The sequence below is a fragment of the Ylistrum balloti genome, unplaced genomic scaffold (assembly GCF_031769215.1).
Source record: "Ylistrum balloti isolate Yb309-2 unplaced genomic scaffold, AGI_CSIRO_Ybal_v1 Utg371984, whole genome shotgun sequence".
Lineage (NCBI taxonomy): Eukaryota > Metazoa > Mollusca > Bivalvia > Pectinida > Pectinidae > Ylistrum > Ylistrum balloti.
In genome coordinates this window covers 45546-116326 of record NW_026782967.1, presented here as the reverse complement: position 1 = coordinate 116326, position 70781 = coordinate 45546, and the positions used below count along the sequence as shown (strand labels likewise).

At 35.7% G+C, this 70781-nt stretch overlaps 4 protein-coding genes across 4 annotated transcripts; 2 read left to right on the top strand and 2 right to left on the bottom strand.

The window, feature by feature from the left end:
• Nucleotides 1–3572: 3572 nt before the first annotated feature.
• On the bottom strand, nt 3573–6236 carry LOC132564027 (alpha-(1,3)-fucosyltransferase C-like). The gene is made up of 2 exons (XM_060228780.1): nt 6213–6236; nt 3573–4712 (listed from the first exon to the last, which is right to left on the bottom strand). The coding sequence occupies exons 1-2, from the start codon at nt 6234–6236 to the stop codon at nt 3573–3575; spliced, it is 1164 nt and encodes a 387-aa protein (XP_060084763.1).
• A 5077-nt stretch (nt 6237–11313) lies between these two features.
• On the top strand, nt 11314–21866 carry LOC132564026 (uncharacterized). The gene is made up of 6 exons (XM_060228779.1): nt 11314–11532; nt 12338–12363; nt 18659–18788; nt 19019–19472; nt 19877–20040; nt 20589–21866. The coding sequence occupies exons 1-6, from the start codon at nt 11314–11316 to the stop codon at nt 21864–21866; spliced, it is 2271 nt and encodes a 756-aa protein (XP_060084762.1).
• Nucleotides 21867–25817: 3951 nt separating this feature from the next.
• Nucleotides 25818–35718, bottom strand: LOC132564025 (uncharacterized). Its single transcript, XM_060228778.1, has 6 exons — nt 35714–35718; nt 29964–30423; nt 29026–29209; nt 27926–28319; nt 26789–26985; nt 25818–26134 (listed from the first exon to the last, which is right to left on the bottom strand). Exons 1-6 carry the CDS (start codon nt 35716–35718, stop codon nt 25818–25820), a joined length of 1557 nt encoding a protein of 518 aa, XP_060084761.1.
• Nucleotides 35719–65886: 30168 nt separating this feature from the next.
• LOC132564024 (uncharacterized) lies at nt 65887–66985 on the top strand. Its single transcript, XM_060228777.1, is given in 3 exon segments — nt 65887–65930; nt 66511–66757; nt 66851–66985. Coding segments are annotated over 3 exon segments (426 nt in total).
• The last annotated feature ends 3796 nt before the right edge of the window (nt 66986–70781 follow it).

Genomic DNA, 70781 nt, shown 5'->3' with positions numbered 1-70781 from the left:
GATCTTCTAACTAGCTGTCCTAATGCCTCAGGTGTGATAGTCTTGTCCTTCCTCAAACATTCCACTTCATAACGCCAAAGATCGTAGGTTGTCTCCCCCTTCACTGTAGGATCTCCGCTGAATGGTGGTAATCTGGCATTCTGGGTAACGATTAGGCGCTCAACATCCTTCTTCTCATCTTTAACCTCACCTAGCTGCTTCACATATCCAGCCATCCACTGCTTGAAGTCCTCAGCGCTATCACACTTGGGAGTAACACCTAGATCCTGGAATGCTTGGACCAATTTTGTCTCCATCCATGGTGAATAATGCACGAGAAATTGTACAAAAACACACAAGTTGAATAACTAAAAAAAAAAAAAAAAAACCTGGTAACTAAATATACCACTTGGCTAGAGAGAACTTCTCTTTAGCTCGATTGGTTGAGCGTCAGACTAGTAAGCCAGGGGTCCCGGGATGAGATGAAAAATGACCTCTGTTACATTGGCGCCCATGTAGGGACCCGGGCATAGTACTTAGCCATGACCCATTCGCTTTAACCCTTTCGAGGACGAGTTATTTCCTGGAGGGGGAGTTGTAACCCTGGTAAAATACGTATACAGACTTCTCTTTAGTAAGCCAGACTAGGCCAAGGCTCCCGGGTTCAATTCCTAGCGGAGGCATTGAGATGAAAAATGACCTCTGTCACACACCAGTGGTGGATTAAAAATGGTTAACCTCACTGCTTTCATACAAGCATTAAAACTCACCTGGATTAGGAGACTTTACCAAAAAACAGAGAAATGGCAAGCAATACTAATGTCATATATTGATACAGATCTTCTTGCTGTTAGTGGTACTGAATATATAAAGCTTTGTATAAACAAGTGTAAAAATAAATTTTGGCAGGATGTTCTAAATGCCTGGTATAAAGTGCAGTTAAAATATAATATTAAAGACTTTCAGGAAAACTTAATTAAAGTTCCAATTTGGTATAACAGTAAACTTCTTGTTGAGGTAAAACACTATTCCTTAAAAAATGGTATAAAAGTAACATAATAATCATAAATGATTTGATGAAAAACTCAGAAACTGGCACATTTTACCCATTTGATGAATTTATTCAGAAATATAGAATAAACACTAATTTTCTAGAGTATCATGGTCTGGTCTCGGCTATAAAAAAATATACTTTCCTCATACGATACACATAAAGTACTTAATATAACTTACCCATACATACCAATTAACTTACAGATTTTCTTTAGAGATAGAAAAGGTTCAAAATTATTTTATAATCTTTTAAATAAATCAGAATTGATTCCAACAGGCACCAAAAAATGGAACTCACTGTTAGACGATATTGACCACTCATCATGGACTAGGTATCATAGAATCCCATTCCAGGTGACAAACAGTGCAAAACTTCAATGGTTTCAGTACAGAGTAACCCATTACATCTTGGTAACCAATTCTTTACTTTTCAAACTAGGACTAGTTATCTCCCCTCTCTGTGTTTTCTGTAATACTGAAACTGAGACAATTACCCATGTTCTATGGGAGTGCCAGGAAGTTCAAAACTTACTTCAGTGCTTTAAAACATTATTAGAAGCTTTATTAATCCCTTTCTCGGTAAACAAAAAAGCGTTTATTTTTGGCTTTCTCTTTCAGAACTCTCTTCCCAGTAATCGTGTTGACAATGAAATTGTCATAATCATAAAATAGTACATTTATAGAATGAGATGTTTTCACAACTCTCTAAATATAAATGTTCTTATAAATATAATTAAAGAAAACTATTCAATCCAGAAATATATTGTAAAAGGTAAAGAGGACAAATAAAAACAACAATTTGATAACGAATGGAAAAAATGGGAGAAATTACTTAACCTGTAGTCTTTCAAATTCCACAATTCAATTTTAAATTTTTACTACTCATGATCTCTTGATGCCCCTGTCTTAGCCGAATATTTTAGAAGCACATATTAGTAGTTTCAAATAAGTAGTTTTTGCAATTGTACAACAAAAATATCATCATTTCTTGTCTTCAACATTCTCTCTCTCTCTCTCTCTCTCTCTCTCTCTCTCTCTCTCTCTCTCTCTCTCTCTCTCTCTCTCTCTCTCTCTCCTAATGTGTGTGTGTGTGCATGCGTGTTTTATGGTGAGTGTGTGTGTGGGTGTATGTGTACATAATCAAATATAATATTGACAGTGTATATATGATGATGATGAGGATGACAATAATCGATGTTTGATGATGATGATGATGATGATGATGATGATGATGATGATGATGATGATGACTATGATGATGTGATGATATTGATGACGATGAAGATGATGCTGCTGCTGATGATGATCATGATTTTGTCATCACCAGGTTTCACGATGATGATGGATGGTATTGATCTGTGTGATTGTGTGGGTATATGCCATTGTGTGTTTTTTGTAATGTCATTCATGTTGAAAAATGTGCAAAAAAAATTAAAATTAAAAAAAAAAGTTGGCCTCTAGGGAAAGTTCCCGGGAGCTACCAGATATAAAGAAACCCATAAACATTATTGGAATTATACTAATTAATTCGAAGCAGAAATGAGCCATGAAATAGTCATCTTTGGACCTCCGTAGAAACAATCAATGAGACATTGCAAAACACTGGCAATCGAGGATGGACTGATTGGATCTCAAATCATGCCTGGAGGACGTAAAAATGTGTATAAAGAAAAAGAATACAAATTTGTTGAAATGTGTACTCAAAATTTAATGTTAAATGTAATCTCGTGATACAGCTGGACAAAATGGCCTCTCCGTAACACATTGAGGGCTGGAATCGGTTTCTAGCCGATATAGTGCATTACTGTTGTTGTATATAAATGCTGTGTATTAATCCAAATTCAGATGTGCTGTGTTTACATTCATTATATCATATTGATTGTTTTCATTAAAAAAAACTTGTTTTAATAATTTGTCACAATATGTGTAGATAGTAGACAGATTTTTCTAGAAAGCTCGGTTAATAGAATGACCTGTGTGCTTCCGGAAGTTTCAAAATCTAGAAAGCTCGGTTATTAGAATTACTTTTATGTTTCCGGATGTTTCTAAAGACAAATGTAAACAAGCTAGGTACCTGCCAGTCTAGAATTATCCAGAAAGGAACTTTCTAGAAACCTTTAGTGTATATAAACCTGATGGAACTGAGCCTGAGCTGCCTTTTGAAGTATTAACGCCTTGGGTGAGCTAAATTTGAGACTTCAGTCTGTGAAGTGTGGAGTTTTACAGTGATTTAGTGATAGTGCCATGTGGACTTGCACTTATATATACCCAGTGAGGAAACAATTCTTGGAGTATTCTTCAGATAGCCTGTTTTCTGAACAATCTATGAATTCCTCTTGATTTGGAGGATTTCCACAAAAAGATAAGTTTTGACTTTTGATTAATTAGTAACTAGCTCTGTACACCATCGCAATATTTGTAATTCGACTGTATCTAGCTGTTTGGTTTTCTTTGCTGTACGTTAATTTCATTACTGTGCATACGTAAGTAAAATTTCTGTTTTAAACAACATTTATGTTCAAATTATAGTTTTAAATAGATTACGTGAGGTCAGTAGGCTTCCTGCAAGACGCCGTGTCGCCTGTTCCTCTAACCCAGACCGATACATCCTCATAAATTCGTCTGTATTTTTCAGGATTATGTAGTCTTCTACATATCTCACAGAATGGTTTCGATCCCCAGTTATCGTTGTACTTTGTCTGGTATCGATTTCGATTTTCGAATAAACGAGTGAAAGCTGTTTTATCAGTTTTCATCTTAACTAAGTATTTAGATAAATCTGTAGCATCTTTAAATCTAGAGCTGTCGATAAATGTATCCGGAGAGAGGTACATAGAATAGTTTGCTCCCCCGCGAACAACAGGAACCAACGAATGCGTTTTGAAGACTTTAAAAGCTTTCTCTGTCATATAATCGCGACAAAGAGAGTTTTCAAAGGACAGGTAGTAGCGTGTATCCTTCTCTACATTATGTAGGCAGTTTTCACCCCAATTAGCCGCTCGCCCCTTTTCTTTACACCTCAGATTTCCACATCGGCCATAAATGCTTACATCCATGTGTTTCTGCAGTACTTTCACATATGTCTCCCGCCTTCCGTGTGTATTACAATTACCGACGAACCAGGCTGCGGTCATATTTTTTCGAATGGACAGTTCACCTATATCAGTTGCAGTTCTGTTTCTAGAGTTTAAATGTTTGCTCTCGAATGAGCCATACCGAGACAATATGTCGGAGTCTCGACGGTAATTAATTGTCCAATTGAACACCCGCTGCCATCTCTTCAAATTATGACTTATAGGTGGCGGTTCGACGCCGTAATAAACCCATACTTGACCGCGAGATTTAGCAGGAACATTTCCTCCCAAGTATGGAGTGTGGAATATCACGGCATTCTGAGAAGCCATCTTTGATTTATCTGTTGTCAACTCACATTTGTAGTCACAGTCATTGAACATTTCCAAACCTCCCGACAGTGGAACATTCCAATATAGGACGTATTTAACAGTTTCTGTTGTAAGATTGGTGTCATTCTTTTCCGAACTGTACCCGATATATCTAAAGCCTACTTCAGCTGGTATCAGTGAAATCCAGGATCGTTTCTGTGCGTCAATGTAGAAGAAGCCAATAAACCCGATCAGGACAAACAATGACAGCCCATAATACAGAACATACTTTCTGGTCTGTGAAAGAAAAGAAGATGATGATTAGTCACAACATATCACACATTACCAATGATTATTTATCTTCGATATGTCATGTGGACACTGGGGTCTCTAAAAGTGTAATTCAGGGGGTGTCTAAACACAATCGACATTTTGCATTTTCTGGTCCATATTGCCAATGAAAGCTATTTTCACATTAAAATAACTTCGTTTAGCCAATAAAATTCAGAATTTATGTATAGGTAGTAAGATGATCTTATCCGAGTTTATCTATACTAATCCGGTTAGGAGAACTCGGATAGAACATGGTAAAAATAACTAATATTACTAACGTAAGCTTTCGCTAAGACATTCGACATAAATACATACAATATATGTTTGTCAGTAGGACAGCTCCTCCATGTGTCTCTAGAAGTAATTATAATAATTTCTGTGTTGCATATATGTACGTGTATGGTTATATGTTGCATATATGTACGTGTATGGTTATATGTTGCATATATGTACGTGTATGGTTATGTGTTGCATATATGTACGTGTATGGTTATACGTTGCATATATGTACGTGTATGGTTATGTGTTGCATATATGTACGTGTATGGTTATATGTTGCATATATGTACGTGTATGGTTATGTGTTGTATATATGTACGTGTATGGTTATGTGTTGCATATATGTACGTGTATGGTTATGTGTTGCATATATGTGCGTGTATGGTTATGTGTTGCATATGTGTACGTGTATGGTTATGTGCTCTTACACCATTCATAGATGGATGTTTTAAAGCTACATAGAATGGCATGCTGACGCTGGAATAATCGCAAATGCCAGTCAGCGCTGTTCATCCATTTGGTAAATTTTAAAATCTTGATACCAAACTATGTTTGATGATGGGCATTTCGATTCAAAACATGTACAGTAGAACGCCAAATATCCTATACATAAATCCGAATTTTATTGGTCAAATATCAAATAAGACATATAACTTTATGTATAGTACATACAAGCAATTTCTTTATTTGGTTAGAGTTACGCAAAATATTGCTGTAAACAAAAACTGAAGTCATTTTAATAACAGTTAAGGTAAAGGTTATAGTGAGATCCAAGGTCAAATGTCAAGGTTAGTTTTTTTCTATCTCTTTAAACTAGTAATTTGTTTTGTTAACATGAACTTATCAAATGTAAATGGAGACAGGTGATGTATCACGTGCACAAGACTACCAAAGGTCAAGGCTGTGGAGCAAATATCAAACTTTAGTTGTTATTTCCTGTACATATTTTGGTAATGAAAACGAGCGTTCTAGAATAAATAAGCTTTAATGCTTGATGCCTGAAACTCATTCTAATGAAACTCCGCATGTTGTAGGAATTGATCTGTTAAACTGCAAGCTTGCTGCCTTAACACTTGTTTTAAAGGTCCCAGATGTAAAAGGTCGTTTAATATGGAATAAAAAGTAAATTATGCAATCACATTGGGTTTCTTGTTATTAGTAAACAATTCAATATTACCGACTTACCTGTAACACTGCGTTGTCAGTCATTTTTTACGGTGTGGAATGTATCTACTCCTGGTTTGGCATTCGAGCACAATGTTGATTATCTTCTGTCCGTCTGCGGCCGAGTGTAAGGTTCACCTTTCACCGGTCTGGTGTCCGATTGTAATGTTCATCTATTTTTCCGCCTTTAAACCAAGTATCCTGACTAACATCTGTCCGTATGACTTTGGAGCGGGATATTATTTTTGTCTGTCCGGCGTCCGAATGGATTTGTTACCTATAGATCATCACAGCTGACATCCATCTTGAGGTATCTATCCAAAGAACAAAATTAAAATAACATTGTAGGAAAATAATTTGGTTTGAAGATACGGGACGTGAGAAAGCGGCACAGCCGCCTTTCTATAGGAGAACTGTATTCTGCAAAGGAAACCTGAACATGACATACATCAACATGCATGTAAAGAATCTCGAAGAATCACGCGGCTAAAACAAGTAGAATGTTTACCAGATATGCATGTTTTGTCTCGACGACTACGGCATTGAATTGCGCATACGGTGCTCATATCCTAGACGAATCATGTCAATGTTTATTAATTAACGTGCTGAACGTCCGTTATTACGGGCCCCGTCAACATTCATTATCTAACGGGCTTAACGTCCTTTATTACGGACCCCGTCAACATTATTATCTTACGTGCTTAACATCCATTATTACGGTCCCCGTCAACATTTATTGCCCCGCCCCTCAGGTCCCTTGGGAGTGGGGACTAGATAATTCATCATTTTTCTTCATCTTTGGCTTGGGAAGATTTCTGCTACCAGGAGAAGAAGTCGAAAATATTAAATTGTTAACGGACGCACGACGCACGGCGCGGGAGGAAGGTGATCGCAATAGGCCATCATGAGACTGTCTCAGGTGACATAAAAACCTTTAGGGCGTGGTCTGTTGTTATTTCATTGAACAGTTCGTTCGTTCACTCAGGTTACCTGTAAATGGAGACCCCGTTTTGTCCCCATACTTTTTTACTGTTAATATTTAGGTGAAGACTTCGAGATTACTATTTTCTTTAAAATTGTCAAAAAGCAATTTATGGACGGAAATTTATCTGCAACATAGAATTGTAGGTGAAAAATCAATTGTTATAAAACAGGTAAACACAGAAAGATATACTTTCCATCATATGCAGCACGAGTCTTGCGTTCGACCCCGGTATCGGTTAAATTAGAATAATAGGCGGATTATTCTTTAAGTAGTCATGTTAAACGAGATTATTTATTTGAATGTTTCGATGTGTGATATGTAAGTCTTAATAAACACGAAGTGAATTTCAAAATGGAATATCTTATTTCCCGTTATTTGTGGTAATACCAGAATTGGAAAAACAGAAGGGTAGCTTCCTAAACTTTATGCCATGCAGATACAAGATTGTGAAAAATATCGAAGGAAAAATATCATTCTATTTATTGAAAATAAATGACTTTTAATTAGAACATTATAACTTTCCACATAAAAATCTAAAATAAGATTTGTTTATCAAAAAAGATTTTCACTATGAAAGTAATGTAATTTAATAAAAATTCAATTTGCATTTTTTTAATGTCTTGAATAATGTATTATACAGGATGGTACCTGTAACATAATCAATGGTTTAATTCAGGAACTGCAAGTACATGTTACTGATCTTGAGAGAGAAATAACAGATCTGAAGACGAAGAAACACCCATTTACACTTGATCAAATCATTAATAACGAAAGCAAGGTATACAAAACATATCTTATTTCAATCTGATCCCACATGGTTTAATGAAATAAGACACTGATTTATTTTAATGAATACTGAAGGCAAAGAGACACCGATTTACAATTGATCAAATAAAATATTATAATCTTTTCTCACAAGATTTAATGAAATAAGATACTGGTTTATTCTAATAAAACCTGATACATTTTAAGGGAGCTGCATCTTTGTGTAAAATGAAAGATCTATTAAGTAACAACCTGAAACTTTTTTACAAGATTTTACATAGAAATGCATTATCTGTAGATGCTGATGTACACATCACTGAAGGCAGAGAAAATTTCTCATCATTGATGCAACATTGAAAAGATTTCCTCTAAACTATGTGGATGGATGGACCCCGATTTCCATCTCAAGATCAGACCAGCTCCTTATGTGCCTGATGAAACTGAAGATGAATACCCCTCTCCTTGACCTTGCTGAGCGCTTTTGCACGAGTAAATCAACAATACACAATATCCTGACCACACATATCTTTACTTTACATGAGGTTTTTTTTTCAGGGTATGATGGAAAATAATATCCCTTCAGTACTTAAATGTAAAGCATCTATGCCTGCTAGTTTGGGGGATTTCAGTAGCTGTCGTCTAGTTATTGATGCCACGGAAGTGACACAAGATGTCCATGGCCTTGATATGAAAGCCCAGTCCCAGACTTACAGCTCACACAAAAACCGACACACTGTAAAGTCTGTTACAGGTGTTGCTCCAAATGGAGCTGTAGTATATGTAAGTAAATTGTACCCTGGCAGCACATCTGGTGTTGCCATTGTAGAGCACAGCAACATGCTTGCTCAGTTATCTCCAGGAGATATGATACTTGCAGATAAGGGCTTTACTATTTACCCTTTACTACCCCAAAGTGTCCTCCTGAACATTCCACCTTTATAAAGGACAAAGGACAGTATACACCTGCGGAGGTCCAAGTGTGCCGGAAGATTGCTAGGTCGCGAATTCATGTAGAGAGAGTCAATGAGAGAATCAAAAACTTTGAAATTCTTTCCCACATACCTCAGCAGTTTAGACACATCAGTACAAAAATTTTCAAGTGTGTTCAATGTTAGTTAACTTTCAGGAGCCAATGATTGCTGAAATGGCTGAACATTTCTCTCCCTAGGAATAATTTAAAACTATTCAAGTAAACTTAATAATGTGTACTGTGGTGATGAAATGTTTTAAATACTTCACTTTTTAAATTGAATTTGTATGCCATTTTGTAACAGGCATATACATTCAGTTGTCCTGGCATAGTTTGCCTGTAGATTGACTAGCTTTCACTTTAGAAATAATAGTTGTAATTAAGTATGAATAAATTATGTAACATCTGTATCAATCTCACAGGACAAGATGAGGAATTTATTTACCTATCAGTTGTAGTTAGTATATTTTCAGCCTCACTTTGTTTTCGTAACCTTAAAATAAATTTCTGTCAAACTAATCTTCATCATATCAGATGAGTTTTCTATCATCGGTACGGTTACATCAGGAATCCATTAGACACAGTCATTTGCTATATTATCTATATATTATAAAAGGTTGGGCGCAATTCTGGAGATTCTCTTCTATAATGGGGGTTTCCCGGTCTTAATTGCAATTATGAAAAACTATGGACCTTATTTTCACTTTTTATGATGATTAGGGTACATTTTCTATTATTGATTTTTTTTGTAGCTAAGGGTTTTTCCTGTTAATAAATGGCATTATTATCAGAATGACTGACTTTTCTATATCGTTACTTTCAAATGAACCTATGTATTATTATGTTATGATTTAAGTTTAAATGTGAAACTTAAACTCTTGATCATCTTGAGACCTTGACTCATAATAATGAGAAAATCAAAAGAAATATTTTTCCATATCAATTTTTTACTAAGATCAACTTTAGGGACTGTGACATATTAGTAAAAAGTTTAGCTGTTTAGTAGCAGTGAGCACACAATATAACATGTAGAGGGAATGTAAGCTGAACAGAAGTGCACATAAACAGAAAAAAACTAAATCATGTGACAACAATGAGGGGATAAAAACAGCAGATTTATCCCTTCACTTACGTTCACATGCTAACTTCTGTCCCTCATACTGGCCTGCATTCGTCCCTGTAGTTGCTGTGTCTCAGGATCGTAGACGAATTTTAGAACATGCTCCGATTTTACAGCTATTTCTGATTTTTGGTGCAGTTTCTTCGTTCCAGAAACAAAGTTCATCCAATACAATATCGAAAATGCCATTGTGGTAGAGTCTACACGCTTGCTCTGACAACTTGAAAGGATTGTGTTTATAAAGGGAATCCTTTGATGTTAAAGTTATAGTCTGTTTCAACTAAGAATGTCAACTTTTCCTTGTAAATAGGATACTTACATATCGATAAGGAAATAGGTAAAGTTTTTTTTGTTTTACATATATAAATGTAACACATTTTTGTAGTATATGAAGTATTACAAAATAGTTATTAATTATTAGTATTTAAAATTGTTATTTATAATTTTAATGATTATCATATAAGATTATATTTAATTGATAAATAAAATTTAGTAAGTCACAATGATACACTGATGTATGACAATATGTCTCGGAGTTGATTGAGCTCTTCCTCAAAGATGGACGGAATAGGCTGGACCGATTGTACGCATTTGTTGGTGATCTGGTTCATGATCTGTTTGGCTACAACACTGGCTTGGTCTGAGGCGTGGATGTGTGGATTTCTTCCGAAGTTAGCTGGTATGTTGTCGATTGTCGAGAGTGACGCTGAGCTGCCTGAGGTCGAACATCTCCAGAATGTCCTGCTGCCGTTCTTTCGAATCTGTCTGAAGATGAATCCATTATGTGAAGGGTTCTGTCCGCCTCTTCTGTTGGTAATGAACTTAACGTTGATCTGAGCATTAGCCATACTGTCCTTGTATCAAACAACACAGATAATATCACTCAAATTAAACACAATTTACACAAAAACTGAGAGAAAATACAATATTAACTAATATTTGACAAAAGTTACAATTTACACAAAAACTGAGAGAAAATACAATATTAACTAATATTTGACAAAAGTTACAATTTACACAAAAACTGAGAGAAAATACAAGATTAATTAATATATATATGACAAAACAGATTTAACAAAGATATTTGATTCCTTTTCTCATTTATTGCCTCCTGCGGTTATCCATAATAGGAGTAGACGTTTAACGCCGCCCAGGAGCCCATATAAGCCCAGATTATACATAACAGCATTCGGCCATAGTGTCATCAACTCTTAGGCAAGGATTTAAAATTTCCCCTGATCTAAAAGTTTATACACATAGGACAGTCTGGAGATAGGGCAGGATGCAGAAGACAGGACCCCCTTCCACCACCAGAAGTTCAGAAACAGCTCATCAGGAACAGTCATTAGGCCAGCTAGTCGTCTCCAAATTACAGATTATTCCATCCAGACAACTCCACCCCATGAGGGGAGCACACACGCCTTTGATGTTTTTGGATGTAGTGTTCATTCACAAGAGTTTGGGTGCGTGCACAAAGGTGTTGTTCAACCCAGACATACATGTAACAACAGAATTTCTTTCATTTTTCATAATAAATAAGTATAACTGCTTACTGATCCAACTTTGATGTGCAAAGTTGCGTGGTACAAACGAACACGAAAATCTTTTATCAAAACTGAAAATACAAGTTATCAAAAAAAATCCATTCCTTCTAACAATTACTTAGCATCAGTGCCATCTGCATCAGTGTAAACACGAATTTTAATTGCATTAATCATAGAAATCCAAGAAGAGAGCACTACTTTGAGGAAAGAGGGAAGAAGTTGGAGAGATACATCTGTAATTTGAGAATCATACTTACTCAATCTAGGAACTGCTGTGCAGCGTCGATTATTTTTTGTTGCCATTAAACGAGATATTAAGCATCCCCTTTACAAAGAAGATTGATATCAATATTTCCAGATTTTCGTGCTAACTCTGTGTTTAGTATGAGAATGTAATGAACACTTGATATGAATCGTAAAAATACGAATTAGACTAATAACAATGGGGTTTAACCCTCAATACTTCGGCATATTTGAGGTAGAAAAACACAAGACGGAAGACAAGAATGCGAACAAAAATGATTATAGGTGTGGCAAATGTTATTTGATAACTAAGTCAATTCAGAACTACGAATTAAGTGACATTAATCGTCAGTTGGTGCAACTGATCTAGGGGTGTCCATTTCTGTTACAGTCGACGGTGTTTGTGCGCATGCGTTATCATGTATGGCGGAAAAGAAATTATCTACCCAGACTGTCGATCAACAGATAAGAATTTCCTTTTTATAATGATTATTTAACCCTTTCATGTTCACATTTCAGCGAAAACCAATCGTCATTGTCAAAAAGTATGTATAAATGATTTATAAATTCAATGTGTGTGGAATGTGTCGACACGATGATGTATTTTACAATGAAATGCATCTTAAAGACATTTCCAATAAGCAATGGGTATGGCGCTCTACCTTGAGAGAACACTTCTTTTAATTCTTTGCTTTGGTCTATCATACATGCGGGCCTGATGAGGAACGGTAAACGTGCTTTAAGAGTAACCGTTTTTCTAAATGTGTTCACCGCAAATGTCGGTGGCAAAATCTGGAGTAAATCTGGGCAGTGTACAACAAAATAAAAAACAAAATATTAATTCATAATAAGGCATCAATATGGAAATGATCACTTATCAGGAGAAATTGTAACATTAATTCGGTGTAAAATGCTTTTATTTTCTGGGGGAAAATGTAGTCATATCTAGAGTTGAACAAAGTTATGTATATATCATAACAACAAATCAAAGATTTAATATACATTTTATGTAAATTTTGACTCGAGTTTTTTTTCTCCCTTGGGAAGGTTACATTACAACTTCGATTGACCTAGATTTACCTGGAAGGTGAAGCAAAAGACGCATACTCTTCAGAAACACCTGCTTTTATGACTTCCTTTCAAGTAATTCCAAACGGTTTCCACCAGCATTTCATGACTTTGCTATCACGAGGTCATGGACATTTCATGACTTTGCTATCACGATGTCATGGACATTTCATGACTTTGCTATCACGAGGTCATGGACATTTCATGACTTTGCTATCACGAGGTCATGGACATTTTCACATGTGTGCTTGAAGCACTGAACTCCATGTTTATGACACAATGTGCATTAACATATGGCACATTCCACAGTGACTGATACGTCACGCTGGGCTCACGCTGTCGGTAGCCAAAGTAGCCATTGGCTTTTTTTTTAAATTTTTAATTGGCTACTTAAAATACAAAGTGGCTACTAAATTGGCTAATATATTTTTTTCGTAAAAACCCTGTAAAAATCGGATAGGTAGCCCATTCCCTCGGGTATTGTACTGCCTGATTGACACGTATACATAATCAGGGCCGTCACAGGTAACATGGAGAGATTTGCGCGCGATTACCATCAAAGTTTCAGATGTGTTATCTAATGTTCTTTGTAATTCTGCTTTATTGAAATGTCATTATTCACGGCTCGGTCTGTTTGTGTAGAGTTGTTTGATAGGAGTTTTTCCGAACTACCCGGAAAGAGCTTCACCTGGTTCATTGATTTCATTATTTGTTACTGAATAGGATTGTCTCATTCAAACAAGCAGTGTGAACCATGTACATCATCGATATGTATATACGTACAGGTGTTTGGTAGACAAATAAAGACGGATGTCACAAATTTGACATGTGTAATTGTAAGCTACTGTTTTGTACAGAGAAGTAGCTGTCGGTACATGCTACATAAACAACATAACAGAGATGTAATACCTACATTGAGGACAAAACCCGTCAAGGTGATAGCACTTTTATCAAGACAATTAAACAAATTACAAAAACATACTTTACCTTGATCATTAGTTATATAACAAACAGTGACGTAGCCTGCTTACCACGTTTTATTTCACCTGAATATTAACGGGCTGAATTTTTAAAAAAATCTGCAAATGCAAAAAAGAATAGATATTTGGTATACTTTGACGAAATCGCAGAGCTTTTAAACGAATGGATTATGAAGTATTTAGATTGAATTGTAATTCAATATTAAAATGATAACTAATTGTATTCAACACTTTGTAATTAGTTCTTATACATTTTTGTGAAATAACAACTCACGGGCAAAAAGTAAACATGAGATTTTTTATTTCAATGGCTGTTTGATCGCATAGTTCTTGGTTTAAAAAATGAGATATTTACCTGTGCACCTGTATAAACAAAAGATTTAGGTGGATCGATACCCTGACCGATCACACTCGTTACCGACCAGGAAATTTTACCCGAGACAACGTGGCGTCTGAATGTTCGACACAAACATGGAATTTTTTGTACGATTTAGAAGGGACGGACCACAAAATATATTCGACACAACCACAGTATTCGATTCAACAGTGTTCGATTCATCCGTGTTTAATTTACTAAGATAAAGAGGAGAAAAAATTGGGACCTAACGAAACGTTCGACTCATCCGATGTATTCGACTCATGCGTGTTCATTGTCAATTAAACTATTGTGAGACTCATTCTTCATTTTGTTTATGAGATTCGTGATTTTTACAACTCAATAAAAGTCCAGTTGATTAATAAAGGCTAGATTTTAAAATAGATTTATGTCTTAGCATAATCCAGAAGTTATTTGGAATATTCCAAATGGGATAATTTAAGGAAACTGACAGTTTTCAATTCGTATTTATTTCTGCCAGCGCTATTCTTCAACTGGTAATTTTTAAACAAACAAGTGGACCATAAGTTAATTTTTTATGAACAAAAAGAAGAAAAAACACTGAATGTAAAAGTGATGTTCGAACTTAAAGTCAATGAACCTTGTACAATAGTGTAAATGATATATTAAGCATTTAAGTTTCATATGTCATAATAAGCTATTTTTAGTTAATGTAATGAAAACCAACCTTTGTCAAAACGAAAGTAGCGCTTCTGAAAATTTGTTTACTTGAGCCATATACGTCTCTGCTTGAGCTAGCGCACGTATCATTAATAAGTTCTTGGAATTCACGGAACCTTGTATTTAAAGTCGGTCGACAGGCCAGCTCGACTTGTTTACAGGACGCAAGCTGTACAGTAAACTGATTGTGCTAACCGGGTAAGTTTTATTATTATTATTCCCTTTGTTTCCTCCAAGCTGAAGATTTTACAAACAGAATAACAGTCATTTACATATCAACGCATATACAATTGTTAACAATAACATTACTTGAGCATACTAGATATACATCAATTGAAAAACATAATTGGTAATTATAATTAAGAAATACAGTTCATTAATAGTTTTACTATCCTTATGATGTACATAATTCTTGTATAGAAAAAAAATGATATGAATTACACATGAAGTAGTTATGCATGTAAATTTCTGTAAGCTTGGATTGACAATTAAGTCATATTTATTTATTTGAAACGAAAGTTGCTTTCCTCTCGGGTACTATGTACCTTTAAAAAAGTAACAGCATCTTTATCAGTCAGCTACTAACTTTTTTATTAACACAATATGAACATACAACATTCATATAATAAAAACCAATAACGCTTATATGATATAAACATTCTGATTTTGAACAACATTCATAACTATTATAAACATTGTAAATATCTGCATAGCGCTTAATACAACTGTTATAAATATTACAAATTACTGCACATATCTTATATAAAACATAGCTATCAGAAATATAGTGAACTATTGCTTAACACTTCAATACAATTGATATTGATATTTAATGTAGTCTGATATAAAAACTATAAAATACTTATTCACTAAAGATTCAGAGAGTTCTTACATTTAAAACAAGTAACAGCCTCTTTGTCAGTCAGCTACTAACTGGAGATTTGACTGACCGACAGATCATTATAGCAAAACTGAGGGCATTCATTCATTTTACAAATAAGGAGAAGGGTTTGGGTTTGACCAATGGTCAGTCCTCAGGTACATCACTACTCTAGCCACTGTTTTAAATTTTGGTGAAGTGGTCTTTCCGTACGACATTGATTCAACATGTAGCTAGGTTTGAGCAGTCTAGGCAATTAAAGTATGATTGATTGACCAGTGGTCAGTTCCACGATGTCTGATCTGTTGCATTCAGGTGGTCAGGTGGTTTCTGCTCACGTAATGGGATTTCAACGTGTAAGGTTGAAGGCAAAGGTTGATCTGCTCGGTAATTTGGAAACTATTTTAATGTGTATTCCTTGTGCTTCAGCTTGACATACAGAAGGTCATTCGCTGAACTCTAAGGTAGAACTCTGCTTAAAGTATAGTAATTTGCAGGACCCAACCGAGGACTTGAATTAATTAAAGTAAGAACAGAATATATCATAATATATATTCTTCTTATATTTTTACGAATTCTTTTCGTTATGTTTATATACAAATTTCTAAAAAATACATGTAAATGCAAAGTCTGCATACAACATGTTAGTAATCGAGTTTTGTCTAAACCTGTACGAGGCTCGCTCCCGATTCCTGACAAACAATTATCACACGAAGTAGGAATTCCATACTAACCTAAATGGTCTGTCTGTAAAACCGTTTCGATCAAAAACACGTTCATATAATTATTAAACCGTAATCACACCCTTCCTACATTGTAAGTCAAGACTGCACAACGTATTGCTTGTTAAGACATGCTTATAGAAAATAACTGATGAAGTATTTTGGCTTAGTTTTATTCACCAGGCCTACTTTAACACTCTTTAGAAAGATCTTAATTTCCGAAATTTTTCAATATTGACTTCTTACACGGTTGACATTTAATCCACTCGTCGACATGTTGATTCCTTTTCAAATTTCTGCGTACTTCACAATAACCAGCACTGAAGACACAACAGGCAAATTGATAATACAAAACATAACCCGAATACCTTCCTAAATGTGTATTATACAAGGATATGTTTGGAAGTAAGATCTATATACAAGCAATAAGTGACATGCATGGTTGGGCCGCACATAACCAGTTCACGACTACCATTACAAGTTTAAAGAGATTTTTACTATGATGTTCCAACAATCAGTATATCATTCGTGTAAAATCAATACAAAAATAAACAAATTAAAAAAGATATTTTGTAAGAGTGTATAAGGGCCATGAGGGCCATAGTTCGCCTGTCTATTGCCAGCTATCTATTGTTGTACTGTTATTCCAAACACCTGGCCAAATTAGGCAATGACAACAATGGAAATTTAAAGGTAAAATGAAAAAAATAGGTATGATTCTATTCCTTTCCTATTCAGTTTACTACATAATCGTAAGCACAACGATGGATGGCAGGCAATAATGTAGGACACATAACTATATACCTTAGCACTTCCTTGGATTTATCGTAATCACACTGTCGTAGAGTATACTAAAACTGACGTGCCAAAAACCTGACACCAAACAACAATGACTTTGATGTTTTGACCTACAGCTGACATAATATATCTTTTAAAACTATAGGAACATAGTGAAAGGCTACATGACAAAACATGAGTCGTTAGTGTGTTGCTAATTCAAATATTCGGTCCTGGATTCTGATACAATATAATCCTGCTTCTATAGTAAATCTATTTAAAATTCTTGAAGCGGTCTCGGAAGATATTTCATACAAAGGTCTATTTAGCCTTCTTGCCAAAATATTCTAAAATAAATGCTATTTCATGTTGTCTATTAACTCGCCAAGTTATGAACTCTGCCTTGGATTTCTTCTTTTATTATTAGTCATTCTAAGTATATCATAAATGCTAAGGGCATTCAGAATTGCATTTCAAATCGTCTACAAGTGATTATTTACAAAATAAATAATGTGACAATTTATCTTCTTTTGATTTGGATTGATTTTGTTCCGTTCTGTTGTTATAAATTAAAAAAAGTTTTCATTGTTTGATCATGGCAATGAAATTTACCAATACAATTTTGATTGCTCTGGAAGATAAGCCCATATACTCCACGCTTAGATACTACAGGATCTTACTGTATTGCAGTTAGACATACAGGTAAACAGCCCATCTTCATACTAATTTAGAATATATATTTTAAAATCATACACATCTCCTTGACTTTTCTGATATATGGAAATAACGAAACTTGTTTAATTATGGGGGCTGTTGCAACTCCCGTCTAGATTTTGGCAACCCTTATGTCATCGGTCACCTCCTTAAAGCCCCTAGCACCACCGTCGGTTTTTTTTTTTTTTTTCATTTTTAATTAAAACCTTTATAATGGGGTAATCTAATGAACAAAAAAATCACCCATGGCCACACCGAGAAACTGTGTACTGCTACCTGGAGTTTGCGCCCGACGTCCAAGCCCATCTTGCTTATCTACCTCTTTTTTAATGCGAGTTGACTAAGGGGAATAACTCCTCACAGTTCAATTATAGGGTTCTAGAAGGACGCCACAACAGTACGATACACTCTGGTTCAGTATTTTTTTCTACTGTATCTAAATGTGTATTTTAAGGTGCTATTTACTCGTTTATCCTATGCACAAACATAGCGCATCACCCACAGCTGCCTCATCCTTCTAGAACTCGTCAGTAATGCATACTATAAACCTAAAGTGTTAAAACCTTAATTCACTCTTTGTTCTTTGTTTTAAATTAGTATCTTTCTGAAAAAAAAAACCTAAACATATGTATTTTTTCAAAGGTACCAGAAACTCAAAACGAAACCCACTCTAGCCATGGACCAGGTTCATGATGTTCCACTTCCTGTCCAGATTCGGGACAAGCTGACCTTGATCAAACTCTATCTGCTGGGTGTATGTCATATCCTTCGCGTAAGTAATGGTGAAAAGATGTCCTCATAGCTTCCATTATCAAATATGCTGATGTATTAATTAATACTGTTCTTGTTTTTTTTATATAAGAACCACAGAATGCTCGGAAAATTACGAACAAATTAGAACCTGGAATTTATCTGTAATGTGAAAATCATGTGCAATTGTTTGTCTGTTTTTTTTCTTAACATTATTGTATTGAAACATGATTTCTTTTCATAATCTTATAGAAGCATATCATATATTTCCTGTCCGTACCGGAACCTATCATCAGGCCAAGCCAGCCGTGGACAACAGACGTCGGGATTGACTGTCTGAGCCTGAACTGGGACAGAGTTGAGAGAGACGATATTACACATTATGAGATCCGAATGAAAGAAACTGGTGACAATTCGTGGAATAAAGCAATTGTTCCCACGGAAAATAAACGGCCTTTTCATCGCTTTAGCGGGTTGTCTCAAAACACTGGATATGAGTTCATGTCAAGAGCTGTATATGCAGACGGTAGTACCAGCGAATTTAGCAACAAGAGTGTTGAAGTGAAAACAAAATGTTCCGAACTTAACACTGTACTTCGGCTTTGCCAAAAAATACATGATGGACCACCAAGCGTTTACAGACTACCCTCGGATGAGAGCAGATCAATGAGGGACGAAGATCAAAAGATACGCATGTGTACATTGGGTAAAATTTGATCATTAATGTTTCACGTCAGGAACTCAAAATTGATAAAAATGGAAAGCTAATTTGTTGTATTTGTGATTTTAGCAGCTTCATTCAAAGTCGGGGTAAATTCAAATATTGTAACAGAATCTTAACTTTGTCATGAAAATCTTTGATTTCAGTTAAAATATGGCTTATTCTATCTATTCTAGTTTGTTTGCAAGGAAGGAAAATCTTATGTGATTGACTTCCAATTATCTCCCTTTTGCAAACGAATCGCTCTATGGTTTCTTTAACAGATCATTTATTTATTAAACTGGCTAATTCAAGCATTCATTTCCTTTCTATATAATACTTATTTATCCAACTAAGAAAAGAACAATTGAAAATAGCCGATTTTCATAACGTTACAATTTGTTTTGAAGGAGATTCGAAATGCCTTCAGGAGAAGGTTATCTTGATGATTGGTCCTGGCGAAGGAGGGAAAACCACCCTTGTCAACGGACTTGTCAACCATAATCTCGGAGTGAAATGGAAAGACGACTGTAGATTCAAAATTACAGATGAAACAGGAACTCCTCCAAACCAGGTATTTGAAACGTTAACGAAATTTTATAATTACAAGGTAGTGAACCTTCTTTTGAACACAATTTTGATTTTGTCCTGTTGTCTCTTAGATTTAAAAGGACAAAACAGCTGCATAATGCAGTTTGATTTATTGTTTGGCCCTACCGTATCTAACTCTAAATTCTTAAAGGTGATAATAACTTGTGTTTCTTTGGTAAATCTTTTTAAGTGAAAGGCGCATTAACATGTGGTGTTTTGTACAATCCTCTTGCTGCAATTTTAAAATCAGGAGATACATCTCGATATGGGTCTGAACATTTCTTTATTAAATATTGTTACCAAATAAACAAGAATGGTGCATCTGCTGCTTGTCATACAACTCTGACACATAACAACCTCTGTAACATTTTTGCATAATGTTTATCACTAATCTATGATAGGATATTTTTTCATCAAATTACGGCTATATCGGCACGCGTATCGAGATATATGACCATATGTCGATATAAATTATGGCAGAAATAATGCACAATTTCATTCGACTGCTTATTCATAATTAATTCGTTTCAGCGATCACACACCGAATGGATCACGTGTTACAAATTGCATCCAATCATGGATAACAATGACTATATTTTGAATATTATTGACACCCCAAGCCTAAACGATGGTCCTGGATCAACTAATGAAGAACTCTTCGAACGCCTCAAACATTTCTTATCCTCTGGAAGTACTTGGGGACTGAATGGCAGAATAGATGCCATTTGCTTGGTCGTCCAGGCCAATCCTGTCCAAGCGAACAGTATCGATATGGCTTTATGCGACGTATCTCATAGCATAGCGTCAATATTTGGAGTCAACATGCTGGAGAACATTCTTCCTATGCTAACATTCGGAGACGGAAAAGAACCATCGGTGTTATCCACCCTCTCAACAATAGGTTTTCCGACAGTCCGTCACTTCGTCTTCAATAATTCAACACTTTTCCCTCCGTATACCGAAGATGCTTTGTTGGGAGAGACTTTGTGGCAATTTCGATCTAAAGGATTCGAAGATTTTTTACAACATCTCCAGACCATGAACCCTTGTCCTCTCAAGACCACAGCAGCTATACCACCCTCCCTTGAGCCAAAAGATCAACAGAAGATAATGACAGAGATACAGGATAATCGTTTGGATATGAACGTCAAACTCATGGATCTTGCGACAATAAAAGCTGACAGAGATACTGTTAAGACGTATGCTGTCGACATTGATTTGAAGAAATCATTCACGTATGAAGAAGAAGTGTATCAACAAGAGAAAATTCCTCTAGCGCCTGGAACACATGTTACCAACTGCATCATCTGCCACACCACGTGCCACTATCCCTGTCAAATTCCCGACAATGACGGCAAAATTAGATGCGCAGCAATGAAGAATGGAAATTGTACAGTATGTCATCAAAAGTGTGTCTGGCATGTGCACAGGAACGACACATTCAGGATAGATGAAAAGACGGTGACGGTGACCAGGACGTACGAAGGCATCAAAGCAAAATACAAATTTGATGTAAAAGACGATGTATCAGCTGATGCGATGCTACTGGCCATTAAACGAGCTTTTGTGTCTTTGCTGGAAGAGTTGATCTCTCTTATCTCAAGGACAGTTAAATCAAGCAACACTTTGCAAGGAATTCAACAAAACGAAAAGGATTTCATCATGCGTGTGATTGACTCAGAAGAACAAGAAAAGAAAGCTGGGTATGAGAAGCGATTGGAACTACTTCACGCCATTAAGAACAATACAACAGTTTCTGTTTCTGACCCAAACGCTTGGTTAAAAGACATGGGATTCAAAAACTGGTAAAAGATTTTCTGAGCATAGTTATCAAAGCACGAATATACGTGTAAATGTATACCATTCCAGTCATATGCTGGACAAAATACTGTAAACTCAAAACTTCATCACACTCACGTTAGCGAAGTGGGTTATACAAATAGATGACCGTGATACAGAATTTGATTATTGTGCTTTGAATAACAGAGTACCGAAACCAGTGACAGATATATGATATTGAAGGCAGGTTTGAATTTTTATGGACAAACGAGGAAAAGTGTTTTTATACATCATAACATATACACATACGGCTTTTCCATTGTATGAGTGTTGAGGTTGGGGAGTTGGGGTATGAGTAAGGGTGAACCCAAGTATTAAAAAACGAAATAAGTTTTATGCTTTTACTTGTACAAACACTTTAATTATGTTCTTGTAGTTTAATGTTAACTTCATATTCTGATCAGATTAATAATGTGAGGTTAAATTTATGGTTAAGGATTCCGTTGCTCTGGAAACTAATACTTGCTGGTACATATAGAAATCCTCAATATTGATATTTTTGCCATTAGTACACCTGATTGTTTATATGACTATGTGGCTTAAATGTGTCCTGTTAATTTTTTTTTTTTTTAATTTTGGTTTGTTCGGAGTTTTTTTTCTTCCGTCATTCTGTTTCAGTACATGTTTCAGTATTACTTTGTATTGAGGATGTGCGTCCATTAATGCAAGATATTACTGATAACAATTGCTCTGATATTCAATTTTTTTAAATCGATGTTCTTTGATGATCTCTGGAATTCTGTGTAATTCCTTTTTACTCTCTTCGACAAATTTCTTGATTTCAACACTTGTGTTAAAATAAAAGTGTAATGCAGAACATCTTTTTGTTCATTATGTCATTTTAATGGACTTTTTAAGTGTCTAAATTTCAACGTTTTTGTTAACATAAAGGTGTAATGCGGAACATCTTTTTGTTCATGATGTCATTTTAATGGACTTTTTAGTGTCTAAATTTCAACGTTTGTGTTAACATTAAGGTGTAATCCAGATCATCTCTTTGTTCATGATATCATTTTAATGGACTTTTTTTAGTGTCTTGCTTTTAACGTTTGTGTTAACACTAAGGTGTAGTCCATATCATCTCTTTGTTCATGATATTTTGCTACTACTGCTGTTACCAGTTTATCAGATATCGGCCTAGATGACAGTTAAAGCTCATGGATCACTTGTTGAAATCATTTTTTCATCGAGGATAATGGTGATCATTACCTCATCACCTCAATGCTGCCGCTTCCCGTCTCGTTTAAATAACTGCAGTTTTTTTTTTATTTTAGGGAAATAGTTAAAATGACATAATGTAGTAACAAACTAAACGCAGAATATCTCCATAATTTAGAAGTACAAGCTTTTTTTATACTTTCGTTTATAATTTTCATTGAGGCTTTTTCAAACACAAATTATCGAGAGATATATGCAAATCAACTTGGATGAATACGTCGGGAATTGACATTAAGTTTTGTGTTTACGACTATAAATTTTCTATTTTTACTGTTTTTAATTTCCATTTTCGTACAAATGTTATTTATAAGCAGAAACAAATTTGTATCTTGGTCTAGTTTGTACTTATATTTTGTTTTTGTGTGATAATGCCCCATTTATCTATATGTATTGATTTTTCATATTAAAGACGCGCTATGGTTATCTTATATTCTAACATGCTTTGTATCATAATCACGAAACACAATGTACTCCGAATTGCTCCCAATATTCCTCAAAGACGCACACGTAATAAATCTATATATATTTATATGGACAAATATATTCATATCTCAGTTGTTTTTCATACCCTTCCATATATATGGTAAAAATTACTGTAAATCACTCAAATTTCGTGTTGAATTATTTTCGCGTTAATACTCGAAAGGAGTCAAACTCGAATTCAAATCCTTTCGATCACTTGTACAAAAATAACTCCATCTATGTTGATTTGGTTATCGATAAGGAAGCCATGCAGAGTCCATGTCTCTAATAGCTTTTCCTTTCTAGATCAGGGTTCGTGAAAATGTCTGAAGAGGTAACTTCTCGAAATTAAGTATTCACGAAATCTCGGTCATTCACAGTAACTAGTAGATCAAATAATATTTTTGATCGATGATGAAAGTCGATCAAGCAGTAACTAGACAATAGGTACCTTACGATATGGAAATGTGTTAGTAATTAGTACTTAATCAGACATCCCTTTATAACAAACGATGCCATTAATAAGAGTGATTTGATCAGTTACCCAATGTATTTTTTATGTTTAAATTTCCTCCCTCTCCAACAGATTTGTTAACATTTCCCTTTATAACAAACGATGCCATGAATAAGAGTGATTTGATCAGTTACCCAATGTATTTTTTATGTTTAAATTTCCTCCCTCTCCAACAAGTTTGTTAACATTTCCCAACGTAGAATATATTGTACAAAACAACTCAAGTGCCATTTCCCACTATACAATTGGTACATTAACTAAACTGTCGTATATTGTGAACAACGGAAATAAGAAATGACAATGAATAAATAAATGAATGAATTGAAAAATATATGTAAACTGCAACTTTTCGATTTTTACCATTTGGCGGTTTGAACACCTAAGTGACAGATGGATGGAATATATCTTTTAATATCTTCATATATGAAAATATTGTAAATGTATTTGCTATTTTTATGTTTTAATAAATAAAACGTATACATAGTTTCCTGCCTTGTTTCTTGTTTTGAGGGGAATGGTAATGCCCATCTTGTAAATACTCGTTCCGTCAACACCAGAGTAGAATTTCAAAGAGGTGAAAATGAAATACATTGTAGAATCATTTTCGTGGTAGTTTCATTTTCGTTGATTCTTCTAAACATCTGAACCACAAATCTGCAGAATTAATTTAACTTTTATCCTTGGCAATTTTACTTAGTTCGTGAGTATTGTCTATCCAAATTAAAGCCTATGATAAACTATGAGATTTGAATCCCAAAATATGATTTCTCAGGTGATTTGAATATTTTTGGGATCAAGTCCATTGACTTGAACATTTATTCCTGTTGCATGGTCTTTGGAAACTGAATGTAAGTAATTTTAGTATCCTGTTGCTTTACATGAATGATTTTCGCATTAAATAGTTTTCCACTGGTGGACTAGAAAGACGATTGAATATACTTTTCGTTCTTCAATGGTTCAAATTTTTGCAGTTTTTTTTCTAAAAGCTCGAAGCTGTGGGATAATGTTTTTCGTGGAAGCGATAAAACTGACAAGGTTTTATTCCTTGTATTCATTGTCGCCAATTGTTTTGATAATCTGAGACTTGAAGGAGTCAAAATATGTCGTGTCTTACTTTCTTACATTAGATGACCTGCCGTACTAAACGTTCTTGATGTTTCCTTTAGTTCAACTATAATTGTCTAGAGGTTAGAGCTAACTTCGCCATTATATGAGGTTCTGAGCCTCGGATGGACTCCTACAGGAATCACGCTGGTGAACCAGAATCTTCTTTAACTTGAGTGATTACAGTTTGGTTTTAACTGGAAAGCTGCCAACTATGATAGAGATGGAGTTAAGACATCGATCAATACGTGCTGATGCTAGGATCGCGGATGGGTAATATTTCTCGCTATAAGGAGATTTGAAGACGCCATTTTAAATAAAAATATAAAGGACTTGAAAACGTCAACGTTGCTTTGTTTTGATTCATCACGTTTCATAATTACAAATGTAATTAAACGCTACGGAACTAAATAAAATCAAAACGTTTCAATGATGTCTGAATCTTTGATAATATTAGTAAGAAAATACATTGTAAATTTCATTATAGATTCACACTGATACGTCCAACAATCACCGTCATAGTCCGATCAAATCTTCCGTTTTTGAGAACGTTCATTCCATTTTTATTATTTCACTTTCCATGACAATACTATTATGTCATTCATTTGGTGCAAATGCCAACATTATAGATCTCGTCCAACGCAGTCAGCACACGAGAACACGTTGTCTGGGTCGTATCTACGTTTGATAACAAGAAGACGGTCATAATTACTTCCCCAGAAGTCATCTTTCCACGAAGGTGAATCAGCAGAGCCCTCGTTTCGGTAACTTCCGAAACCAAATGGTCTCAGCTTTTCTCTGACCTTTTGACCTTCTGCCACAAATTCATGTTCATGGTCACCATATCCAGACCAGCTAATTCCAGAAGTAAGTGACATGTAGCTTTCCCGGAAACCTGGATGAACCGACGTATCAGCAGTTCCCACTTCATGAACCTTTCCTGAAAGAAACAGTTGAAAAGTTATCGCCTTTATCATGTTTATGTACTTTTATGTACCTGTAAACTTGTCATTGAGATGGAAAATGATCAATAATGGGATTATGAATCGTACTGCCGGATTTTTACATGTTTCTGTTTTGTATTGGTGATTGTTAGTTGTTTGATGTTAGCAATGGCCTTTCATACTCATACGTTGTCAGCGAAACATGCCTTTTGTCTTTTGATATTATTTTTCCATTTTTTTTCTCTATAGATCTTCACGATTACCCGTTTAATAAAATTGTACATTATCATTGGAGTGGTTGAATGTCTAGAGTACTGAATGGCATTTTCCCTTCCATTCAATAAGAAAATCCAACCCATGTCGTCCATTTTAAATTATAGGTAGTCAAGGTTAAAGTTTTTTCTTTTTTTTTTTTGTTTTTTTGTTTTTTTAGTTTTGTTTTGTTTTATGTTTTAATGATGTCAATAGATTTTAGGATCAAATATTTGTTTCATTTATAATTGCTTAAAACATAAAATTTAATCAACGAATAATCAGATTGAAATCTCTTTTCAAAATTTGGGATTTGTCACATTATGTTAAATAAAAGCTCCACAGGCCCTATTCCGTGGATTAAAAAACTGTGGTGTAAGTAAACAGTGAATATCTACCTCCGACCCATGTTCCAGTTGCAGAAATCGAAGACTTTTGTAACGGAAACGAAAATGCATTTTCGATCATGGCTTTCCTCCACTCAGGCGTGAAACTCTGGTTGTTCATCAGAATGTTTGAGATGTAAGTCCTGTAGTACTTGGCGTCTATTGCCGTTCGTTCGTAATCTATGAAACGGGTATAGTTCCTATAAATTCTGCAATCAAGATGTTTCATGTTTTAGAGAAACAATAAAATCCAAACTGAAACACAAGAACACCAAAACAATGAAATGAAGCGTCAAACTAGAAGTTGGTATGAAACTAATTTACATAAGCCGGTTGGAACTTCCGGTCCACAATATTACTCGCTATTACTGTAATACTACTACGAAATTAGGATGTGATTTTGTAATAAATACCTACTATGAAGGCATTACAACTGTTTTTCATTTAGTCAGTAAACCGACTTTCCTTCGGTTTGAATGCTTTGGATATTTTTTAACAGGCAGATGGAAACTGGTAACTTAAGATCGAACAACGAATTATGTCAATGACCCAACTCGCCATTTTCCCTGTTAGGGTAACTCTTCCTTACAGGGGTGTAATATATATTTATTCCACTACATTATGACGGTTTCCTTCCCAAAATCCTTGGTTTATTTCTTCGCATCGTTACGTCCTTGGTTTCCTAATTAGGTCTAGCTGCCTGATCTAGTTGTTTAATACCGTGGTTCCATATAATAGTTCTTTAATTTGCATTCCCATTTCGTTTCCAAACTAAAGTTTATCTCGGTACCCTGCTTTTCCTGGCTTTGGCGCCTGACCTTGTCCTCCATCTTGGCTTCCTTCCTCTCAGCCCTACTCTACCTTATGTAATATTTCTTTAGCTTTTTACCATGTTTTCACCATGTTCCAAAAAGTCCATCATTGTGTATTTCAATTGGTTCTCAATCCTGATTTCTGTGTAAGCTTTAACTTAAACTATAATTTTACAATTGCTTAAATTTATACGGATTTACCCTAAAGTTAAATAAATATGGACGTGTTTCTTTATAAAAGAATTTCATGGTACATGTAACTTCTTTTTAAAGATTTCATCCATTCTCGAAAATTGCAGGAACAATATAAGCCTCTAAATTTATTTTCGCTACGTACGCACGCTTCTGCCAATCCCGTTGGAAGTTTACAAGCTCATCCATATACTTTCTTGACGCCATGTCCCATGTTCCGTAATGGTTAGCGAATAGTTCAATATTTCCATGTGTTTTTCCATCTGGATATCCGTTGATCATGAAATATCCTCCCCATTGTTGTGGAGCAGAGAGGATAATCTCGGACATTTTTTGCAGTACTTGGTCAGCGACAGAAGTTCCATTTTCAAGTATCATAGGATAGGCTATGTCGAGGTTAACCACTCCTCTCGCAGCCCTGTGTATTTTGAATGTGAACTTGGTTGATATGCCATACGTGCCTCCCCCTCCACCACGTAAAGCCCAGAAGAGATCCGAGTCTGATGTACGATTTACTACACCATCTGTTCCTGTGATTTCTGTCGAGAAGATGTCAGTATTATGTAAAATAAAAGAGACGATAAATGCTGTTTATTTACCATTCGTATGTATTTTTCCTACATAAAAATGAATCTTAGTCCAAATAATAAATAACAAGGGATTATTCTCATATTTTAATAACAGTTACTCATGGTATCGTATAAGCGTGATTCCTTTCTAGTGAGACTATACTGTTATTTTTTTGTAAAGAAGTAGCAGTTTGGTCTTTTTTAATACCTTATAGTATTTTCATGTCATTATCTCTCATACCTACATACATACATTTATTAAACATATAAAGAGCAGGCTTGTAGGTGATGTATAACCGCTTCACTTTGCATAGAAGCATGGTTTACCAGAAGCTTCTATTGTATGACGAGAAAATATATAACAGGAACATTTACAGTTTGGGACTGTTTTTCCAACGGTCAATACGAACGATATCATATTATGATAGCTAAAAGCATCAGCTTGATGAAAGTCCTTTTGGAAGGAGGAGAGAGGAAAAGAAAACAACAACAGAAAAGAAGGCGTGAGGAAGATAAAAGGGAAAGAGAAGGAAAAGAAGGAGTCGATATTGGTTATTGCACATGTCTGAGACTATCCATGACAGATCTAGTTTCTGGCAGAATTTTAATAGAAACGGGGAAGGGGAACCTGTATTCCTGCCGTGTAATGTAGATCGATTTATAAAATAAATTTTACCTGTACCATCTGCCGAGGCAATGGCTATCGAACCATCAGCTAAAACAATTTCTACCTCGAGCAGATTATCCACAGCCAGTCCAAACATCCGGGACATTGGACTGTGTCCGCCACCATGTGTATATCCTCCCATTGCGACAGTGTGTGCACTTCCGCCCACAATAACACGGTCGTATTGAGTGAGCTGTTGATGAAGAAACATGCGTTATATAACTTTGTATACTTCCGGCTTAGAAACACGAAAGTATGAAAAAACCTCTGTTTGAAGGATAAGACTTCCTGACCTCATCTTCTCACCTTGTGTATTAAATATGTACAAAACATTTGTAAGACTTTACACTTTAAGTTTTTAACTATATAGTTTGCATACTCGGCCTACAGGATCACAAATCAAGTGTAACGAAAGAAACTTAAAACGGCATACACCAGTTTTATTGTTTGTTCATAACACTCCTAAAGTTCGATCAATGAAGAATCCTATTTACCTTATACTATTACACCTGATTTCAAAAATAGATCATGAGTAGAAATATCAGATTGTCGTGCTGGCATTAACAGAGAACGCGGAAGTTTATATAAGTATTGTGTGGTAAGATAAAAACTTACGCACTTGTACATCAATTGCCAGTAATAATTTATCAAACACCGTCCTAGGGGACAAAGGATTCAAAACGAACAAAGAGTATTCTAAGGAACACTTTTTATGTAAAATATATCGAAATATATTAACGAAGCAAAACCTTTCTAATTATTATGTTTCGAGAGTATTCCAGTTCAAAACGCGGTTTGTAGATTCACAGTCTCCGACCAAGAGTTGTTAAGCAAGGCAAAACACAACATAGGAATAAGGGTTGTTAAGTTAAAGGGAGAAGCCAATTCAAGTGATATAGAACAAAAGGATTTTTGATGAAAGTATATATTGATGGTAGTTGACTTACTTTTTCGTACACGCTTAGCCAGGGCGCTCCACTCCCGATAGTAACTTCGCCATCAAGATGTCGTGTAGATGACAAATTAACATCGATATCAGATATGTTTCTCAAACTAATCTGGAAGCTTCCGTCTCCTGTTGATCTTCCGGAGTAGTCATGTCCTGAGGAAATTACGGTCATATGCAGATTGAACTTCCGGGCAAACTTGACCGCCTCCTGAACTTCCTCAGTGGAGGCCGGAGTGGCGATTAAGTGAGGGAATTTCGTTACCCTAACATTCTGCATGATGACCATTGCGTCATATTCTGGTTGATATGGAAAAACTGCATGGCCATTCACTCTTACAGTATATTGCACTTGTTCTTCATTGGATGGGAAGCATGGCATGCCGGGATAGCAATAGGTGGCGGTGGTTGTTGACACAAAGAGCGCCAATAGCGTTACCAGCCGATCTAGCCGATGACTTCTAAAAAAGTTAGTTTTAAGGATTCATTGTTAGTATAATTACAAATATCATCGAACATAGCGGGATAATTACCAAAAGGAAACTTGCACTACTAACGGTAGTGTTTTCGTACGATGAAACAAAAGTGAGGCTATCGGTTTATTACCCAATTGAGACAAGAGGAAACAGTATGTCAATTCCGCTAGAAATCTTGTGCTGACAGAATATCCTTCCAAAATTCGTACTAAATTACCTGAGAACAGTCATGAACTTGATCAATTTAGAAACATATCAAATACAATAGAATCGTCATCTAAGCTAACTCGTAGTATGGAATCCTCTGGAATACCAATTCTTCTATTTGTCTACATCAAACTAAGCCCAGAACACGCCCAAACACTCCGTATAATCTCGAGGAAGGAAACACACCCTGAAGGTCAAAACAAGTTTACGACAACTTGCAAGGTCGAGGTCGCTCTCACAACTGTGGTCGCAATCAAGGTCATAGGCAAGGTCATAGCCGATATCAGGGTTAAGTGAATTCAATGAGTAATTCTACAATGATTAGACCATCTATCCTGTACAATGCAAAGAAAGGAATCCATACATAATCAACTACATGTAATTTGAATGACACACTGGTTAATCTGGAGATTGCAAACTTACACAATTTTGGAGTTGCAGGTCAATGAGCGTTGAAAATTCGGAGACAAGGACAACTTGTGAGTAGTTCTGGTATATAAGAATAACTAACCACGTCTATCTTGTCTGGATTCCAAGCTGTAACCATGGTCACATCAGAAAGGGCTTACGTGTTGAGTGATATTCTGAATGAACAATCTGAGGTGTTTGATGAAGGCTTGTTAGAGTAACAAAGCGAAAATACATGTGAATCAGATGAAGCTCTGCGCTATTTTAAGGCGCATCCTGTCGCTTTTAATCACAGCAAACATCTAGAAGAACTTGATCGGTAAGTTCATGGCGGCACTATCGAACTAACTGAACTTGGTGATTAGGCTAGTTCAATCGTACCCATTGACAAAACTTATGGAAAAAAATGCTTGTTTGGAGACCAAAAGGTCACTGTGAACGAAGACTGATGTTGAGATTTGACATTTATTCAATACCACAAAGAAAGGAGCTTTATATTACACACGGATATACTTGGAGAAGGTTCGGAATTGAGAAAGCCTGATTTAAGCCAAGCATAAAATCAATTTGAATAAGATGATGACTCGATGAATTATGTAGCCAATCCTTTCATGTGATGCATCGTCCTATGGTTTAAGAATCGTGCTTTCACTTTTACACAACAGTGTTGAATGACCAATAGCTTATGCCTCTAGTAGTTTAGTTTCTTCTGATCGATATTATTTACAATTGGACAAAGAAGGTGCTTCTGTTAATTTTGGCATGTTTGGGTTCTATTCCTATCTACCTACGATTACGATTTTCAATACCCTGAAAGGAAAAAAATATCAAGTGTTGATGAAAATAAACGATCGCCCTAAGACGACATCGTGTCATACATTCCGTTCTGGTAATGGATTATCTGGAAGGAACTCAGGTTAAAGCAAAAGATATTACGAAATGAATTTCATCTCCGTATCTTCACATAATGTGAAACCAGCCTCAGCGATTGCAACGATCAACCAATTCATTCTGATGTCAAAGAGGTATCAGGTTCGAAAATACCCTCTTCAAAAATTAACAGTTGTACCATCCGCTCATGGAAGCACTGTCTACGCGACCACAAAGATTGTTTTGGCATACGAGAAGGAGTATGTCAAACGAAACGTGCCATGCTTCATTCAAATAACAGGTCCCGTTGCTGAAAGCCTTGTTTTCATTTGAGAACGTGACATCACATACTTGAACTGACCAAAGTTTAAATGAAAGGTGTCATCGAAGAAGAAACAGACACTTTCCCTTCCGGAACACCTGGTCTTATTCTCCTACTTTGTCAGGAGTCTCCGTATAAATCTTACGTTTATATCTTACCCTTTGGAAATGAGTTTGAATTATGATTATGTTGCCATGTTGGTATTTTCTTGTTGTTCTTTAAGCATTTTGACGCTATTGTGTTTTGAATTCGTTTTCCACTTGAAAAATTTCTTTGCTCTTGTGTATGTTTTTAATGAAATTTAGTTTACATGTGGAAAGTGAGCATATCATGATAACTCGGTGAACAACCGCGAATACTGAATATTTTATATGATTGTGTTTTGTAATACAGAATAGTGTAACGATGTGCTTAATAAGTAATTTTTTTCAATGATCAAGACTGTAGTTTCTTACAAAAAAGATGTAATTTTTCGATGTATAGACAATGTCTACAAATCCGGTACGCTCTCTGGATCCACGCATTAAAACAATAAATTGTTACTAGATGGTGAAACTATTTACATAAAGTCAATCAAACTGGAAAATAAATAAAATGGCGCTATTAGAAAACTGTAAATATTCTACCATATCAACTGTGTAACCAATCTGGTAACAGAGTATTTTTTATATTTCCGTTCTCAATCATCTATAAAATCAACACAAAAACCAGGGCCCGTATTCATGAAACCATTCTCATGCTCAAGCATAGATTTTGTGTTCAAGCAAATTTTTTTTATAATTCACCTAAATCATATAAAATAATACAAATGTCAAATATAAACATTGAATATAACTTTGACTTGAAGTCCTTTCAAATTGTTTTTAATCTTTGGCAAAATCAACCTTATTTATCAAATTTTACCTTTAAAAAATAAACCATAAGATTTGAGCACAAAATTAATGCTTGAGCATGAGAACTGTTTCATGAAAACGGGCCCAGAAGTACGTTGTCTATAGTCCCCGCTTTATGAAATAATGACGTCAGCAAGACCGCATTTGAGTGCAGTCCTTACACTGTACTGTAGTACCTGACGTCATTACAGAAAACAATCTTACGAAATAGTATAAAAACGTATTTAACTTATTCATTAGTACGAAATAGTAAATTCTCGCAAAATTTGAATAATGACTTTATGTTATTATTTCCGTTCGTTTGAAAAAAACAAACCCAGTTTAATGCGTATTGACATTTCATTGTAAAGTGACTCGGCTCTCAGTCAGATTTCGCGAACGATGTGTCTCGTGCTTCATTGGGACATATTTACGTTTTCCTTTCCTGTCGTAGAATTGATTGATGTGATATTCAGAATTAAAATGATATAAAGTCGCTCCTGTCAGTAAATGACGACATTTTGTTACAAACGGAATTTGCATTTGTATATTTGAACTGTCAGATCGTCGTCTCTTGTTCCAGACGATGTTGAAAAACTTGATAATCAAGTTTGTTAGGACGATAATAATGATTTTGTGGCAAAATTACATGTTTGACAATAAATTTGTTCTGTTATGATGGCAAACCTTTTTTAAATTACTTTTACTTTCTGAAGGCCTCTTACTTGAAGGCAACAACTTCGGATATATCTATATATCGAAAGTGACCGGCGGCCAGTTTTGTTTAATTGAGAGACATCTAGATTTATTCCATCGGGAGACATCTAGATTTATTCCTTCGGGAGACATCTAGATTTATTCCTTCACCGAATGAATCACTGTAATAAGTAGTATATAGTCCCGTATACTAAAAAAATAATGATATTAAAACAAATGCAACACAGAATGTAAATATTCCATTTTTTTATGTGGACGTCCCACCTTGACCATGGAAGTTGTATAGATGCGCAGATGGGCGTGTGTGACCTGATATACTCCCATCGGATATACATGTACATAAAAACTATATACAGGAAACTGATATTAAAATAGAATTATGAGTAAGTCATTCCTATGATTGTACTTATGTATTTCGTAATTAATTTTTTGGTAAAGGTGACAAAAACGTAGCCATGTTTAAAAGCATGCGTGATGCCTGCGTGATGCCTGCGTGATTTAGGAAGTGACCGTTGAACAGAGCGAGACTCCAGTCGGTACACTTTAATCTTTATACCTAGTTATTTTCGCCTGAAGTTACGTGGGTAAACGTTCCAGGAAATAAAATCACAAGCCCTAACGCTAACATTGTTAACTTTATCTCTCTAAAATAGCTGTTCTTTGTGAAATTGTAGGCAATAAAAATGTAAGCTTTCATTTTATGAAACAGAGGCGAAAGTCCGGTTTAAACTTCAAACATAGCCCCCTATCCTGAGCAATAAATTCTAGCAAGCCCTGCAAAATGTCAAAACTATTAGTAATTGGAATCCACGAGAGATAGAAGCCGCCATGGGCAATCTAAAATTGCTTTGCATTTTCCTTCTTAATTAAATAGAATGTTATTTCAATATGTATATAAGCTTAATGTTTAATATCAGTCTTTGTTGTATCGAAGAAACAGCAGCATTGGAACAGCAACTCAGTTCTGATCACCTGGTTACGAAAATTGGCGGCCAAAAGCTGTCTGACCTCCGAATAACGGGGCACCTCATATGGCGTTATCTGTGCCACGGAGATATCACCGAGAAAGATAATATTCGTCTGTAATATGTTATCCTATCATTTCGGCAGATCAAACGAGGTCAAATAAAAAATTCAGTTTTGTACACAGATGTTTTGATATCCTAAAACGGCATAGATTCAATTCAGGAGGCAGAAGATGACACGGATGAAAGTGTTCCCTACTTAGATAATGATATGTTGGAAAGCCAATATCAAAGTAAACATTATATATTTTTTTATATAACTCCATTGGGAATATAAGAACATTACTCACCGATTTGATAGGAAAATCTTTGAATGTATGCAAATAAAAAAATGATAGGACATTGTTGAAAATCCTTCTTATCCCTGTTTAAGCTTTAACTATCAAGTACCGCACTTATACTCCTGACAAGGATAGCTAAGCATGAAGTTGAAAACTAGACGCGATTATTATTAAAACAACATACATTCAAATGAATTTGTGAGCGATTCAATAAATCCAAAAATTAGAAAATTCTACTACAGTTATTTTATTAATTTCCATCAATGGCAATGGACGTTCGGATCTCAAACTGTAAAGTACCTAAATTCCCATTTGCTAGGTTTGCTAAACAGGTTTCACTAATGAAAACTTAGGGGGGAAATGTGAAGCCTGGCTATTGCGAAATGTTCCTGGTACAAAATTCTGTCAGTCTGATATTTATAAGGAAGATGCCTTGTCAGTAATATCAGGAAAGTCAAATTCGATATAGATAAGTGTTTAAAAGATAGGAAATATGACGATTAAATTAATTTTTCCTTCTAAGCAGATTGATGAAAATTAGCTCTTAGTTTAAAATAAGTCCTAGTTACTTACGCCATGTTCATTCCTCCTTCCCCTCTCAATCAGATCAGTAGGGCTTCACTGGTAAGATGAGATAATAAGGACTTATTTAAAGGAGTTGATATATTCGTCATCAGCCATAGTTTCCCAGTAACTGTGACATGTAGGCCTGTGGTTCACTTTATCTGTGACTTTGCAGGCTGTATAAACAACTATAAAATCACTTATTTAAAATATATTACAATGTAGGCCTACTGCTCTTCCCCTGGTGACATCTTTATATCAAAGCCACAAAAATGAATTTTATCTATTAATAAAAAAAATGTATATACGTAAATGCTAACGTCATCTTAAATTGTAAAATATATAAAATCTCTAAATTTTCAAATTTTCAAATATTATCATTTCGAGATCATGCTAATATGGCGCCATTAAAACATGTGCCTCCAAAACCAACCTTAAATACTGTTTCTGTCACATTATATTCACGTAACTACGAACTCATCAAGTAATACCGAACCGTACATCTAATCACTTTTACTTAAAGGAGTACAGTTTGTTTAATTATCAATCGTCATCAAAACCGCTCAATCTTCAAAACGATCTTCATTCAGATGAGAGAAGTGCTTTATAAGAATGAAAATCATAATAATGATAATACCATGCGTGCTTTTGTTGTCGGACCTAAGACAGTGTTGATAGCGACACAGTTATCTTACAGGTGATGTTGGTTTTTTGGGTTACTTGTGTATCACTAGTGAACGCGGATTAATAGATTTTCCAGTGACATAAAGAGAGTAACAGTCAATATATGATAGCGAACTTAAAAGAAGAGGAAAAATAAACGCCAAATTGTACAGGAGATAACAGTATGGAATGAATCTTTGTATTGTATATGTGAAAAGAAAAGAGGAAACAAAGTTGTCAACACAAAAACATAAATTCTTCTGTTTAAAAAACAGTCATCCACATGTGTCTCCATTGCTGTCAACTTTCGACAACTGTTCATTTCGCCCAATTTGCAAAGTGGGAACGACGGGCGAAACTTGATTGATGACACTTCAATACGGTATCTTTGGCAAAAAGATTTTCAATCATTTTAATGACCCATTCACTGAGAATGATCAATATCGCATAAACAGCTGTTATTGGGTATTTTATGGAAATTTGTAAATAGTTAAATAACTAAACTCAAGTTCAATAAAACTAGATCGAGATAGGAGCAAAAGACAGAACTACACGAATACTTTCAAAAGAAAATGCCCAGGAATTCCGGAAGAATCAGCGTCTTCTGCTTCATCGACGACACCCGTTTTGTAAACCTTAGTCAATCCAAGTAAGTAATGTCAAACACACCCAGTTTCAATTCGCACAATGAAATATTTATCAATGAGATCAGTGCAGCGACCATACAACTTCCCCATAAGTTTATTTAACCTGCATCTTTTGAAACCCTATGTTACGAGTATGTGTGTCAGTTAGCGACTTTTTGCACAAAATCTTGATAATAACACCATTGGCTGAGGATGCAGGAATGTCGCTGACTAGAAACGAAAATTCATCATAGGGAAAATGAAATCATCACGTTTATCATACAGCTTGGTGAAGATTGTCCATGTCAGTTTCGTTGAAGGAAATGATCGAGATAAGCGGCTTTGTTCTCAAAACGATTAGCCCGAAAATATCAAAGGGTGCCTGTTAATCAAGATCAGAGTTGAATTAAATGAGTAATAATGAACGTTTCGAAAGCAACATATTCTGGCGCCAGAAGCGAAACAAAGTAATGCAGCAGCAATACATTATTTCAATTAATAAAATATGTCCTTTCAAACATTCATCACCAGAGCAAAGGTTGAATTGCCGTTAAGTTGTAACTTCATCTTCGTAAGTCCTTGAGATTTTAACTTAAGAGTATTTCCTTGTTGACTTATTGGTCTCTAACGAACGCTCTTGGAGGAAAAGAAGACAAATATCAGCGGTACTTATAAATTCATCGTCAATTAAATAACGGTGTTGTTGTCTGTGCTACAATATCATTAAACAAAATTAATAATGCTATACGTGACACAATCGAAAAAGGCATCTAGAACGGATACTCCCACTTTTCACGAACACTTAGATGGTTACATGTTGAATGCGTAAGGAAAAAGCCATCCCGGGTTGTGCTTCATTCGTCGTTATCATCTTTTGGCAAGCAAAGCAAAATATACGACAAAAGGACATATTGAAATTTATTATCTTCTTTTTCGATTCGGTTTACTCTCAATATATTGAAAGATTCGACGTAAAAGATGCTTTAACAGAACAAAAAGAACTACAAAACATCAGACCAATTCTAGATACTTACGTAACTGACAGTCTGGATCGTTATAGAACGGACCTAATTGGAATATGTAAGGATAGGATCAAGTATTCTGAAACGCAGCTGGAAACAAGGACGTTCTATCAAGAGGTAATATTGTATTCTTACTTGACATTTCTGTTGATAATGACAAAAGTGTGATAAGTTTGTCTACTTCATTTAATAATATTTTATTGTGAAAAGTCATAATAACAATGTTTAAGTATATTACACGGTTGATATTAGATGTATGTGTATCGTTTACTGTTACATCTCAATGTGAGTCAGGTAGCATCATACATAAGCTTAGATAACGGTGTGTCATAATATATATGATTATATATGATCGCTCTAAGTCCAATCATACATAAGCTTAGATCACTTTGTGTGTCATAATATATAATTTTATAGCATCGCTCCATGTCCCATCATATATTTATTTAAATCGATTTGTATGTCATAATATATAATTTTATGTAGTCGCTCTATGCCTCATCATACATAAGTTTAGTCACGTTGTGCGTCAGATTGAAGTATCACTTTTTGTTTCAGAAATAATAATAAATGATGCTGTATAGAAGATTTTTCCCAGAGCATATCATTTTAGATTACTACTCTCCTCTCAGACATTTTAATGAAACATTTAAATGTTTATCTATTATTTCTAGAAGATGGCCACTAGCAGTGAACACGATATGATTTTTAGTGACTGGCGGAGTATATACCAGCTTTCAAATTCAATCCCCGATTATTGGAATCCTAATTTTCGGTGCTGACTTTAAGCAAGGTACATTACTGCATGTGGTAATATTATGAGCCGCATTTACAAGAAGGGGAAGAACTGACTTCCCAGTAAACCAAACGTCTATTGTCTATACAGGTACGAAAATTCATAGATACTGTTAGGGTTTTCTCTGTATGACTTCTTGGGAATCAATTTTCGAGGTTTTCAAAAATCACCACTCATTTAGTTGACACTAAATTTCATAGAAAGATATAGCTCAACGCTACTTTTAATTTATCTTATCAATTCGCGGACAAATTCAATCGTAGATTAAGAGTGTCCGAAAATTCAACCAAAATGAAATTCCTTCGAAAGTTAGGAATTTTATTCTATTCTCTAAAATAAAAATAAAAATAGAAAATAGCAACCTTAACAGTATATAACACCTATGATCTCATTTGTTTAAATCCTCGTCTGAATGTGGATGAAAAGTACAATACATAACATAACATTAAATATTCTCCCAAATGTACTCATATCATTACAGTTTACTATTAAAATGTTGATTATCAAAATAGTGGCTCTAGGCATCTTGAATTTGGAATAGTTTAGTCATGGTTGTATGAAAGGATGGGATGGATTATTGAAAAGCTTGATGAATAGTTTACAAAAAGGCAGTCAAGTGCATGTCATCTTTTAATTCAAATTTAAATGAATAAACTATGTCATACCAGTGTTTTGTCCTTCTATGTTTCGTCAGTGTAGCTATGGGCCTAAATGTTGTAACCTATAAAGCATTTAAGAGTATGTAAATCTAGCGATCTAGTGCACTAACCCATAACCCAATTAAATTAATACATTTCATAAACAATAAATCAAATCATCACTATTGAATGAATTAAAACGTGGCAGACATGTTAATGCAAACCTCGGGGGCTAAAACAATTTGGAAAAAGGACACTGATAACAATTTATGAAATAATATGTCGTTTAATAATAGAATATTAACCCGCAAAATAAAGACGTGACATGTACATGTCTGGCTGTTGATTGGATACAATCATCCTATTGTCAGGTCGCCATGGTGATACCCGTTCAGAACACCTACACTCGATGTACTATTTAAATAGCACAATAACGAAAGTTACAAAAATTTTGTTAACTTTTTGTTTAATGAGGTTTCCTGTTATCTATGTCCGAACTTCTTTTTGTTTTGTTATTCAAAAACAACAGCAACAAAGAATATCAGACATACCAGATGAGTTTTAATTAAGACTTAAATTCTATGAAACTAGGACAAAATATAGACATTTCAAATGAGTCTTGATTAAGACTTAAATTCGATGAAACTAGGACAAAATACAGACATTTCAAATGAGTCGTAATTAAGACTTAAATTCGATGAAACTAGGACAAAATATAGACATTTCAAATGAGTCTTAATTAAGACTTTAATTCGATGAAATTAAGACAAAATACAGACATTTCAAATGAGTCTTGATTAAGACTTAAATCCGATGAAACTACGACAAAATACAGACATTTCAAATGAATCTTAATTAAAACTTAAATTCGGTGAAACTAGGACAAAATACAGACATTTCAAATGAGTCGTAATTAAGACTTAAATTCAATGAAACTAGGACAAAATACAGACATATCAGGTGTCACCTGTTATGTTCATCTTGGTCAATCTAAGTAAGTAATGTCATGTTTCCTAACAAGATAAACAACTGCGAAACAGTCAGCCAAGCAAACAGACAACAAACACTTTCAACTTCATATAACACAAGGGAATATATGTCACAATTTGATCATTAACACAACCGTAAACGTTCCCCAAATTCTTTATCAACCTGAATGTCAAGGATAAATTATCAGTAATGCATGACGCAGTTTAATTTTCCTATTTGGTATTACTTTGTTTATAATTATTTGTATATTGAATTATAAACTGTTGATATCTTCTGTGTGGTAGGTAAAATTCTATAATCTGACAGCCTCGGACTACATCTGTATGCCACATGAGCCTGTATGGGGGCCCCATAAGGATTTTTATTACATAGCTACTGACATCGGTTATGCTTGGGTCTGGATATCAGTCGCCACGTCATCTCGTTGGAACATCTGCTTGGAGTAATGATGTACGTGCGGCGTTTGTGTTGGAAATCTGTACACCGCCTCGCTCCTTATCCCAGGTCGGATCGAGTACTATCCCGGATGGACTAAGGCATTACATGGCAATCTGGCCGCTGGAGCTCATACCCACAAGGCGTCGTCACAGTATGTATGTGTTGATCAGGACCCTCAAATATTTAAAGGCGGGGTCAATGAGAATAGTAAACTGTTTTATGTTGTCTAAGCAAGAGGCAGGTCATTGCCTTCTCCTCCGTATGAGGAAGGAAAATTTCTTCCATATGTCGTGTGCTTGAAATGAATTGCCAGCATTTCGGGTCAAGGCATGAATAAAAGGTAACCATCAGAATATCATTGTAAAATATTTCTGTTTGCAAATGAAATAAAGATTCAGTTCAAACAGATCACATTATGAGATTGAACACATTTTCTCCGATGTTACTGTCACTGGGTAAGTGGGAGAAGACACGGGATGTGATGAACTATATAATAGCTCGAATGCATTGAAAAGAGTACAGTGTAACTTATACTAGTGTTGTCCGGCTGGGAGATATTGATTTACACGAAATTACTTAAATTGTATATATAACTCTCTCTCTCTCATTGTATATATTTCTCTCTCTGTCTCTCTCTCCATCTCTCTCTCTCTCTGTCTCTCTCTGTCTCTCCCTTCCTCCCCCTCTCTCTCTCCTCTCTCTCCCTCCCTCCTCTCTCTGTCTCTGTCTCTCTCTGTCTGTCCCTCTCTCTCTCTCATTTAAATATGAAATAATTAAATCGTTGGTTGTTTCAGATGTGAAATGATGTGTGAAATATCAATTTAATAATTCTTACATCGTCTCCAATTCCAAAAAATGTTCGTGTATCTCGCTCTGCCTCTCTCTCTCCCTCTACAATCCCCTCTCTCTCTCTTCTCTCTCTCTCTCTCTCTCTCTCTCTCTCTCTCTCTCTCTCTCTCTCTCTCTCTCTCTCTCTCTCTCTCTCTCTCTCTCTCTCTCTCTCTCTCTCTCTCTCTCTCTCTCTCTCTCTCTCTCTCTCTCTCTCTCTCTAGCTTGTTTTCTCTCTCTCTATCCCTCTCTCTCTCTCTCTCTCTCTCTCTCTCTCTCTCTCTCTCTCTCTCTCTCTCTCTCTCTCTCTCTCTCTCTCTCTCTCTCTCTCTCTCTCTCTCTATAAGTTGCGTAAATTGCCCTATCGATTTATTGCTTGTATTTATGATGTATTTTGAAGAAAAATACTGTGATAAGTTGTGAATACTTACGTCCAATTATTTTGTAACTATTTATTTGGAATGAAATATGTTTAAATCAAACGGATGTTTTAAAACCATTATAACTTTTTATTCGAAACTAGATCTATAATGATTTTCTTCAACTGTCCGAGAAATCTACCTGTGTTAGCTAAACAAATACCTGTCACGATCGAGGTTATATTATATATGTCTATATAAACCAGTCTGAATGACAAAACCCTGACATTCGTAATAAAGGTCCCTGGATCATACAGCATATTGACTGTTTGCAATTTACGATAGTTGATTAAAAGATAAATAAACGTGTTAAAAGATTGTCCATTATGGGAATTGCACATTTCCTTTAGATCCCCAGAAGTGTACGTAAACTCAGCAGACCGTAACGGACATGCTATGGCCACATTCATAAAAGCGACTAGGAAAGGGAATAAAGAGAACACTATTTTCGGGAGCTTTGCTCACGTGACAGCCGACGCCGACGCTTGCCAGCAAAGTCACACTTGACTTCTTCATGAAGACGTCTTCTAATCTCGCTTTTGTATTCTATATATACAAAAGGAAAAACCTTAAACGCGGTATTTCAAATCTATTTACTTCAAAACACACTAATTTAAGAATACCAACGAAATCAGACATTGAAGTAATGTCGGGTATTACATTTTGTAAATTGTGAAATTAAATTTCGGTCCTCACCTCCGTTTAAATAATCTTATTTGATATTTTTACCTGATGCCCTTTGTGTATCACGGTATAGGTAACGTATATTGAACGTTTGTAAAACAGATCCGCTACACCAGTACCCAATAGCTTCAAAATCTCACCGTATTTCAGTTTTTTTCGTAAAATTTTTGCTACGTAAAGTAACCAAATGGGTATTATAAACAAAAATACCTCTCGGTAGGTATGGTTTTATTAGTTGCGTTGAATTTTAAGTGAAACAGCACCATGTATGCAAATGAGTGTTTACCAACACAGACGTCTTTACAGAACATATATAAGAAAATACACAAAAGGGTGGATGGTGGGGTTTGTCACCTCCCAAAGGAAGCCTACAAACTTCACTTTGTCCTTCAAGAAGAAAGAAAAAAAGTTAGATACAGTAGCGCTAAGTAATGAATTTAACTGCACCTTTCGCCCTTATCCCTATCGTCAGTGATATTAAGGGACTAAAATTCTCAAGGCTAAGAGTCGACTAAGGCAAATCCAAAATGATCGAAAGACACTGGACGATTCTCCATTGTGTTAAACTGTCAGTGTAAATTCTATTAGTAATAACTTCAACAGACAAACAGGGTTCAATTTTCTTTTTTGAAAGAAACATTCGCACTTCAAACTCTACAATTAATAGGTCTAGTAACAATAACGTAACGGTAGCACAGTGATAAGATCCCTGCTATCATACGCAAAGCTCTTGGATCGAATACTAATATCATTCCTTTTTTGAGGGAGATTACATGGTATTTTTCTATTTTGTTTCGAAAGGAAACATTTAAATATGAAACAATTAAATCGTTGGTTGTTTCAGATGTGAAATGATGTGTGAAATATCAATTTAATAATTCTTACATCGTCTCCAATCCCAAAAATGTTTGTGTATCTCTCTCTGCCTCTCTCTCTCTCCCTCTCTCTCTCTCACTCTCTCTCTCTCTCTCTCTCTCTCTCTCTCCTCTCTCTTTCTGTCTGTCTCTCTGTCTCTCTGTCTCTCTCTCTCTCTCTCTCTCTCTCTCTCTCTCTCTCTCTCTCTCTCTCTCTCTCCCTCTCTCTCTCTCTATAAGTTGCGTAAATTGCCCTATCGATTTATTGCTTGTATTTATGATGTATTTTGAAGAAAAATACTGTGATAAGTTGTGAATACTTACGTCCAATTATTTTGTAACTATTTATTTGGAATGAAATATGTTTAAATCAAACGGATGTTTTAAAACCATTATAACTTTTTATTCGAAACTAGATCTATAATGATTTTCTTCATCTGTCCGAGAAATCTACCTGTGTTAGCTAAACAAATACCTGTCACGATCGAGGTTATATTATATATGTCTATATAAACCAGTCTGAATGACAAAACCCTGACATTCGTAATAAAGGTCCCTGGATCATACAGCATATTGACTGTTTGCAATTGACGATAGTTGATTAAAAGATAGATAAACGTGTTAAAAGATTGTCCATTATGGGAATTGCACATTTCCTTTAGATCCCCAGAAGTGTACGTAAACTCAGCAGACCGTAACGGACATGCTATGGCCACATTCATAAAAGCGACTAGGAAAGGGAATAAAGAGAACACTATTTTCGGGAGCTTTGCTCACGTGACAGCCGACGCTTGCCAGCAAAGTCACACTTGACTTCTTCATGAAGACGTCTTCTAATCTCGCTTTTGTATTCTATATATACAAAAGGAAAAACCTTAAACGCGGTATTTCAAATCTATTTACTTCAAAACACACTAATTTAAGAATACCAACGAAATCAGACATTGAAGTAATGTCGGGTATTACATTTTGTAAATTGTGAAATTAAATTTCGGTCCTCACCTCCGTTTAAATAATCTTATTTGATATTTTTACCTGATGCCCTTTGTGTATCACGGTATAGGTAACGTATATTGAACGTTTGTAAAACAGATCCGCTACACCAGTACCCAATAGCTTCAAAATCTCACCGTATTTCAGTTTTTTTCGTAAAATTTTGCTACGTAAAGTAACCAAATGGTTATTATAAACAAAAATACCTCTCGGTAGGTTTGGTTTTATTAGTTGCATTGAATTTTAAGTGAAACAGCACCATGTATGCAAATGAGTGTTTACCAACACAAACGTCTTTACAGAACATATATAAGAAAATACACAAAAGGGTGGATGGTGGGGTTTGTCACCTCCCAAAGGAAGCCTACAAACTTCACTTTGTCCTTCAAGGAGAAAGAAAAAAGTTAGATACAGTAGCGCTAAGTAATGAATTTAACTGCACCTTTCGCCCTTATCCCTATCGTCAGTGATATTAAGGGACTAAAATTCTGAAGGCAAATTCAAAGGCAAATCCAAAATGATCGAAAGACACTGGACGATTCTCCATTGTGTTAAACTGTCAGTGTAAATTCTATTAGTAATAACTTCAACAGACAAACAGGGTTCAATTTCTTTTTTGAAAGAAACATTCGACATTTCAAACTCTACAATTAATAAGTCTAGTATCAATAACGTAACGGTAGCACAGTGATAAGATCCCTGCTATCATACGCAAAGCTCTTGGATCGAATACTAATATCATTCCTTTTTTGAGAGAGATTACATGGTATTTTTCTATTTTGTTTCGAAAGGAAACATTTAAATATGAAACAATTAAATCGTTGGTTGTTTCAGATGTGAAATGATGTGTGAAATATCAATTTAATAATTCTTACATCGTCTCCAATCACAAAAACATCTCTCTCTCTCCCTCTCTCTCTCTCCCTCTCTCTCTCTCTCTCTCTCTCTCTCTCTCTCTCTCTCTCTCTCTCTCTCTCTCTCTCTCTCTCTCTCTCTCTCTCACCTCTCTCTCTCTCTCTCTCTCTCTCTCTCTCTCTCTCTCTCTCTCTCTTCTCTCTCTCTCTCTCTCTCTCTCTCTCTCTCTCTCTCTCTCTCTCTCTCTCTCTCTCTCTCTCTCTCTCTCTTCTCTCTCTCTCTCTCTCTCATTAGCTTGTTTTCTCTCTCTCTCTCTCTCTCTCTCTCTCTCTCTCTCTCTCTCTCTCTCTCTCTCTCTCTCTTTCTCTCTCTCTCTCTCTCTCTCTCTCCCTCCCTCTCTCTCTATAAGTTGCGTAAATTGCCCTATCGATTTATTGCTTGTATTTATGACGTATTTTGAAGAAAAGTACTGTGATAAGTTGTGAATACTTACGTCCAATTATTTTGTAACTATTTATTTGGAATGAAATATGTTTAAATCAAACGGATGTTTTAAAACCATTATAACTTTTTATTCGAAACTAGATCTATAATGATTTTCTTCATCTGTCCGAGAAATCTACCTGTGTTAGCTAAACAAATACCTGTCACGATCGAGGTTATATTATATATGTCTATATAAACCAGTCTGAATGACAAAACCCTGACATTCGTAATAAAGGTCCCTGGATCATACAGCATATTGACTGTTTGCAATTTACGATAGTTGATTAAAAGATAAATAAACGTGTTAAAAGATTGTCCATTATGGAATTGCACATTTCCTTTAGATCCCCAGAAGTGTACGTAAACTCAGCAGACCGTAACGGACATGCTATGGCCACATTCATAAAAGCGACTAGGAAAGGGAATAAAGAGAACACTATTTTCGGGAGCTTTGCTCACGTGACAGCCCACGCTTGCCAGCAAAGTCACACTTGACTTCTTCATGAAGACGTCTTCTAATCTTGCTTTTGTATCCTATATATACAAAAGGAAAAACCTTAAACGCGGTATTTCAAATCTATTTACTTCAAAACACACTAATTTAAGAATACCAACGAAATCAGACATTGAAGTAATGTCGGGTATTACATTTTGTAAATTGTGAAATTAAATTTCGGTCCTCACCTCCGTTTAAATAATCTTATTTGATATTTTTACCTGATGCCCTTTGTGTATCACGGTATAGGTAACGTATATTGAACGTTTGTAAAACAGATCCGCTACACCAGTACCCAATAGCTTCAAAATCTCACCGTATTTCAGTTTTTTTCGTAAAATTTTTGCTACGTAAAGTAACCAAATGGGTATTATAAACAAAAATACCTCTCGGTAGGTATGGTTTTATTAGTTGCGTTGAATTTTAAGTGAAACAGCACCATGTATGCAAATGAGTGTTTACCAACACAGACGTCTTTACAGAACATATATAAGAAAATACACAAAAGGGTGGATGGTGGGGTTTGTCACCTCCCAAAGGAAGCCTACAAACTTCACTTTGTCCTTCAAGAAGAAAGAAAAAAAGTTAGATACAGTAGCGCTAAGTAATGAATTTAACTGCACCTTTCGCCCTTATCCCTATCGTCAGTGATATTAAGGGACTAAAATTCTGAAGGCTAATTAAGGCAAATCCAAAATGATCGAAAGACACTGGACGATTCTCCATTGTGTTAAACTGTCAGTGTAAATTCTATTAGTAATAACTTCAACAGACAAACAGGGTTCAATTTTCTTTTTTGAAAGAAACATTCGCACTTCAAACTCTACAATTAATAGGTCTAGTATCAATAACGTAACGGTAGCACAGTGATAAGATCCCTGCTATCATACGCAAAGCTCTTGGATCGAATACTAATATCATTCCTTTTTTGAGGGAGATTACATGGTATTTTTCTATTTTGTTTCGAAAGGAAACATTTAAATATGAAACAATTAAATCGTTGGTTGTTTCAGATGTGAAATGATGTGTGAAATATCAATTTAATAATTCTTACATCGTCTCCAATCCCAAAAATGTTCGTGTATCTCTCTCTGCCTCTCTCTCTCTCTCTCTCTCTCTCTCTCTCTCTCTCTCTCTCTCTCTCTCTCTCTCTCTCTCTCTCTCTCTCTCTCTCTCTCTCTCTCTCTCTCTCTCTCTCTCTCTCTCTCTCCTCTCTCTCTCTCTCTCTCTCTCTCTCTCTCTCTCTCTCTCTCTCTCTCTCTCTCTCTCTCTCTCTCTCTCTCTCTCTCTCTCTCTCTCTCTCTCTCTCTCTCTCTCTCTCTCTCTCTCTCTCTCTCTCTCTCTCTCTCTCTCTCTCTCTCTCTCTCTCTCTCTCTCTCTCTCTCTCTCTCTCTCTCTCTCTCTCTCTCTCTCTCTCTCTCTCTCTCTCTCTCTCTCTCTCTCTCTCTCTGTTTGTCTGTCTCTCTGTCTCTCTCTCTCTCTCTCTCTCTCTCTCTCTCTCTCTCTCTCTCTCTCTCTCTCTCTCTCTCTCTCTCTCTCTATCAATAAGTTGCGTAAATTGCCCTATCGATTTATTGCTTGTATTTATGACGTATTTTGAAGAAAAGTACTGTGATAAGTTGTGAATACTTACGTCCAATTATTTTGTAACTATTTATTTGGAATGAAATATGTTTAAATCAAACGGATGTTTTAAAACCATTATAACTTTTTATTCGAAACTAGATCTATAATGATTTTCTTCAACTGTCCGAGAAATCTACCTGTGTTAGCTAAACAAATACCTGTCACGATCGAGGTTATATTATATATGTCTATATAAACCAGTCTGAATGACAAAACCCTGACATTCGTAATAAAGGTCCCTGGATCATACAGCATATTGACTGTTTGCAATTTACGATAGTTGATTAAAAGATAAATAAACGTGTTAAAAGATTGTCCATTATGGAATTGCACATTTCCTTTAGATCCCCAGAAGTGTACGTAAACTCAGCAGACCGTAACGGACATGCTATGGCCACATTCATAAAAGCGACTAGGAAAGGGAATAAAGAGAACACTATTTTCGGGAGCTTTGCTCACGTGACAGCCCACGCTTGCCAGCAAAGTCACACTTGACTTCTTCATGAAGACGTCTTCTAATCTCGCTTTTGTATTCTATATATACAAAAGGAAAAACCTTAAACGCGGTATTTCAAATCTATTTACTTCAAAACACACTAATTTAAGAATACCAACGAAATCAGACATTGAAGTAATGTCGGGTATTACATTTTGTAAATTGTGAAATTAAATTTCGGTCCTCACCTCCGTTTAAATAATCTTATTTGATATTTTTACCTGATGCCCTTTGTGTATCACGGTATAGGTAACGTATATTGAACGTTTGTAAAACAGATCCGCTACACCAGTACCCAATAGCTTCAAAATCTCACCGTATTTCAGTTTTTTTCGTAAAATTTTGCTACGAATAGTAACCAAATGGGTATTATAAACAAAAATACCTCTCGGTAGGTATGGTTTTATTAGTTGCGTTGAATTTTAAGTGAAACAGCACCATGTATGCAAATGAGTGTTTACCAACACAAACGTCTTTACAGAACATATATAAGAAAATACACAAAAGGGTGGATGGTGGGGTTTGTCACCTCCCAAAGGAAGCCTACAAACTTCACTTTGTCCTTCAAGAAGAAAGAAAAAAAGTTAGATACAGTAGCGCTAAGTAATGAATTTAACTGCACCTTTCGCCCTTATCCCTATCGTCAGTGATATTAAGGGACTAAAATTCTGAAGGCTAAGAGTCGACTAAGGCAAATCCAAAATGATCGAAAGACACTGGACGATTCTCCATTGTGTTAAACTGTCAGTGTAAATTCTATTAGTAATAACTTCAACAGACAAACAGGGTTCAATTTTCTTTTTTGAAAGAAACATTCGCACTTCAAACTCTACAATTAATAGGTCTAGTATCAATAACGTAACGGTAGCACAGTGATAAGATCCCTGCTATCATACGCAAAGCTCTTGGATCGAATACTAATATCATTCCTTTTTTGAGGGAGATTACATGGTATTTTTCTATTTTGTTTCGAAAGGAAACATTTAAATATGAAACAATTAAATCGTTGGTTGTTTCAGATGTGAAATGATGTGTGAAATATCAATTTAATAATTCTTCCATCGTCTCCAATCCCAAAAATGTTCGTGTATCTCTCTCTGCCTCTCTCTCTCTCCCTCTACTCTCCCCTCTCTCTCTCTCTCTCTCTCTCTCTCTCTCTCTCTCTCTCTCTCTCTCTCTTCCTCCCTCCCTCCTTCCCCTCTCCTCTCTCTCTCTCTCTCTCTCTCTCTCTCTCTCTCTCTCTCTCTCTCTCTCTCTCTCTCTCTCTCTCTCTCTCTCTCTCTCTCTCTCTCTCTCTCTCTCTCTCTCTCTCTCTCTCTCTCTCTCTCTCTCTCTCTCTCTCTCTCTCTCTCTCTCATTAGCTTGTTTTCTCTCTCCTCTCGTCTCTGTCTCTGTCTCTGTCTCTGTCTCTGTCTCTCTCTCCCTCTCTCTTTCTATGACTCTCTCTCTCCTACTCTCTCTCCCTCCCTCTCTATCAATAAGTTGCGTAAATTGCCCTATCGATTTATTGCTTGTATTTATGATGTATTTTGAAGAAAAGTACTGTGATAAGTTGTGAATACTTACGTCCAATTATTTTGTAACTATTTATTTGGAATGAAATATGTTTAAATCAAACGGATGTTTTAAAACCATTATAACTTTTTATTCGAAACTAGATCTATAATGATTTTCTTCAACTGTCCGAGAAATCTACCTGTGTTAGCTAAACAAATACCTGTCACGATCGAGGTTATATTATATATGTCTATATAAACCAGTCTGAATGACAAAACCCTGACATTCGTAATAAAGGTCCCTGGATCATACAGCATATTGACTGTTTGCAATTTACCATAGTTGATTAAAAGATAAATAAACGTGTTAAAAGATTGTCCATTATGGTATTGCACATTTCCTTTAGATCCCCAGAAGTGTACGTAAACTCAGCAGACCGTAACGGACATGCTATGGCCACATTCATAAAAGCGACTAGGAAAGGGAATAAAGAGAACACTATTTTCGGGAGCTTTGCTCACGTGACAGCTCACGTGACAGCCGACGCTTGCCAGCAAAGTCACACTTGACTTCTTCATGAAGACGTCTTCTAATCTCGCTTTTGTATTCTATATATACAAAAGGAAAAACCTTAAACGCGGCATTTCAAATCTATTCACTTCAAAACACACTAATTTAAGAATACCAACGAAATCAGACATTGAAGTAATGTCGGGTATTACATTTTGTAAATTGTGAAATTAAATTTCGGTCCTCACCTCCGTTTAAATAATCTTATTTGATATTTTTACCTGATGCCCTTTGTGTATCACGGTATAGGTAACGTATATTGAACGTTTGTAAAACAGATCCGCTACACCAGTACCCAATAGCTTCAAAATCTCACCGTATTTCAGTTTTTTTCGTAAAATTTTTGCTACGTAAAGTAACCAAATGGGTATTATAAACAAAAATACCTCTCGGTAGGTTTGGTTTTATTAGTTTCGTTGAATTTTAAGTGAAACAGCACCATGTATGCAAATGAGTGTTTACCAACACAGACGTCTTTACAGAACATATATAAGAAAATACACAAAAGGGTGGATGGTGGGGTTTGTCACCTCCCAAAGGAAGCCTACAAACTTCACTTTGTCCTTCAAGAAGAAAGAAAAAAAGTTAGATACAGTAGCGCTAAGTAATGAATTAAACTGCACCTTTCGCCCTTATCCCTATCGTCAGTGATATTAAGGGACTAAAATTCTGAAGGCTAAGAGTCGACTAAGACAAATCCAAAATGATCGAAAGACACTGGACGATTCTCCATTGTGTTAAACTGTCAGTGTAAATTCTATTAGTAATAACTTCAACAGACAAACAGGGTTCAATTTTCTTTTTTGAAAGAAACATTCGCACTTCAAACTCTACAATTAATAGGTCTAGTAACAATAACGTAACGGTAGCACAGTGATAAGATCCCTGCTATCATACGCAAAGCTCTTGGATCGAATACTAATATCATTCCTTTTTTGAGGGAGATTACATGGTATTTTTCTATTTTGTTTCGAAAGGAAACATTTAAATATGAAACAATTAAATCGTTGGTTGTTTCAGATGTGAAATGATGTGTGAAATATCAATTTAATAATTCTTACATCGTCTCCAATCCCAAAAATGTTCGTGTATCTCTCTCTGCCTCTCTCTCCCTCTACTCTCCCCTCTCTCTCTTGTCTCTCTCTCTCTCTCTCTCTCTCTCTCTCTTGTTTTCTGTTTTCTCTCTCTCCCTCTCTCACCCCCCTCTCTCTTGTTTTCTCTCCCCTCCCCACTCTCTCCCTCTCTCTCTCTCTCTCTCTCTCTCTCTCTCTCTCTCTCTCTCTCTCTCTCTCTCTCTCTCTCTCTCTCTCTCTCTCTCTCTTTTCTGTTTTCTCTCTCTCCCTCTCTCACCCCCCTCTCTCTTGTTTTCTCTCCCCTCCCCACTCTCTCTCTCATTGTATATATTTCCCTCTCTCATTGTATATATGACTCTCTCTTCCCCCCCTCTCTCTCCATATAATTTTGTATTTAAACATGTCGTTTTGTCTTGTCATTATGTATTTTATGGGGAAAACGTTTAATAAAAGTTGAAAACTTGTGCCCAATCCTATTGATGTTGTTTAATAAAAAATGTTGAAATCAAATTTTCTTTTTTCTTGTGAGATATGAAGTTCGGCGTGTCTGATACTGACTGTCTGTTGGTTTCATGAATGTTTAATATCTTCTAATTGAGGACGTGACGTTATACTGTACGGTGCTGTACGGTAAAAAAGAAGACGTTTACCGTTCCAGAATACTTAATGTTATTCTCCTCGTTCATTTTCAATAGTTTCCGTGTAAATATTTCGTTTGTTCATATTTTCCCACGGTTCCATAGAAACAATAACACGAAGACCATTAAAAAAGAGATAAGTTCCCAAAGAGTTCGTGCATTCTGCTTCATCAATTGATATGTCAGTCTAAGATAGTAGACCTACCAACTACACGTCGAGACAACATGTTTCTCAAAGGGATCATTGTTTTTGTGGTCACATGGTCTCGATTTCTGTATCGAAAATTAAACAGTAGCGTGTGTCAACCTCTCCGACTCATAGGGGTTTTTTCCCAAACAAGCATAACATCAGTAAATTTAAACTACCTGGTAAGGATTGCTTAGCGCCAAGAAAAAAAATAGCATTAACCATTGTCATAACAGAACCTCAGAACTAGTAAACGCTACAGGTTAAGTTTAAATATCTAAGTGACAAAAGAAATAAATTGTTGTTGTAAAAGAGAGCTGCATAGGTGACCGTGTAGATCAATTAAATACCGACTTGTGGGACAAGTCATTATTTATTGTTGTCTCATTGAAGAAATTTCACTTAAGTTAAGTAGTGGGCCAATTAAAAAGGGCCGAAGTCCACACTTCTATCACGTGACGTAAATACTGAATGCTAATAACCAGGGAACGCTCTCCTTAACAAAGACAGTGAGAGCAGGAAAAAAATATATACTGGTACCATCATTATTCTTATATGACACTATTAAATTTATAGATATAGATATCCTATGGCCGAATACATTTTGGAATTAAAAGTCGACTAATGGTAACACATCTCTTAATTTATACTCAGAATCTATGAACCTTGACCCCCCTACTTTTGTATGTATATATTCTCGGTAGTAAGGTCACGATTCTTTATGTCGTGAATCACGATATCTTTCTTCGCCTAGAAATACTTATATCTCAATTGTGTAATACTTGAGTAAAACTAATAACAATGATAAAAGCTGTATTCTTTTTTATTTCAAATTTATTGCGAAAAAAGCACCATATCATATTAAAAAAAGATTTAATAAACGTACATTTGGACCAATATCTATTTCGGTGTTAGGAAGTTGGAATCTGTTCTTCTACAAAGAAATGTTCGAGAGGTGCAGGGAGCGAACGTGATCGTAACCCCTGATGTATCAAGGAGGTCCTCACGGGGAAAAGCTCAACTACAGGCCAAAAGTCAGGAAGTCAAAGAGGGACATAGCAATGATACAACACCTTACATTTTTATCATAAAATATTTAGTTGTTACTTCAACATTCATTATCTCAGAGTTATCACTTCAGAATCGTACTTAAGCCGCCATTTCTATTAAATATGGTCTCGATATTTTCTACTTTGAACAATTTTTACATTATCTCAAAGTTCAAAAGCAGTATTGTCTCAATAATAGGTAATTTCTGGGAAGCTATAAGCAGACAATCCTCAATATCAGCAACTTACCAAAAAATGTATATTTATTTATTTTTATTGTTTCAATACTTCAATAGATATATGCTCAGTTATACCACAAATACAGAATTTAATATAAAATCACAGTGACGACCGACCGAGACATGTATGTATTGGAAATATGAGACATTCAGTCAAATCTTCTGGAGCTGAGGATGAAATCCTGAATACATGAAAAGATAAATGCATTTTCGTCATTTGACAGCTCGTCATCGCCGAATGGTAACAGTTCAGTAGATATTGGACGATTTATTGCTGCAAAGAAACGTAAACGAAGTTGAGAGAAAAGACGGCAATGTAACAAATACTGATCATTAGTCTCCTCGTTATCCATACACGAACATAAAGGACTACCGAGTAGATTTCTACGGTATAAGTAAAAATTGTAAAGCACTTCATTCCATTCTTAATCTAGAATGATGAATCTGACCCGTCCTGCTTCCGATATAGTAGAACAATGGAACTTTATGTGAATGATCAAAGACGTGATTTTTCAGTTTAAAAATCGACGAGTCATTTCTAATTTGGTCTGGCAAGGAGTTCCAGAGTACAAAAACAGAAGTGAGAAAAGATTTACTATATAAATCAGTACGACAGGGAATTGGGCGAAAGTTGTTGCCAACGCGGGTATTATGGTCGTGGATATGATTGGGGAAGAATATCCTGCCCATAAGTATTGCGGGGCGAGACCGTCCACCATTTTATGAATTCAAATAATTTTGTGATATTTACGTCTTTGTTCAAGTGGCAACCGGCTCGTTTCAATATATAATTTTACCCTACTAGTTAGCCTAGTACCTCCAGTTACAATTCTCTAATTGGAGATCTTCGGATTGGGCTTTACTTAGACAAATAATGTCCCCGTAATCTAATATAGGTCGAAGGAATGAGAAATACATAGTTTGAAGACATTTGCGATCTAAAGTAAATTTAAATTTCCGCAAAATGTTAATTTTGGAAGAAAACTTATGTTTTATGTAATTAAAATGTTCCTTCCAATCTCCATTCTCAGCCAGATACAGAACAAGATGTTTATGAGAAGCATCTTCCGTAATAACAGTATTATTCATTACAAGAGGGGGATGGGGAGGTGTAATAGATTTCTTATTTATTAAGACAGTTTCAGTTTTAGCAGGGTTGAAATTTACTAATCACTTCTTGGACCATTCATAGATTTTGCTAAGGTCGTTATTCAATATGTCGGCGCTGGCTCTAGGAGTGTCGATAATGGTGTACAGGGAGATTTCATCAGTGAATAACTTAATGATGGCATTAATATCCTTAACGATGTCATTAATAAAAATTAAAAACAAAAGGGGACCAAGAATGGAGCTTTGGGGAACACCGGCTTTTACTTCTGACCAGTTGGAACCTTTGCCGTTAATAACAACTCTCTGTTTGCGATCATAAAGGTAATTTTCAAACGAACTTAAAAGTGATCCCCGGATCCCAAAGCTGGAAAGTTTTAGAAGAAGGCCCTTATGTCACATCCGGTCGAACGCTTTACTTATATCGCAACAGACCATTCGTATTTCCTTTCCGTTGTCTATTGCAGAATAAACAATCGTGAATGATTGCAAGAATTTGGTTGATAGGTGAATCACCATGCATAAAACCAGAGTGATAGGAGGATAGGAGAGAGTTAAAATGTAAGAAATGATAGTGATGTTTATATATGCATTTTCCCATTAGTTTGCCAACTATAGATAACAGGGATTTGGGCCTGTGGTTAGTGAGAGTAGACTTGCTTTCTTTTTATGTACAGGAGTGACATTTGCCTTTTTCCATTCTAATGGAAATACGTCAAAGATCTACTATAATGGGTACAGAGAGTGTGACGCATGATATCTACAGATTCTTTCTGCAATCGTGGATTCACGAGATCTGGACCAACAGCTAAATAATAGAATACAGCGATACGAGTAGTTCCGTACATACATTTACCAAATAGTAACATAGAATTATCGAATTTAGGGGCGGGGACTTTAGCTCTTTAGTTCACTTATTAGTATTCATGGATATAAATGTATATATATATATCAAAACGTCTCCAAAAACAGCTTATCGTACATGTAAATAGAGTAATAAGGTAACAATCACACACAATATCAGTGGAATAACCAAAACGTTAATATATATATATATACAGTTAATTATTAGCATTTAGAGTGGTATATGTATTGTATAAGTATGTACACTGACCAAGGGAAATAGATATATATGTAGTTATATAGAATTTTAAAAAAATGGGTACAAGCATACATAAATATCACAACCAAACTCATCACAGTGGCTACGTCATGCTTAACGGCTTTGCTACTTAAGACATTGATGCCACAAACGATCAGGGGAAGTAACTGATACTGGAATATGAAAAAAAAACATTAGAAAACTTTATTATTAAGTTTAATTTTTTTTTTTATGACATTTTGGACATTAAACATACTAATTACATGAAAGAAAACTAACAATGACAAAGTATTGAAATTTTAAACGTACAGTAATCATGAACAAAAATGTATTCGTCTTTGTGATGGTCGAACTTTTAATTACTTGAGGTGGCAGTGGTTTACTGTACTGATCAAGGGAAGTAACCACTGCGAGGAGTTTGGCAAACAACCACTCACATGCACATGCACATGCATATGCTTACATGCACACACATACGCACGCTTGCACAAGCGTACGCACGCTGGTACGTGCTTACTTATATGGCCACGCATATGACACTCAATCATTAAGTAATTAATAATACAAATTTAGATTGATATATACATGTATATATATATATATATATGGTCTTAACACAGTGTCGACACAACTTACGTGACTGTATACAGGTATATATAAACTGATAACCTTGTTAATTACTGCCGCCCTGCTGCACCAACGCCTTCAGGTCAACACTACAGCAACAGTTCAAAGGTCAGTGTGGCCATTCGGCGGGCACTAGCAAACGAAGAAGTAAAGGGAAAGGTTAAATTTGAGTAATGTTTTCACGATAATCAGAAAAATCTGAATTGAAAGATAATTATAAAGTTGGTAAAGAAAACAAGGGGGAAATCATTAGAAAAAAAATTAACTCCGCAAGCGTGAATGAGTGTCTGTTTTATATAATGTGCGCATTCCGACACCCGTGACACTTACATACTTACAGCAATTACTCTTATACTGCCCTTTAGCAATACACCTACATATACATACAGACGGGCAGATGTACTGTGCATTACCACATTTCTACGAATACGGGTCTACGGCTACATGTATAGTTGTACTTATGTTCCATATCAAATAACACAGGTACCCGACGTATGTAAATTTATCATGTACTATAATGTATATATAAGTGTTAAAGTTCCTATAAATGACACTATTAACTGATGTATTGGAAACACCGAAACACTAAGTTATGAAATTATTATCCAATGGAAATAATTACGTATTACTTTATGAATGGTCGGGAATTCTGGGAAAATAAGAAATAGATAAAATGAGGACCGTGTCGTGAATCCCTGGAGTTTGATACAACGTACATGATAGAATAGCATGGAAATGCTCGTACAGATTAGCAATTAAAACAGAAATACTTTTGTACTTGATCACCGTTCAGTTGTCTGGTATAAGGTATAGTTATTAATAGGATGAAGTTTACAAAAACTCAGGTGGATATAGAATGACATTCAGGTATCAAATACCACATATGCTAATTTTACTATGTGTGATTGGTAACTTCTACGATGTAAATGACTGGACAAATTGTAAGTTAATTAATAAGAATTAAGAACTTCGTCTCTAAAAGGCTCAAGATGATATCGTGGCTGTTGGTAAGCTTCACACAGGGTCACGATGTATATATAATGCAACCGGTATACTTGACAACGGAGTAACCTCTAATTTCCATAGATTAGATAGAGTCTCGCGTTGAAGGAACTTCTCACAGTCACGACCGCTAGATAACACGTGTGTTGCGTCCGACGCGTCCAGTATGAATATTTTGCCGTCCCGTGTCCATGTCTTTTTGATGAGACGCTTCCGGACTAGTTCACGGACATCGTACGCGATCTTGCCTCTAAGTTTGGTCAGGTCCTCATTTATAGATACATGCTTCAGATCGTGGTGTTTTTTCTCAGCTTAGGGGCGGATCTAAGAAGTTTCTCCTTCGTCTGGTAGCCCTTCAGCCTCACTATTATCTGTCGCTTTTTCCCGCTAGATGCTGGACCGACCCTATGCGACCGTATCGTCTGGTGAGAGTTCAAGCCCAGCTTTGTTCACAAGATCAATGACAAGTTCAGTGGTATCTTCAGACGGTTGTTCAGGTATACCAGATACTCTAACGAGGGGTCGACGACTGTACTGCTCAAGGTCATCGACCTTGTCAAGAAGGTCAAGGTTCTCTTTAACAAGTACCCTGTTACTATCAGACAGTTTTGAACACTCAGTCTGTAAGCTGTCTTTGTGGAATGGCAGTAGGGCGACCACTTCGGCGACAGATCGGCCAATCTCGGACTTTATGTCAGTGATGATTGAGTTCTTCTCTGCGTTGCTGATGCGAGCAACGTCATGACCAGAGAGGCTAAAGTTGCCCGGGGGTGGGAACTGAGCGAAACTGTGAGATGGTGGCACAATATGTATTTGATGGTACGGAATCATGTTTGCCATTTATTGCGTCATGGGAGTTGATAACTGCGTATCAGGGGAGAAGCTGATTGAGTCGTTCATTGCAGAAACAGAAGTCGACAAATTTTGCACACTGTCTAGATAATTAAAAAATTTCCGCGTTTCGGAGAATAGCGGAAATTTGCTATCCTATAGTTTCGGTCACGTACATATGTACGCAAGGCGTGCAAGGCAGTGTATAGTATCTGACCAATCAGGAGACTGATTGGCGTGCCACGTGGAGTACTAGGGTACCGACGCGCACGTGAGGGGTATATCGGGTATTCATTCTAGCCGCGGACTTCCAAAGCGTTGACTGCTATAGTTTCAGGGTTCGGGTGAAAACGTACACAATGCACTTATATATAGTATAGAATATATAATTTACATATTTTCGCTTTTCAGTAAAGGTATTGAAGAAATATAAAGTGTGAAAGTATCTAACGACCGGTAGAAATACCATTGTAGACCATCAAAATGCAGGTGCTTAAAATGAATGAACAATTGAAATCCCAGCATTATTTCGGGAGCCTGAAGCAGTTTGGGCTGGTGCACCTCCTCTCATCCCGTATAACGGTTTTGAGGTTGGGTGGCTCGCTTGGTTCTCCTAAGGCTTGTTATACAATGGTATAATTAGGGTAGCGAGAGGCTAGTGAGTGAGTAAGGGAATGTATATATATATATATATATATATATATGTAATTAAAAAAAAAAAGAAGAAAGAGAATATGACATTAAATGCCGGCTCTATCGAGAATATAAGGTAGCATTAATATAAAGGATCAAATGCCGTGGTATCTTGGAGTCGTTGACTTCCGCGCTAGTAGAGTTACCTGGCGTATTGCACATCACGTGACACACAGTGTTTACATTCAGGTACAGGTACACACAATGACAACACACCGCGCGTGACTGAATGATAGGAATGTAATGTCTTTTCACGTGCGCACGTGTTCACTCAGGCGATACGTGTAGTGTCAGTATAGCAAGATAACATAGGCAAATACCTACCTTAATATATGAAACATTCGTAAAATGTATGTACAATCACCAACAGTATGACATATGGTACAAAAAAACCCCGAGGGTGAAGGTTCCTTGAATCACTTCACAAAAATCAAATTTTCTCCCCAAAAACATTTATTCTTTTTAACATAACTGTTCATAAAGTTTAAGCAGACCCGTATATTTAAGATTTTTTTTGTTATTTTTTTTGTTCTGTGTTAATATGTCAGCTGCCCTAAATAGCAAAATGGGTGATTCCAACTTGACGAGAAAGGCTGTCAGATATTTGCTTGGTTTTTACCGCAGTGTAAACATCGATATTTTTGGTATGGCCCAGTTAGAGACTACATACCGGAAATGTAAATAGTTAACCTTAACACAACATGAATTAATTACATATTTATTAAAATTTATGAGGTCACTATTATATAGATGATACATATCGACATCCTTTACTTAAAAGTGGTAAAAGTCAGTATATAGACGTATAACGACCAAAACGGAAACGAAAAATATCAAAACATTTAAAATTATATGTTGCATGCAGCCTGAAGTTGCAAAACACGTCCTAGAGAAAACTAATTTAAAAAGCAAACAAACAAAGCATATAACAAGAACAAATAGGTGTTTGTAATTGTTTCAACAGTTGATTCACTATTTGCTTATTCCAATGTTTAAACTGATAAATTAATTTCCCTTTTAAAGCTGTTTTCTGTTTTCTATAGAAATACACAAATTTTACTAATAACACTACCATTTCAGCAGTACCTCATACGATCGAGAATCGGACAAAAACAACTTAAGGGAAAGATACGAGATGCACAGTTCAATTTCTTATGTTGTGTCTTGTAGGCAGCTGAGATCAAGGTTTAGTGTAACCCTCGGATAGACACTTTCAACACCTATTTTGTCTCTCGATAGACGGGCCTCGAACATGACGTTCATCACCACATACGTAAGTAAATATCGCATCCAAATAAAGGGTTCCTTACACCACTGTACTCTAAGATAACAAAATTGGGGAAATTGGGGGGCAGGTTCAGGGGCGGTGTCAATGTCGATATTACAAGCATAGAAATGTGTTCCGGTACAAAAATGTTGTTTTCGTCGACCACAAAAATAAATTGAGTCAGTATAATATCGAATGTCTACCATTTATTTGGAGGCTGTCTCTTCCTTATCGGCAAATCATATTTTATACAGGAAATGAGACGAACGTTGAGATAAGGAATATGCATGTTGCATTGTATTGGGAATATTCTGTGTCATAATTGTATAGACCTTTATTGATTCTGAGCGAAGTATTACATATGAATAATACATATGTACATATGAGGCCATATATTCAACTGGAAACAGATGCTAACATAAAGCTTATACCTCTGATCACATTGCACTTTATTTTGAAAGATAAGGACTGGTATTTCAAAGATTGTACAAAAGACATACAAACGAATCACACCTTTCAATACAAGTTAAGAATTATATAAAGAAGAACCAAATAATGCATAAAACTGCATCATACAACTGTTTGTCCTTCTATGACTTGTCAGTGATGCTACATCACACAGCTGTTTGTCCTTCTGGTACTCGTCAGTGATGCTACATCACACAGCTGTTTGTCCTTCTGGTACTCGTCAGTGATGCTACATCACACAGCTGTTTGTCCTTCTGGTACTCGTCAGTGATGCTACATCACACAGCTGTTTGTCCTTCTGGTACTCGTCAGTGATGCTACATCACACAGCTGTTTGTCCTTCTGGTACTCGTCAGTGATGCTACATCACACAGCTGTTTGTCCTTCTGGGACTCGTCAGTGATGCTACATCACACAGCTGTTTGTCCTTCTGGTACTCGTCAGTGATGCTACATCATACAGCTGTTTGTCCTTCTAGGACTTGTCAGTGATGCTACATCATACAGCTGTTTGTCCTTCTGGTACTCGTCAGTGATGCTACATCATACAGCTGTTTGTCCTTCTAGGACTTGTCAGTGATGCTACATCATACAGCTGTTTGTCCTTCTAGGACTTGTCAGTGATGCTACATCATACAGCTGTTTAGTCCTTCTAGGACTTGTCAGTGATGCTACATCATACAGCTGTTTGTCCTTCTAGGACTTGTCAGTGATGCTACATCATACAGCTGTTTGTCATTCTAGGACTCGTCAGTGATGCTACATCATACAGCTGTTTGTCCTTCTAGGACTTGTCAGTGATGCTACATCACACAGCTGTTTGTCCTTCTAGGACTTGTCAGTGATGCTACATCATACAGCTGTTTCGTCCTTATAGGACTCGTCAGTGATGCTACATCATACAGCTGTTTGTCCTTCTAAGACTCGTCAGTGATGCTACATCATACAGCTGTTTGTCCTTCTAAGACTTGTCAGTGATGCTACATCATACAGCTGTTTGTCCTTCTAAGACTTGTCAGTGATGCTACATCATACAGCTGTTTGTCCTTCTAAGACTTGTCAGTGATGCTACATCACACAGCTGTTTGTCCTTCTAGGACTTGTCAGTGATGCTACATCACACAGCTGTTTGTCCTTCTAGGACTTGTCAGTGATGCTACATCACACAGCTGTTTGTCCTTCTAGGACTTGTCAGTGATGCTACATCACACAGCTGTTTGTCCTTCTAGGACTTGTCAGTGATGCTACATCACACAGCTGTTTGTCCTTCTAGGACTTGTCAGTGATGCTACATCACACAGCTGTTTGTCCTTCTAGGACTTGTCAGTGATGCTACATCACACAGCTGTTTGTCCTTCTAGGACTTGTCAGTGATGCTACGTTATACTGCTGTTTTGTCCTTCTGGTACTCGTCAGTGATGCTACATCACACAGCTGTTTCTTCCTTCTAGGACTCGTAAGTGATACTACATCATACAGCTATTTCGTGCATCTAGGACACGCCAGTGATGTTACATTATACAGCTGTATCGTCCATCTCGGACACGTCAGTGATGCTACATCACACAGCTGTTTGTCCTTCTAAGACTTGTCAGTGATGCTACATCATACAGCTGTTTGTCCTTCTAGGACTTGTCAGTGATGCTACATCAGACAGCTGTTTGTCCTTCTACTTGTCAGTGATGCTACATCATACAGCTGTTTGTCCTTCTAGGACTTGTCAGTGATGCTACATCACACAGCTGTTTGTCCTTCTAGGACTTGTCAGTGATGCTACATCACACAGCTGTTTGTCCTTCTAGGACTTGTCAGTGATGCTACATCACACAGCTGTTTGTCCTTCTAGGACTTGTCAGTGATGCTACATCACACAGCTGTTTGTCCTTCTAGGACTTGTCAGTGATGCTACATCACACAGCTGTTTGTCCTTCTAGGACTTGTCAGTGATGCTACGTTATACTGCTGTTTTGTCCTTCTGGTACTCGTCAGTGATGCTACATCACACAGCTGTTTCATACTCATACAGCTATTTCGTGCATCTAGGACACGCCAGTAATGTTACATTATACAGCTGTATCGTCCATCTGGGACACGTCAGTGATGCTACATCATACAGCTGTTTCATCCATCTGGGACTCGTCAGTGATGCTACATCATACAGCTCTTTCGTCCATCTAGGACACGTCAGTGATGCTAAGGGCATAAACTCTGAAACCTAAGAGACGATTTAGGATAATCAAACAATCTGAAAGAACTGTTAAAACCTAGATGGGAAAGTGCACCAAGCCCCATTATTCAATATTTCAGAATTTCAGAAGAACGTCAAGTTTATGTGTGTTTTCTTAACCGTGACACTATTAGGGTGAAATTGTGTCATAAGTGGTCCATACACTAATACGTCATTATGACGTCACATAAAGATTGGTACAGAGTATGATGACGTCACTTATATAAAATTCTTGTTTTAACAAAAGTTTTAAACCTGGATCTTAATCCCTCTCTGAATATTCTATCATCAATCTCACAATAAAATATGGAAATAGGCCACGTGAATATTCTATACAGCTACATCACAGGTTTTTGATGTTATTGATACAGTCAATACATCACAATGCGGCTATGGTGTCCCTATCTGGCGTTATCAGATTGACCGTAAAATATGTTAACTGCTGTGTAAAAATAAAACGCTGCTTTGATTTCTTTGATAGTAATATTTCCTGGAAAATTTCGATCAATTTTCTATGTTATGTGATTCATATTGAATATATAACTTCTAAGCGGTGATTTCATCGGCCTAGTTTTGTGAATGTAGCTGAATTACACCAATGAAGATCAGAACACGAGATCTGGTATTTAGTATAAGTTACACAGTAACGGTTACCGTATGGAAAATGTCTTGCTCTCGAGCTAGTTATTTTTCAAAAGTTACAAAAAGCACGAGCTTTATCGAGTGTTTAAATATATATAGAATAATCACGAACATGAGTGACAGATATAAATAGCAATCACGTGTTTGTGTGACCTGATTTTACGACAATGTTTACTTAATCTGTTGTGACGTAGTGACGTGTAGTGAAAATAATATGTGACGTTTCGATGACAAATCTGTCGCCTTCACCGGCATGAAGCGAATTTGTACTGAGGCATACTGTTTACAATGTGCAAACGGTCATATACTTACAGAACTTTTCGACAATAGTTTTAGTGCATTAAGGTGGAAAATAGTCTGTCGAGATGGCGATAAGATTATAGAGAAAACACATTTCTGTTTGTTAAAAAATATATATTAATTAATGAATAAATAAATATTATTAATTAAAAGTTGATTCGCCTACGATTTATTTTAAACCTGTTCATTATGTGTGTGAACGACCGGTTCTTGTGGTAACGGGTCATGTTATACGTAGCATAGGTTTCTGCACTGAATACATATTCTATAAAATATAATACAAATTAAAGACAGGAGCATCTGGAGGAGTGTTATATAGACTAGGTCTCTGGTAGAAACGAGTTATTCAGTATGTGGGATAAATCATATTCGTCCATAAAAAAAGTCTTTGGGGTCATAAAATTTTATATGTGTCTCCATGTGTGTCTGATGTAACAATGATAAAGTGATAAATGGAACAAGGACAATGTCATCAACAGGACCTTAACTTTGTGTGATCACGTGCTACATCATAATAAATAAACCCTTTGTAAGAGGTTTTAAAGTTTTAATGTTCTCGAACTAATATCCGATACCACTACCACTGCTACGGGTTATATTTTTTTAATTTGGAACTTGAAACTGTCTCAGTGAATTGTACATTTTACACAAAATTCACCGATTTGATATATATAACCCTGTTAACATGTTTAGCCTTTCGGATATTTCAGTATAACGACTCAGGCGGTAACAGTATATTTACATACTTACATCATTCATTCAACTATCAAAGAGTATTATGAAACTTGCATAAAAAATACTTTTTATCCAACAATAGTGATTAATAATGTCTTCTGGTAATATTGATTTTGATCAGAATGAGCTCATCAATTTAAAAGTATTCAATATGAATGAAACGCTTACTTAATGTTAGTTAAAGGGAGGTAACTCCAGACAGCTTGGATTGGAATCAACCTGCATCTCTTGAAACCCTGTTATGAATCTATCTGACAATTGACGGTATCTTGTGCAAAAGTCATGATAACTGGAACATGCCCTTGGGGATGTAGGCATTTGCTATCCAGAAATGGGAAAAAAAACAAGAAATTACCAACATGTCAACGTAATCATAATCCAAACTCAAAATCAATACAAATAGGGCAAAATATGAACAAGAGATATACTTGCACGGAGACTCCTGTTAAAGTACAAGTAGAATAAGACCATGTGTTCTGGAAGAGTAAGCGTCTTATACTTTATCGACGACAGCAGCCATGTAAACCTTGGTCAATCCAAGTAAGAAATACCATGTTCTCAAATGAGAACAAGGTACACAACATAACAAACAACAGCAAACTAATGAGCAACATACACGTGCAGCTTCATATCACATAAAGAAATAGAATGTTTCTCATTGATATCACTATGACGACCGTAAATTTTCTCAATGATTTTCATCGACCTGCAACTTTTAAAGTCTTATGTTTCGAGTTTGTACGTCAGTTGAAGACTTCTTTCACGAAAATCGCGAAAATAAGTACAGGCCATTGAACATCGAATCAACTGCGACGTGTAAACACCATTGGTTGCTATTCAGAATGGAAAATTCACGATAGGGAAAATGAAAACATCACGTATATCATACAGCTGGATGGAAAGATGTCCATGTTAGTTTCGTTGTGGGAAATGATCAAGATAAGTAGCTAATGTCGAAGAGTCTGTCGTGTCATTGATTTCCAATTCTGGTGGGTATAAAGACAAGACAAATTCACAATATGGAAATTGAAATGAGCCGGCTTATCATACAGCTAGGCGGAAAGTAACCCATGTTGGTTTCGTTGTAGGAAATGATCCTGGCAGCTGATGTAGAATAGTCTGACGTGTCCTTGATTTCCAATTCCAGTTGGTATGCGAGAATATGATGGACGTGGTCATTAACATCTTGTTTGTAAAGACAAGACGTCATTATTGTATGTGAAAAGTGAAGGACTTTGTAAATCTTTGTCTGTTTAGTAAGTATATTGAATTTCGTATTCAAGTTAATGGACGGGATTTCGAGATCTCTAAGACTTGTAATGAACATTTCTCGTAGCTTTGTATTTTCGATAACACTTTTATCGCCAGTTTCCAGATGTATGTGCCAAGTTAGACCATAGTTGCAAGAGGTAGAAAAGAAAAATATTTGAGGTTTACAACCTGCATGTAAAATTTTAATTCATTCATATAATGACACTGTTAAAGAATATACAGAAAGAAACAATATTAGAAGGAAAATTAAAAATGGAAAACACATAGAAAGTAAGAGAAAGTAAGAAAGAGAAAGAAAGAGAAAGAAAAAGAAAGAAAGAAAAAGAAAGAAAGAAAGAGAAATAAAGAAAGAGAAAGTAAGAAAGAGTAAGAAAGAGAAAGTAGAAAGAGAAAGAAAGAAAGAGTAAGAAAGAGAAAGTAGAAAGAGAAAGAAAGAAAGAGAAAGTAAGAAAGAGAAAGAAAGAGAAAAAGAAAGAAAGAGAAAGTAAGAAAGAGAAAGTAAGAAAGAGTAAGAAAGAGAAAGTAAGAGAAAGTAAGAAAGAGAAAGTAAGAAAGAGAAAGAAAGAGAAAGTAAGAGAAAGTAAGAAAGAGAAAGTAAGAAAGAGAAAGAAAGAGAAAGTAAGAGAAAGTAAGAAAGAGTAAGAAAGAGAAAGTAAGAAAGAGAAAGTAAGAGGAAGAAAGAGAAAGAAAAGAGTAAGAAAGAGAAAGAAGAGAAAGAAGAAAGAAGAAAGAGAGAAGAAAGAAAGTAAGAGAAAAGAAAGTAAGAAAGAGAAAGTAAGAGAAAGAGAGAAAGTAAGAGAAAGTAAAGAGAAGAGAAAGAAAGAAAGAGAAAGTAAGAGAAAGTAAGAGAAAGAAGAGAAAGTAAGAGAAAGTAAGAGAAAGTAAGAGAAAGTAAGAAAGAGAAAGAAGAGAAGGAAAAAGAGAAAGTAAGAGAAAGTAAGAGAAAGTAAGAAAGAGAAAGTAAGAGAAAGTAAGAGAAAGTAAGAGAAAGTAAGAAAGAGAAAGTAAGAAAGAGAAAGTAAGAGAAAGTAAGAGAAAGTAAGAAAGAGAAAGTAAGAAAGAGAAAGTAAGAAAAAGAAAGAGAAAGAAAGAGAAAGTAAGAAAGAGAAAGAAAGAGAAAGTAAGAGAAAGAAAGAAAAAGAGAAAGAAAGAGAAAGTAAGAGAAAGTAAAGAGAAAGTAAGAAAGAAAAAGTAAGAAAGAGAAAGAAAGAGAGAAAGTAAGAAAGAGAAAGTAAGAAAGAGAAAGAAAGAGAAGAGAAAGTAAGAAAGAGAAAGAAAGTAAGAGAAAGTAAGAAAGAGAAAGAAAGAAAGAGAAAGTAAGAAAGAGAAAGAAAGTAAGAAGAAAGAAAAGAAAGTAAGAGAAAGTAAGAAAGAGAAAGAAAGTAAGAGAAAGAAAAAGAGAAAGAAGAAAGAAAAGAAAGTAAGAGAAAGTAAGAAAGAAAGAAGAAAGAGAAAGAAAGAAGAAAAGAAGAAAGAGAAAGAAAGAAAGAAAGAAAGAAAGAAAAGTAAAAGAGAAAGTAAGAGAAAGTAAGAAAGAGAAAGAAAAAATAGAAAGAAAGAGAAAGAAAGAGAAAGAAAGAGAAAGTAAGAAAAAGAAAGAAAGAAAGAGAAGGTAAGAAAAAGAAAGAAAGAGAAGGTAAGAAAAAGAAAGAAAGAGAAGGTAAGAAAGAGAAAGAAAAAAAAAGAAAGAAAGAAAGAGAAAGAAAGAAAGGGAAAGAAAGAGAGAAAGAGAAGAAAGAACATATTGATAGATATATACCTCTGATCCAAAACAATTTTTATGTAGAACATATACGCGCATAAACTTGTAAATTGAAGAACAAATGATAACGGAGGTGATCATTTACAATAGAGATTTCAGATTGTGACGTCATGACTTGGCTAGAGATAATGATGTGGTACGGTCACTTGACTTTTATTTTGAAAGCCTTTAATTCTAGTCGTGTATGTTACCTGATTTTATCAGAAACGCTGCCAAACACCCCGAGATTATAGAGAAAAAACAACACGTGATAGCGTTATAGAACACGTCTACAACCTTACATTATAACGTGACCACCTGTGTATTATCCGTGGTTAAATGGAAATGTCCCATCTGGCCGGACGAATTTACTTTAATTTTGAAAGTTTCACTAATGTACGTCTATGATACGTTGGCTAAATGTTAATGTAAAATAATGTTTTAAAAGGTTCTTATTCTCGACTTCCTTATGGAATAAAAACACACAAAATGTCTTGAAAATAAAATTCGCTGAGAATAATTTTATACACTTCAACCCACCACAGAAACCCCTTATCATACAATTGCTAATTATAGTCCTGAATTTAGGACAGAAAAGGACGAATTGTCAGCATTTGTGGTTTGGAATTTCAGCAATATCTAACAGAAACTCTCAAAATAAAACCTAAACATTCTTTTAATATTGTTGAATTCATGTTTAATTAGAAACGCATGTTTGATTTGTTTCATCTTCATGGAATGCTAGAACATTGGTTTCGATCCTAATCTGCCAGTCACAGAATCTCACTGACTATGAAAGGACGTCTCAGTACGTGCCACGTATAAAAGTAAACATGAAACTCGACAAATGTTTATCACGACCATTTCTACAAAATCATCCAATGTAAAATAAACAAAAATACTCTTCACTTTTATTCAGAATTGAAATTATCAAGTCTGGTCATATCTAATTGCAGTTGATTAGCCTGTGAAACCTTACTTGTCGATTAGTTGTGCTTTAAACACTCATGTAATGGAGGACATTATATATTATAATGACCCCGATAGGATTCGAACCCGGAGCCACTGACTTACCCTCAAATGTTTTCTGTAGTTGAGAGTGAGTGGTGACTAGTATTCACTAGCTTTACAGTACATGGCTCAGAGTGTACTGTCTGCTGTTCTGTATGTATAAACACATTTATATACCGCAAAAGATCTTTCAATGAAAGAAGTTTTCGTGGTCTTACTAAGTTAAATGAGATGTACCGCCAATGACTCATGACAGAATATATATTTTATATATGTATTTCCTTTTTCATTCTTATTTTCGTGGTGGTATTTCCTCTTGGGTAAGAAGTGAAAATCAAAACCCTCGAAAATAACATTGTTTACAGTATTATCGATAACAGAGAGCAGGTGAATTGATATTGATATCGAAACAAATGATTCAGTAATCAGGGACTTAGCTAGCCCAGCAGAAATGTGTAAGCCCAGGCGAGGGGTCTGGGGCCGCCTAGGTCCCCAGGGGGTCGAGCGCAGGGCTTTGGTGGGGGATCAGGGGGGCGAACCCCCCCCCCCCCCCCCCCGACGGAAAATGAATTTCATGATTTCAAAGACGTTTTGAATCGTTTTCAGAGACAGTTTTTTAAAATTCATTTGACAACAAACTTCAACCCCTGACTAAATTAAAGACTTTATTTTGTTAGAAAAACTTGTCGATCGACGTCTGTAATCAAGAAGCCTTCTTCATTTTGAACTTTGCACTTTAACAACATTATAATCAGAAACGTTGAAATGATAGTAAGAAGTAGAATAGTATGACGTGTATAAAGTTCAGGAAAGCAATGCACTAGGCCTAGTTATTCAACAATTTTCTACTTATATTTTTTCATTTATCAAAAATATTAGATATCTATTTTCAACCTTAGTTTTGTAATTTTGTCCGACATACTCAATGCACGGATTTTTTATGTGTAAGCCCGGGTTTTTTCTTTCTATGGAAGCTACGCCCCTAGTAATACTCTCATTTATCGAGAAGTTAATTTCATACCGCTGTGCTGGCCCCGATGCACGACCGGATTTCACAAATGATTAGCAGCAATTGTTAGCTCTCGGGGTGTGAGTATCCTCGTGTGTACCGTCAAATCATAGCCGTGGACGTCAATCGATTCTAGATCCTCATTAATATTGTTAGGTATCAAACACAGCGCACCTTTGGGTCTGATATAGGCACGTCATTGTCACGTGGTGGGCAGCGTTTACTCTAGAGAGGGATCGACGTGGATAAATTACTGTTAATGGCATTACAGTCTGATATACTGTATTAACACAGTTTTAACTTTTAAACTATAAAACAACCTTGTCGTTATATTGTGTTTATCTATAACATTAAGGAAATCAGTGACAAACGTTACACAAAAATGTCAACCTCGGGATGGAACTATAACTAATATCTTTTTTTCATTTTGGAAATATTTAATAAAACATCACAATTCTATTATCAACATCTACATGAGCAAAATAACAGTAAATAAACAACACAGTAAGGAAATGTATCTCACTTCCTTGTCGATTACCAAAGACTTTCTCTGGACTCAAAGAATTAAAAACATCTTACCAGAAAAGTTAAATTAAAGAAAGCTTTAGTGTTTAAAATATAACGATTAAAATACATATAACAAAAAGAATACAGGTTGATTGTTGTGTCGGATAATGTTGAACCAATAAACTCTGTAGGCGAGAAAATAACACATGATTGTCATACATAGCAGCATTGAGTAAATGTAGATTTATAAATAACGTTTAAAATAAGAAACATTTCCATAATCATATAGTTCTTTTCTTTATAGACAGAAATACGTAAGGTAACGTCTGGTTCGGATTTGTAAGAAAAACAGTGTATATTATATGGACGTTTCA

What these genes read in the sequence shown, in the direction of transcription:
- LOC132564027 (XM_060228780.1), bottom strand. Translation starts at nt 6,236, where the DNA reads ATGACTGACAACGCAGTGTTACAG. An exon ending in CTGACAACGCAGTGTTACAG is followed by an intron (nt 4,713 to 6,212) that starts GTAAGTCGGTAA and finishes TTTCTTTCACAG; the next exon opens with ACCAGAAAGTATGTTCTGTA.
- LOC132564026 (XM_060228779.1), top strand. Translation starts at nt 11,314, where the DNA reads ATGCAGAAGACAGGACCCCCTTCCACCACCAGAAGTTCAGAAACAGCT. An exon ending in TGTTCAACCCAGACATACAT is followed by an intron (nt 11,533 to 12,337) that starts GTAACAACAGAA and finishes TTCACATTTCAG; the next exon opens with CGAAAACCAATCGTCATTGT. An exon ending in CCAATCGTCATTGTCAAAAA is followed by an intron (nt 12,364 to 18,658) that starts GTATGTATAAAT and finishes ATTTTTTCAAAG; the next exon opens with GTACCAGAAACTCAAAACGA.
- LOC132564025 (XM_060228778.1), bottom strand. An exon ending in GGCTAAGCGTGTACGAAAAA is followed by an intron (nt 29,210 to 29,963) that starts GTAAGTCAACTA and finishes CTTCATCAACAG; the next exon opens with CTCACTCAATACGACCGTGT. An exon ending in CGGGATTGGCAGAAGCGTGC is followed by an intron (nt 26,986 to 27,925) that starts GTACGTAGCGAA and finishes TCTTGATTGCAG; the next exon opens with AATTTATAGGAACTATACCC.